This window comes from Sphaerodactylus townsendi, linkage group LG03, assembly GCF_021028975.2.
Source record: "Sphaerodactylus townsendi isolate TG3544 linkage group LG03, MPM_Stown_v2.3, whole genome shotgun sequence".
Classification (NCBI taxonomy): Eukaryota; Metazoa; Chordata; class Lepidosauria; order Squamata; family Sphaerodactylidae; genus Sphaerodactylus; species Sphaerodactylus townsendi.
In genome coordinates this window covers 167,473,325-167,544,235 of record NC_059427.1, presented here as the reverse complement: position 1 = coordinate 167,544,235, position 70,911 = coordinate 167,473,325, and the positions used below count along the sequence as shown (strand labels likewise).

Here is a 70,911-nt window from a genome sequence, read left to right as displayed (position 1 = left end):
GGATTTTCTCAGTCGGCAGCTCTAGGAGAGCGAGGCATAATTTTAAATTTTAATTTATAATATTGGTACCCCTCCCCCTACTCGTGTCTCTAGGCGGCTTACAAAGGTCAGAAACAATATAAACATCATGAATAAAATATTACCATTTAAACAACAATAAAAACGACATTATAAAATAACACACACACACCCCATCCTGCAGACCAGCAGCTGTTGAGGGGGTTTCCAGGGAGGCTAACCAAATGCCTGGGCAAAGAGGAAGGTCTTCGCCAAGTGCCTAACCTCAGAAAGGGTCTGCGCAGGGTGAATCTCCGAAAGGAGACTATTCTAGAGTCAGGGGGCAATCACAAAGAAACCCTCCCAGGTGCAACTGTCCACCCACCCCCCTACACCTCAGCGGGGGAGGTACCATTAGTAATGGCTCCCCCTCAGTACCTGGGCAGGTACATATGGGTGCAGGCGCTTCATGTAGGCCGGGCCCTGCTGGGAGCAGCAGTGGCATAGTGGCTAAGAGCAGTGGCTAAGAGCAGGTGCACTCTGATCTGGAGGAACCGAGTTTGATTCCCAGCTCTGCCGCCTGAGCTGTGGAGGCTTATCTGGGGAATTCAGATTAGCCTGTGCACTCCCACACACTCCAGCTCGGTGACCTTGGGCTAGTCACAGCTTCTCGGAGCTCTCTCAGCCCCACCTACCTCACAGGGTGTTTGTTGTGAGAGGGGAAGGGCAAGGAGATTGTAAGCGCCTTTGAGTCTCCTACAGGAGAGAAAGGGGGATATAAATCCAAACTCTTCTTCTTCTTTCACATCAATGTCAACACCTTAAATTCGGCCCAGGAGCAAATGAGGAGCCGCTGCGGTTCCTTCAGCTCCCGGTTGCATCTTTCACTTCCCCTGATATCGTTCTGCTCAGAAAGGTCTGGTTTCGGTGAGCGTGGACATCGCTGGCTTCTATTTCCACAGCCCCTGACAGGGGAAAGTTAGGAACCATCCACAAAATGGGCTGGCTGGGAAAAGTATTTTGAAGATATTTTGAAGAAAGTATTTTAAGATACTGTTAAAAGATATGTTGGCAGGTGCTGTATTTGCGGGGTGCGGAATGGAATGGGTTCGGACTCAAATCCTCTTCCTCCAACTGTCCGGACCCTGCGGGACCTTGGTGAGTTCCGCAGGGCCTGTAAGACGGAGCTGTTCCGCCGGGCCTTTGGAGGAAACGGCCGCTGATGGTGCCCCCTCCCCCCTTTCATCGCCCTCTACCTCATGGCCCTCTACTATCTGGGACCTGCCATTTCACTCCCTGCCTTAGGGGAGAGGATTTTGAATATGGAGCTTCTGGACACCATTTATATTATTGTATTTTTATTGTATTTTTATTGTATTTATAAGATTTAGCTTTTACTGTTTTATCGCTGCTTTTAAAGATTTAGCCATTTTATGTTATATTATGTTTATTTTTGTACACCGCCCGGAGCCCCTCGGGGATAGGGTGGTATAAAAATCTAATGAATGAATGAATGAATGAATGAATGAATGAATGAATGAATGAATGAATGAATGAATGAATGAATGAATGAAGACTCTGTAGAGGAAGGCCCTGGCAAACCACCTCTGCTTCTCACTTGCCTTGCTTGAGGCCCCATAAGTTGGTTGTAGCTTGAAGGCATGTACATACATAGCATTATTTGCAAGCTCAGCTACTTCCTGTAGTGTCAACTAAGGCAATTGTAACACTGAATTGAGACGAATGGGCCAATTGGCATCAAAAAACCACGCAATGTCCACGGCAGCTCGTTGACTAGACCCGGTTTCCAGCTGAAAAGTGTCCAAGGCGGGTTTTACGACGTAACAAACTTCAGATAAAATTGACTTCTCAATAGTGCCGCTCGCTGTGACGCCGTTTCTGATTTGACTTGGGCAAGGCCATCTGGAAAGGAATCCCAGTGGGAGGAAGTTCCAGAGGTGGGGTAGAAGCCAGAAAAACTCTCTGTGGGGTTCTTTCCAGCCAAAGCTCTCTTGCTGGTTGCTAGATCTTTATCTTTATCTGTATTAACCTTTAATAGGCATAGATAGATCAGGATTTACACAGACACATTCTGCAGTCTCAAGTATAGTTCAGTAGCAAGGAAATAGTCCACATAACTTGACGGTTGACTTCGAGGGGTTCAAATCACTTCAGATTTTTTTAAAAAAAGAAATTGCCAGAGCAAATGACAGTAAATACCCCCACACATCAATGTAAAAATACAATCTAATATAAAATTGCAATAGAAATAGATCTGTTTAGCAAGTTAAAAGCAAAATAATACAGCAATAGGTATCCTACCATGCCGAATATTATACACATTAGGAGAAGATACCTATCTTTTATAAAAGTTCGTTTGTTTTATGTGTCATATTGGATATTTAAAAATTTGATTCTGTGCCAAATAATAATGAACCAATTTGGTTTAGCATACTGGTATAATATATATATATTTTTAAAAATACAGTTAAAAGTAATAAAAATGGGAATAAAATTTAGCACATTTAAAATGGTTGTCGGGTATAGAGCTACCATACGTGTTGTATGAGCATTGTAATCTCCAAGAAGAAAACGTATGGCAACAGTAGGGTTAGAGATTTTCCTCGCCACTAATAAAGGGTGGATTAATCTGAGACGCGCATCTGCATTTATTTGGCACTCTAGGAGGACATGGGTAAGAGAGTCAGTGGAGCTACAGCGACAGTGTCTTTGTTGTTTTGGAATTTGGTGATACCTTCCATTGGTAGAGGCTGAAGGAAAACTGTTGAATCTGGCTAACATAAATGCCCGACGGTGGGCAAACTGGTTGCTAGAAGCGAGGCCTCTGTGAGCTAGCTCATAGATGCTTGGTCCAGATAGTCTGAGCTCAGTTTGGGTGCTCTGGGCTTGGTCGGGGTACCCTGCCATTTACCACTGCGTCTCCTCATCTGTACCTACCTTGGAATATGACCTGAGGCAGGGGTGGGCAATTCTTTTTTCCATGGGGCCGCATAAGAAACAGAAAATATTGTGGAGGGCTGGGCCAAAAGGCAGGGGGCGAGGCGCTTTTGAAAGCCCCGCAGAAGCCGGCAGCCAAGGCAACCGGCTTCTGCGGGGCTTTCAAAGGCGCCTTGCTCCCCAGCATGGCAGGGGGGCCAGTCAGGGTCATCCGGCGGGCTGGATATGGCCCACGGGCCGTATAATGCCCAGGTCTGACCTGAGGGATCATAAAGCTCTTCCATCACGTTTGAAATGGATCGTGCTTCCTTTTGGAAGGCACTTGTGGCTCCGTTGTTGAGGAGGCCCTACTCAAGAGTGTAACAGGACTCCATTCTTTATGATCTGGTTTTGCATGAAGATGAATGCTATCCCAGATGCGAGGCCTAGATGGCACCGAGTTCTGAAAGTGGTAACCAATGCCTTGAACCAGACCCAGAAACAAGAAGAAGAAGAGTTTGGATTTATATCCCCCCTTTCTCTCCTGCTGGAGACTCAAAGGGGCTGACAATCTCCTTGCCCTTCCCCCCTCACAACAAACACCCTGTGAGGTGGGTGGGGCTGAGAGTGCTCCGAGAAGCTGTGACTAGCCCAAGGTCACCCAGCTGGCGTGTGTGGGAGTGCACAGGCTAATCTGAATTCCCCAGATAAGCCTCCACAGCTCAGGCAGCAGAGCTGGGAATCAAATCCGGTCAGCAGTTGTCCAAATCAAACAAGGTCAGCAGTTGTCCAGTATCTCCGGTGTGCCATTAAATTCTCAATACCTCAGGGCCTGTGAGGCAGAGTTAAGTTGTTCTGCCCGGCTTTAGGATAAGGTTCGGCCATCCAGAGGTTCCATCGCAATTTAATTATGCGCCACGTATGGAGGTATTATTCTATTTTTTTCCCTATTCATTTATTACCCGTCCTTTATCATGGTCTCAGGGTGGATTACAATAAAAACCACACGGCAGTCAAATCCCTCAGCGGTAAAATCACAATAAAACCCCATCCTAAAAACCCAGAAACAAACTAAAGTCACCTGCATCCACCCACGAAGGACGGACGGATACATTGGTCGGGCGGCAGCATGTAAGCCCAGAGAGAATCAGCCAAACGCCCAGGTGAAGAGGACAGACTTCAGGGCATTCCACAGTGTAGGGATCACTTCCTCTCTGTTGTCTGAATTGCAGAAATTTGGAGAAAGAGGGAGGGTCTCTTCCGGGGGGCCCCAACCCCCTCAGGGCTCTCCCCTGTCCATTTCCCCCGGCCCATTTCTTCCCTTTAGTTTCACCCTCCTGCCAGCCTAGCCAGCTCAATGTCAGGGTGGGAACCTATATCAGTGGTGGCGAACCTATGGCACGGGTGCCAGAGGTGGCACTCAGAGCCCTCTCTGTGGGCACGCGTGCACAGAGCTCGTCATGTGATAATAATGCAATTATTTCAGGGAGATTATTAGCACTAAACCTAAGGCCTAGTTTTGGGGAAGCAGTGTAGGTAGCCCTGTTAAGCGCTGTTAAACCCTACTGATTTTCATGGGAAGAACAAAAGCATGATCCTTTACCTGGGAGTAAGCTCAGTTGCTGGCAATGGGGCTTGCTTCTGAGTAAACCCTCCTAGGGTCGTGATTCACCCATTCGAAGTGTTGCACGGTTGCTTCAAAGCAAAGCCACCAACTACCACCAAGCTTACTCCCAAGTAACACGCGCCTTGGAGCCAACCGTTTTTTCTATACTAAAACCTCAGTATTCAGGTTAAATTGCTGTGTTGGCACTTTGCGATAAATAAGTGGGTTTTGGGTTGCAGTTTGGGCACTCGGTCTCAAAAAGGTTCGCCATCACTGTCCTATATCTTGGTCCACTCAGCCTCAGTTTGCCTCTGGGTTGTGTGGGGAGCGTTTAATCCTTTCTTCTGGTCTTGATTTTGCTGTTTAAAACCGGGCTCCCTTCTTTCTCATCATTTTAAGAGACAAGTGCAAGAACAAGACATAGGACAAGAACAAACTGCTCCTTTAAATGCTATACTCTGTCTCAGAATAATATGTTAGTAGGGCCAATTGAGGTGCAGTGGTCAAGAAAATGGTATAGTTCTGCGTTAGAACATAGTCCCAAATTAATGTGACAATTATCATTCATATTTGCACGCTGCCTTTATTCTGTGCATTATTGAATTTATAGTGATATTGTTTTTATAGTGATATAGTATTTATAGTGATATTGTTACTTTCAAACAGATGGTGAGGAGCAGGTCTAGGGTAGGCACTAAGACCCAGGTGGGGCATCGCACAACAAAGAAGGTCTTGCGTGTTGAGTTCTGTGGCAGAGGAATATATAACCCTACTAACATCTTTTTCTGAGACAGACTAGTAACAGAATGGAAGTAGCAGTGGTTTCAAATAACAGAGCTGAATAGGGGTCAAACCCTTAACCCTGGAGAGCACCTAGGCCAGTGGTTCGGGACCTGTGGGTCAGGACCCCTTTGGGGGTCGAACGACCCTTTCACAGGGGTCGCCTAAGACTCTCTGCATCAGTGTTCTCCATCTGTAAAATGGATAAATGTTAGGGTTGGGGGTCAGCACAACATGAGGAACTGTATTAAAGGGTCGCAGCATTAGGAAGGTTGAGAACCACTGACCTAGGCAAACTGAGACTGCCAAAGTCTGCAAATTGTATTATTTTAAGAACACATGATCAGCTGGAAACCTGAGTCAGCTAGGGAGGGAGGGGAGACGCCACAGAACGTGAGCTTGAACAGTGGGAAGTGGGGAACAGAACATAAGAACTAGCCTGCTGGATCAGACCAGAGTCCATCTAGTCCAGCTCTCTGCTACTTACAGTGGCCCACCAGGTGCCTTTGGGAGCTCACATGCAGGATGTGAAAGCAATGGCCTTCTGCGGCTGTTGCTCCCGATCACTTGGTCTGCTAAGGCGTTTGCAATCTCAGATCAAACAGGATCAAGATTGGTAGCCATAGATCAACTTCTCCATAAATCTGTCCAAGCCCCTTTTAAAGTTATCCAGGTTAGTGGCCATCACCACCTCCTGTGGCAGCATATTCCAAACACCAATCACACGTTGCGTGAAGAAGTGTTTCCTTTTATTTGTCCTAATTCTTCCCCCCAGCATTTTCAATGAATGCCCCCTGGTTCTAGTATTGTGAGAAAGAGAGAAAAATTTCTCTCTGTCAACATTTTCTACCCCGTGCATAATTTTATAGACTTCAATCATATCCCCCCTCAGCCGTCTCCTCTCCAAACGAAAGAGTCCCAAACGCTTAAAAGTTTAATATCCCTTAAAAGTTTAATAAAATTTTCAAAAAAAAGAAGAAAAGTCTCTACTCCAAATGGCAAATGCTGCAATCCAGGACGCATAACACAAACCAAATATCTCTGCAATGTCTCTTATTGTGCATTGGGTTATTCCACTTCTGTTATACTCCGTTTCACAAAAAGATGTTAGTACAGTCAGTTGGAAGGTTGAGAACACCAGACTTCTCTAAAATTAAGTCACCTTTCCCCAGGATTTGAGTCCGACCAAAAGCGAAACTTTGCTAACCTGGCCCCACGTACCTTAACTTGGCCTGCTAAGGTGTGTCTGGGCATAAGCTGGGTCGGGCTGGTAAATTGTACTGATATTTCGATAACTTTGCTGGTGTCTGGCTGTTTGCGTTTCTGGTGTTCTCTCCTGACATCCATCCGCGCTGCTGCCCCTTCTGCTCGCTTGCCATGCGGCCTGTTAAGCCCACCCTTTCTCCTCCTGTGTCTCGCTGCAGACAAATATGCAGTCCGCTTCATCCCCCGCGAGAACGGCATCTACTCCGTCGACGTCAAGTTCAACGGCAGCCACATTCCTGGCAGCCCCTTTAAGATCCGTGTCGGGGAAGTAGGCCAGGCTGGGGACCCGGGGATGGTGTCTGCCTACGGGCCTGGCTTGGAGGGCGGCGTGACAGGTAAGTGCCGAGGAAACAGGAGCGGGAAGCCGGCATCCAGACGCCGAAGCAGGAAGTGGCTCGTCTCACCCGGGATTTCTGCTCATTTCCTCCCCTGTAGGAAGCCCGGCTGAGTTTATTGTCAACACTACCAATGCTGGTCCTGGGGCTCTGGCGGTCACCATCGATGGTCCCTCAAAAGTGAAGATGGACTGCCAGGAGTATCCAGAGGGCTACAAGGTCATCTACACGCCCATGGCGCCAGGCAGCTACCTCATCTCCATTAAATATGGCGGCCCGTACCACATCGCTGGCAGCCCCTTCAAGGCCAAAATCACAGGTAAGCGCTGCGGCGGCTCTGAGATGTCAGGTTCTCCTAGGACAGTGATGGTGGACCTATGGCACTCCAGATGTTCATGGACTACAATTCCCATCAGCCTTCAAGCACTGGCCAGTGCAGAGGTATAGTCCATGAACATCTGAGAAATATAGTCCATGAACATCTGGGTACGCATAGGTCATGCCACTGTCTACTGGGGGTGTTCAAGCGGACTACAATTCCCATCAGCCCCTGCCAGCATGGCCAATTGGGAATTATAGTCCATGAACATCTGGGATGGGAATTATAGTCCATGAACATCTGGAGTGCCATAGGTCCGCCACCACTGTCCTAGGAGATGTTCATGGACTACAATTCCCATCAGCCCCTGCCAGCATGGCCAATTGGGAATTATAGTCCATGAACATCTGGAGTGCCATAGGTCCGCCACCACTGTCCTAGGAGGTAGGTCCTCTTGGAGGACTCAAGAGCCATGGGGGAGAAAATGTAAAAAGAAAAGCAAGGCCTCGTCTTCTTACAGGATGTTTGGACCATAAAGTTCATGGCAATTCTTAGAGCTACCCAGAAGGGACAAAGGTAGCTCTAGCAACTGTGAGGAACTCTATGGTCAGAGCTTCCACCAAGTAACTGAGAATGAACTTTTCTTTAAGTTTTCCCCTGGGATGCTGCCCTTTCACAAGGCTCCTGCCAGTTCCCCAAAACTGTCTAGCACCCCTAGCTAAAGGCTCCTGTTCCATGTTGGCGTAGAGTCCATGGCTTTGGTCTGACGTTGAAGGGGCAGAGGGCATAATGCTCTCCTCATCTTCCTTCCTCTCTCCCTCTTGTGGCAGGAGCTCGCTTGGTGAGCAGCCACAGCCTCCACGAGACGTCCTCAGTCTTCATGGACGGCATGGCCAAGCCCGAGGGAGCGGCGCCCAAGTTTGCTTCCGACGCCAGCAAAGTTGTGGCCAAGGGGCTCGGCCTCAGCAAGGGCTTTGTGGGACAGAAGAATTCCTTCACGGTGGATTGCAGCAAAGCAGGTAGGTTTCCCTGCTCTCCACACCTTCATGATGATGAAATTGAGGTTCTAGCCCTTGGTGATTATCAGTGCTTTAGAAAGTAGCTGCTGTATGTAGACTAGGTAAGGGGTTTCCAACATGACTTCCACGGGTAGTAGCGTAGCTACAATGGGGACATCCGGGGACATTTGTTCTGGGCGCCACCGTTGTAGGTCACGTGGGGGTTGCAAAATGGCCCCCCATATAGTCATGTCCCCCTGCCAGGCCGGGCATGAGTGCCTCAGAAGCCCAGACTACAGAAGCCCAGAGGTGGCCCACCCTGTGCCTGAATGCATAGGCCCACTGGCTCTATATGTTAATAAAGGTTGTTTTTTAAGCAGGCGCAGGGGGCGTGGCCTCACAGGGGGCGTGGCAGACAGGCCTGGGAGCCATTTTGCCCCGGGCTGTGGTTCCCCTCCCTATGCCTCTGCCCATGGGCGCCATCGTTTCCATGAGCCAGCTGAATGTCTTTAGGGAGCGCCTGGTTCCGTCTTGCTGGCTTCTCTATCTCCATTTTGTTTTCAACTATTTGTCCTTTTTTCCCCTTCGTCGTCTTATTTCCTTCTGCCCGCCTACTCCGACTGCTCCCGGCAGAATTTGCAATTTAAGGACGCCAGGAAGACTTAAAAGTTTAAACATGGAACTGTAATGATGGTTTTAATTGTTTTATTCGTGTTTTAATTATGTTGTGGCCCACCCTGGGCCCGAACGCAGCTGAGAAAGGGCAGGCTATAAATCTAATGTACAAAATGGATAAGGGAAGCTGTAGATATATAAGAAAATATTTGTAAGCAGTAGGTTCATTTTAAAAGGCATCTTGTCAAACAGAACATTTAGATTTGAGTCCAATAGCAACTTACAGAGCATCAAGATTTTTTTTGGGGGGGGGGGGAATAACTCTTTGAGAATCAAAGCTCCCTTCATCAGATATCAAAGGAAGTTCTTTGAGATCTAATTGGAGGAGTTTTGACTCTCGAAAGCTTCTATCCTGGAAATTGTTGTTGGTCTCCAAGGTGCTACTGGATCAGAAACTAACTGATCTACTGCAAAACACAGGGACCCTCTGAAAACAGTTAGAGCAGTGATGGCGAACCTTTTCGAGACCGAGTGCCCAAACTGCAACCCAAAACCCACTTATTTATCGCAAGGTGCCAACACGGCAATCTAACCTGAATACTGAGGTTTTAGTTTAGAGAAAAATGGTTGGCTCTGAGGCCTGCGTTACTCGGGAGAAAGCTTGGTGGAAGTCGGTGGCTTTGCTTTGAAGCAACCGGGCAACTCTTCCAATGGGTGAATCAGGACCCTAGGAGGGTTTGCTCAGAAGCAAGCCCCATTGCCAGCAACCGAGCTTGCTCCCAGGTAAAGGATCGCGCTTTAGTTCTTCGCATGAAAATCAGTGGGGTTTAAAAGCGCTTAACAGGGTTACGTACACTGCTTCCCCAAAACTAGGTCTTAGGTTTAAATGCTGCTAATAATCAGAGCTTCCAGTGGCTCCAGGGCCAGCCTAGATGTGCGGGTGTGTTTGGCACAAGTGCCCACAGAGAGGGTTTCCCAATGCCACCTCTGGCACCCGTGCCATAGGTTCGCCACCACTGAGTTAGAGCTACTTTCTGAAATGTTAATCACTCCTTTTTATTTATTTATTTATTTATTAACCTTTAATAGGCATAGAATCACTCCTTAGTCAGAAAAAGATGTTAGTAGGGTTGTGTATATTCCTTCACCACAGAACTCGACGTGCTGGACCTTTTTTGTTGTAGAATGCTCCGCCTGGGCCTAGTGCCTACCTAGCTCTGCTCCCCCCACCCCTCATTCATTTAAAAGTAAAAATAAATGCTCTTTATATGAAAGTACAGGGTTCAATAATGCACAAAGTAGTGGTTTGACAAAAGCAGCACATAAAAATGAGTAATTCTCATATTCATTCCGGACTATATTCTGAGGTGGAAGCATACAATTTTCTCGACCGCTGCACCTCAGCTGACCATACTGACATCTTTTTCTGAGACAGAGTAGAGTTACATAGCCACTTTGTGGTTAGCTGAGCCTCCAGCAGCAGTCATTTTGTAGCTTCCCCCCCCAGCCCTGTCCCAAGATCCCAACGGTGTCCACACCCTCAAAAAGGTTGGGGACCCCTGCTCTAGACAGTGACCCCCCAAAGATAATTTTCTATGGGTTTAAGTGCCTAGTTTTCCCTATCCTGGGAATCTGGGGAGAATAAGTGAGGAGAAAGTGACCTGTATAGCGGACTAGATATAATCAGTGTTCTAAAGCAAAAAAAATTCTGCAGGGCTTGTTCCCGTTGCTGAGTAGGATTTGGACCAACTCCGGGGGGTTCTTCTGCTCCGGCAGCTTCAAAAGAAAAAAAAAGGATTGACCTAAATCCTCACCTTCTGTGCATCTCCTTCCCTGTGTAGCGGCACACTTGTTGAAGTCCTTTGAAGGTGAAATGTGTCTGATGTAGCCAAGCTTCAAACGGATGCAGATCGGAGTGAAAGGCAAAAGATTGGCCCGCCTTTGCTTAAAGAGCCAGGTGCAAGCGGTTGGGTGCCATTGGCCAAACAGCAGTGGACATGGGAGGCAGCTGCCGCCGCTTTTTTGTGTGGTGTAGAACAAAGCAGTAGAATGAGGGGGACAGGTGTGGGCCGCAGGTGTGGAGTTTCACTTTTGAATGCTTGCCTGCATTTGAAAACCTACTGCCTTGACCAATCTTGCTCTGCTAGGCGTCTACTTGCAAGGAGGTTTTTGTTTGTTTTTGCACTGGTGACGATGGTGAAATGTGATCTGTTGCAATCTGTTGAACTACATTTCTGTGGGTGCTGCACAAGCTACTGGGAGGAGCGGGCAGGCTGGGCTGTGCTGGATAAAGGTGAAGGAGGTGCCAGGGGGGCAGGAAAAATCTGGGCCTCCTCCCTGGCCAGTTTCTCTGTCCCCCTCATCAAACACAAATGGGGGTGAGTCGTGCAACTAAATCTGGAACAGTACCCACAATTGCACAAATGTGGCTGGCTGGCTTGTGGATTTTCTATACTAAGGACTCTGTGACATTAAGCTGAACGATTCAGATGGTATATATCGCATTTATAGACCCGGTTCTTGGAATTTGGTACCAGTGTAAGAGAATTGTTGATTCTGGAATTTGAATGCAGCTCGTGTGTTGAGCTCCATTGTACATTTTTTAAAATGTTAGTAGTTCAGTAAAAGTGTGGAAGCGTTCAGTCAATTGGGCCGCCAGCTGCGTTTGTGCCGTCACGTTTACCGTTTCAGGATCTAGGATGCAAATCAGACTCTATGACTGGAAGGTTAAAAAGCCTTTATTGGTAAATACGTGGGTAAGAGGCAGAACCTTCAAACAACCCTGAAGGAGGAGAAGTCTATGGCTACCAATATGGCTACCAATCTTGATCCTCCTTGATCTGCAAATCTCCTTGAGACTGCAAATGCCTTAGCAGACCAGGGGCTCGGCAGCAGCAGCAGCAGCAGGAGGCCATTGCTTTCACATCCTGCCTGTGAGCTCCCAAAGGCACCTGGTGGGCCACTGCAAGTAGCAGAGAGCTGGACTAGATGGACTCTGGTCTGATCCAGCAGGCTCGTTCTTATGTTCTTAACCCCGATAGATCAAACCCTGTTCCTCCTCCCTAGCCCATAACGCTATCCCACACTACAAAAGGCAGGAATGCAGGCCGAACTCAAGGTCGGTAGGCTGAGTGAATGGTTTTAGCTGTGAGAGCTTCTACTCGGGAAAACAAAAGTCTTTTGCCAGCCCCTCCCTCCCCACTGGTGCCTCTGCCCCTGCCTGCCTCTCAGTCTGGTTTTGAGATGCAGCTGCCACCGTCGTTCTGCCAGGACCCCAACCCTGTGCGTCACCCCTGACCGCTCTTCTCTCTCCCCCTCCCCAGGGAACAACATGCTGCTGGTGGGCGTCCACGGTCCCAAGACCCCCTGCGAAGAAATCGTAGTGAAGCACCTGGGGAACCGGCTGTACAACGTCACCTACCTGCTGAAGGACAGAGGGGACTATGTGTTGGTGGTGAAGTGGGGGGACGAGCACATTCCCGGCAGCCCCTTCCACGTCTCTGTGCCTTAATCCCCCTTTCCCCCCCCCCAACCTGACTGTAACACCACCTCTCCCAAGCCCCATTCAGTAGTGCCACTAAAGCCTACCCCCTCCCACCTGAGATGCCGCCTCGTGGCAGGATCGTGGGCTTCTTGCCAGCGAGATTGGTGATGGTGGTGGGATGGAGCAGGCTTCCCTTCAAGTATGCAAGGGGGAGGGACCGGTCAGTTTTCCTGTGGATCTGTTTACATGCAGCACTAACTTCCCAACTAGTTTGTCAGTGACTTCACCTCCGCCACTCGGAAAGGGGGGGGGGGGCAGGATTGACTACACTTTCTCTTGCCAAAGCACTGCCTTCGTGCCCATGGACCGAACCTCTGTGCCGCCTGGCTATGCCAGGGAAGGCGCCTTAGCAGGCAACTGGGCATCTGGATACTGCGTATATGTTCCGATGCCACCCACTGCTTCCGAGAAACCACTGCTCCCGACGGAACGGCAAACGGCCTCGCCTTTCCGACTCGAGTCCTCCCCCGCCCCCTCTCGGCTCGAGAAAGCAGCTCTCTCGATAACCAGCAGCCAGGGCTGCCGTCGCGTCTCTTCGCTTTGCCAGTTTGTAACCCAAACCTTGTTTAGCCCTTCCAAATCTTAAATTGCTGTTGGGCATAACAGAGGGAGGGAAATAAAGTTCTGCTTCAAATGGCTGCCATTTGTCTGGTCTGTTTTCTTCTTCCTGCTCATCCGGAGACATGGATTGTCAGGCAGGGCTGGCGGGACTTGGCTCAAACCAAATTTAATCCGTACACTCTTAGACCAGCCATGTCAATATAATATGTAAAACGGAAAGCGCATAACCACTGCGTGCAATTAAAAGATTCATCCAACTAAATACAAAGTTAACACAAGTACAAAAACAACCACGACAATATAAGTGTGACCATTTATGATGAAACACTTTCATAAGCATTTTATTGTCATTGTGCACGCACAACGAAATTTACAGCAGCATTCCTCAATGCGCACAATTTCAGACTCATACATCATACTCATACAATTTCATACAATACATCATACTCATACAATTTCATACAATACATCATACTCATACAATTTCTGACTCATACCCCATCCTCACTGTCCCCTTCCTCCACCCATCCCTACACAGCCCCAAACACATCAACACGAAGCCGCGGAGTTTAGCATAGCCACAGCTCTAGAGTAGAAGCTGTCTCTAAGCCTCTTTGTCCTAGATTTGATAGTCCTGTATCGTCTACCAGATGGTAGCAGTTCAAAAAGAGAGTGTGCTGGATGAGGCGGGTCCCTCAGAATATTTTGGGCTTTTTTTAGGCTTCGGGAATTATAGAGTTCTTCCAAGGAGGAGAGAGGGCAGCCGATAATCCTTTGTGCAGTAGTGATCACCCTTTGGAGCGCCTTCCTATCTGCCACTGTGCAACTGGAGAACCATACACAGATGCAGATTGCCTGCTTGTTTATCAAGAGACTGTATTTTTTACATGCGATGAACAGAGTTTTGCCCCAGCATTTTATTATTATTATTATTTATTGTATTTATAAACCGCCCTCCCCCAAAGGGCTCAGGGCGGTGAACAAAACAAATAGATAGAGCACAGATAAAATCAGTAAATAATCATTAAATATTGGAGATATTAGGGTCCTGATCCTCCAGTAAAACGGCTCAGAGCTCTGGAGAGCAGCCTCCAGTCGGAATAGACAGTGCTGACTCTGTAGTCTTGATCTGGTTTGGGATAAGGCAGTTCATTGTGTACGTACCGCTAGATTCAGGCCCAACAAGATGTTCAGGACTGTGCAAGCTGCCCGGGGCCCTTTCCACACCAATCCCCCCAAACATTTGTCCAGTGTTTTCAAACTGCACTCATCCCCTCAAAACAATTCCTGCCTGCCGTTTTGTGATTTTTTTTCCCCCCTTTTGGAGAACATTGTCCAAAATATGCTTCCATGCTTCACAGCGGGTTACTGTGATCCTCCACACCATCTACAGTCCATCCTTCCATGATTTAGCCCCCCAAAAAATAAACCAAAAAGAACCACGGGAAACCCACAGAAAAACAGGTGAAGGGCAAGGAATGAACTGAAAAAAAATGGTGACGTGGAGGAAGTGAGGCCATTGGTGGTGGTGGGTTTTCCGGGCTGTGTGGCCGTGGTCTGGTAGATCTTGTTCCTAATGTTTCTTGTTCCTAAAGTGATCTACCAGACCAAGGCCACACAGCCCGGAAAGCCCTCAACAACCAGTTGAATTCAGCCATGAAAGCCTTCGACGGTGAAGGGAGACCACACGGGCAAATGAAGCCCTTTTGAAAACATTTCAACTAAAGAAGTCTCTTAAGGGGCTTACCAGACTCAAATAAGAACATAAGAACTAGCCTGCTGGATCAGACCAGAGTCCATCTAGTCCAGCATTCTGCTACTCGCAGTGGCCCACCAGGTGCCTTTGGGAGCTCACATACAGGAGGTGAAAGCAATGGCCTGCTGCTGCTGCTCCTGAGCACCTGGTCTGCTAAGGCATTTGCAATCTGAGATCAAGGAGGATCAAGATTGGTAGCCATAGATTGACTTCTCCTCCATAAATCTGTCCAAGCCCTTTTTAAAGCTATCCAGGTTAGTGGCCATCACCACCTCCTGTGGCAGCATATTCCAAACACCAATCACACGTGAAGAAGTGTTTCCTTTTATTAGTCCTAATTCTTCCCCCAGCATTTTCAATGAATGCCCCCTGGTTTTAGTATTGTGAGAAAGAGAGAAAAATTTCTCTCTGTCGGCATTTCCTACCCCATGCATAATTTTATAGACTTCAATCATATCCCCCCTCAGACATCTCCTCTCCAAACTAAAGAGTCCCAAACACTGCAGCCTCTCCTCATAAGGAAGGTGCTCCAGTCCCTCAATCATCCTCGTTGCCCTTCTCAGCACTTTTTGAGCTCTTCCAGCATTGCATTCCTGCTCTCTGAAGCTGCCTTCATTTTGTATATGTCTGGCACATTCACAAAAACCAGTCAGCCTTCTGTGTTCTAACAGTTTGGATCTAGGTTCCCCTGACCAGACTCCCTTTCCACACAATAACTGCAGAGAATGGCAACTGGAGAGCCAGCGTGGCTTCATGGCTAAGAACATCAGACTGATTCCTGGGAAACTTTGAGTTTGAATCCCCCCACATCCGATAGAAGCTTTCTGGATAGCCTTTGGCCAATCGCACACGCTCAGCTTGACCAACCTCACAGGGTTGCTGTGAGGGAGAATGATGTAAGCTGTCTTGGGTTTGCAGAAGAGAGAGAGGCAGGGTGCAAATGAGGCAAATTTAAACAATAATAAATCTACAGGACCCCAATTTAGCCCGGGAGGAGGGAGCTCCTGTCTTCTCAAGCTGTTTTGTCTTAAATTGAAGCAGTGAGGGGCCAGGTGTTATTTCCTCCGTAGCGGTGCTGCACGTACCTGGGAAACCAGATAGAACTCCTTGGAAAACAATATACTAAAATGTATTGGTGCACTGCCACACAACCTGGAAAGCCCACAGCAACCAATGTACTAAAATGTTTACATGCAGGCCCACTCTATACACCACAACATTTTAGTACAGTCTGCTTGGAAGAGAATGAGACGCCCTGCCTATGGATGCTGGTTGCAGAAGAAGTCTGTTGCGTTCTTGCCTTCCCGTAAGCTTCTGGATGTCAGGCCCATGCCTGTCAGTGCCCAGATGTCTTGCTGTGTAAGAATTGCAGATGTTTCCTGTAGATGCTTTCCTGTTTCCCTCTCCCCTCCCTGGCAATTCCCTGGCGCCAGCCCTCCTGCGGGAAGGTGCAAACGTTCCCAGGTTTCTTGAAGCTCTGTAGTGCAAATGTTATACTCTTTGTGAAACACATTTGGTGGGAATCAAATGGGGGGGGGGGATATTGAAGGATATAATCGCTGGATCTAAGCGGGAGAGCTTAGAGTCAGCTTCCTCTATTACCGTATATACTCGTGTGTAAGTCGACCCGCATATAAGTCGAGGCACCTAATTTTACCACAAAAAACTGGGAAAACTTATTGACTCGCGTATAAGTTGAGGGTGGGAAATGCAGCAGCTGCTGGTAAATTTCAAAAATAAAAATAGATGCCAATAAAATTACATCAATTGAGGCATCAGTAGGTTAAATGTTTTTGAAAATTTATTTCAAAGAAAAACAGTAAACTGGCTCTGTAAGTGGAAAAGAGGGTCAACAAGAACAATATGATATCAACAATAACTTTAAAAGTACAAAAACCTTAGCAACCAAGCTAAAACACAAGAGTTAAAATCCTTCAAAACTGGATTCCTCATCATCATCTGTATGTCCAAATGTAACCCAACTTAGATTTTAAGAGAATTTTATCAGAAATGGAAAATCTACTATTAGCTTCCATTGTAAACAATGGGGATGGGGGACCCTTTGCACAGGGTCCAATAACTTGGATCCCCCCCTGACCCAAACTTCACCAAACATGGCTGGTATCATAAGAAGAGACTCTCCTGATGAGATCTCAGCTTCAGGTTTCATGGTGAAAGTTTAGCATAGAGGGTCCAAAGTTATGGACCCTCAAAAAGGATAATGCCCCATCTACTAATAGCTCCCCATTAGAAAACAAATGTAGAATGGGGGGCACCTCTTTTGGGGATCCATAACTTTGGACCCCCTGAATTAAACTTTACCAAACTTGGCTGGTATCATCAGGAGTGTCTTCTGAGGGTACCCTGAAATTTTGGTGCCACTAGCATAAAAACTGCGCCCCCTGCTGGCCGGCAAAGTAAAAAGACACAAAAAAATTTAATGACCCTCGTATAAGTCGAGGGGAGCTTTTTCAGCATTAAAAATGTGCTGAAAAATTCGACTTATACATGAGTATATACGGTACTCTACGCGTTGTAGAAATAAACTGCTTTAGGACTTTCCTACGGTCTCTGTTATTTCCACGTTCGAGAGCCTGACACTGGGCAGTGCAGCTAAAGAATTCGGCCGCAGGTGTCCAGTTATTCCAGGGCTGTTTTTAATCATCTTGTGATAAACTAATGAAGACTCAAGAAAGCAACTGGACTGGCAAAGGGGGAAAATGTACCCTTTCCTATCGGTTCAAGAATTTGGGCCCGATGGTCTGGTCGTCCGGCATTCTCTTAAGGACCTGTATCTTACATGGGGGCAGGTTTAATAGGAAGAGAAGTGCAAAAAAATCCTTTAATAGTGTAGAAAATTGAATCTAACGATCAGTTATCCATTCATACATACACCGTGTTTATACCAACAAACTCTCAAACCTCATATATCCCTCTTACAGAAATCTCTACTTAGAATAACTCTGATTAACTGATGTATGAATCTACCACTTGAATTTGTTACAATATAGAGGAAATAAGTAAATATCACAATTATTCAACCCAAAAAGGTTCGATCCAATTCTCCTGGAGTCTCTGTTCAGGTCTTTCGTTGCCGCTAGCACTGTTGTTATCTTGACAGCGACGGCCCCGAAGGCATTTCTCCGCTTCTGTCACCAACCTGACATTTTGCGTTGTGTCTTGGCACACAGATGCCTTTCTTTGCATCACCATTTCCCCCTTCAGCTGGTCATAAAGGACTTTGGGATCTCCATGTTTGCTCGCCTCTGCGGAAGGCAGCTCTGATTCTCAGAAGCTCATGCCCTGGAAATCTGGTTCGTTCTCCACGGTGCGATTGGTTTTTCAAACATGGGGATTTTTCCAGAGATGGCTTCCTCATCTGGCTCGTGGAGCGGTGCAGAGAGAAAAGTTGGCTTGCTAAACAAAGAATACTGCAGAGATCCTGGGGGGTTTTGTGGGGAGTGAGGCAGGCAAGGGAGGGGAGGGGAGGGGAGGGGGCCCAGCATCTGGACATGGCCCATCCACCCTAGAGGAGGGAGGGGGAGGGGTGGCATGCAAGGGAAGGGGAAGGAATGAGGGGTGGCATGCAAGGGAGGGAAGGGAAGGGGGCCCAGCATCTGGGCATGGCCCATCCACCCTAGAGGAGGGAGGGGGAGGGGTGGCATGCAAGGGAAGGGGAAGGAATGAGGGGTGGCATGCAAGGGAGGGAAGGGAAGGGGGCCCAGCATCTGGGCATGGCCCATCCACCCTAGAGGAGGGAGGGGCGGCATGCAAGGGAGGGGAGGGGGCCCAGCATCTGGGCATGGCCCATCCACCCTAGAGGAGGGAGGGGGAGGGGTGGCATGCAAGGGAAGGGGAAGGAATGAGGGGTGGCATGCAAGGGAGGGAAGGGAAGGGGGCCCAGCATCTGGGCACATGGGCCCATCCCCACCCTAGAGGAGGAGGCATGCAAAGGGAGGGAGGGGCCCAGCATCTGGGAAAATAGCCCATCACCCTAGAGGAGGGAGGGAGGGTGGCATGCAAGGGAAGGGGAAGGACTGAGGGGCGGCATGCAAGGGAGGGGAGGGGGCCCAGCATCTGGGCATGGCTCAGCCACCCTAGAGGGGGAGGGGTATAATGCCAATAAAGGCTTTGGAATTGGAGGGGGAGGGGTGGCATGCAAGGGAGGGGAGAGAGGGAGAGGGGTGGGGTGGCATGCAAGGGAGGGGTCCCGGCACCTGGACATGGTCCACCCACCCTGGCAGAGGTAGGGGAGGGTGGCATGTAAGGGAGGGGAATGAATGGATCGTTCCTTGGTGTCCTGACCTGGATAGTCCAGGCTAACATCATGATCACAAAAGCTTAAGTAAGGCTGGCCCTGGTTAGCACTCGGATGGGAAACCACCAAGGAAGCCTAGGGTTGCTACACAGAGGCAGGCAGCGGCAAGCCACCTCTGAACGCCTCTTACCTTGACAACCTTACAGGGTTGGCGGTGACTTGATGGCACTTTACACACAACTGTGCTGAGAGCTCCTTTCCTTTCATCTCTTCAATGCCGCCCCCAGTTCATTCGGCCTTAATTTGTCCCAGAAAGGGAGCTGGTTTTAACCTCCGCTCTTGCTAGATGAAACTTGGCCTCCTACTGGGTTAGCACCTTAAAAGCTCAAAAGGTATCCAGAAAACACATATCCCTGACCCAGTGGCGGAGCTACGAGTTGTCCGGCTTGGTGAACTATAACCTCTAAGGCAGGGCAGAGGCGTAGCAAGGAGGGAAAGCGCCCGGTGCAGTGGTGCGTCTTCCGCCCCCTGTCCCGCCCCGGAACGTCCCGCCACGCCCTCACCACACCCCCACAGGGGCACGCGCCCAATGCATCACGCCCCCCGCCCTCTTGGAGCTATGCCTCTGAGGCAGGGGCTGATGGGGACTGTAGTCCATGAACATCTGAAGCCCCAGAGTTGGACACCCCTGCTCTAAGGAAAGCTTCAGCGTTCCTTTGTTTCTGGCTAACTAGGCAGGCGATCCGCAGGCAGGGAAACAAACTTTCCTCCAGCTGTAACTGGGCTTTTCGAAACATGTTTGTCTTCAAAAGAACTGGGCCCTCTGCCAGGGAGCTGAGCGTTGGCCACGTTCTGGTAGGGCGAAAAGCCAAGACTGCACGATTCAAACACGCTAAAGAATGGTTAAAACCGAGTGGCTTAGTTAAAATAAGTCCCTGCCAGGAAATGGCACAGTGTCTGTTCCCTGCGGGCTAGCTGGTGCTGCGTGGGAGGGTAGAAACCCACACATGGCTCAGACAGCCTGCAGCTGTTTTGGGTGCTTTCTCGTTTTCGAAGCTGAGCAAGCATTCACGGTTGCAAAGACCGGGCTGACAGCATGCAAGACGAGGCCGCCTGCAATCTCGGAAGCTGGAACAGTTTCCGGGAAGAGCTGCTGAGCAGTACGACCCGGGCCTGGGGCTTTTGTCCGGGGCAGAACAGACAGAAAATTAGCATGTTTGTTACAGGCAGTGCTTGGCCAGAGCCAACCTCCAGACTGCACCAAACTTGGGGGGGTGCCATCATGACAGTCTCCAGGGGGTGCATTTTTGGATGTATTGGCACCAATATTTCAGGGTATCATCTGGAAACTGTCCTGATGGGAACCCCCCCCAAGTTTGGTGCAGTTTGGTTTAGGGGGGTCCAAAGTTATGGACCCTCAAAGGGGGTGCTCCATCCCTCATTCTTTGCTAAGGAGATGGGGGCTACCCTTTTGAGGGTCCATAACTTTGGACCCTCTGAACCAAACTGCACCAAACTTGGGGAGTCCCATCAGGACAGTTTCCAGATGATACCTGGACATTTTGGTGCCGATACATCCAAAAATGCACCCCCTGCAGGAACATCCCAGAAATTTGCCCAAGAATCTTTGTTCTGCATTGAGTTTTCTGCATTGCTGTCAATGGGGGTTGCAGGCTGGGGAGGGGGGCACATTTCTGAAGGCACAGTCTCAAAACTTTCATGGTCTCATCAGGAGACTGCCCTAATGATACCCCCCAAGTTTGGTGCAGTTTGGTTCAGGGGGGCCAAAGTTATGGACCCCCATCTCCTATTAGCTCCCATTGGAAACAATGGGGGATGGGGGCCCCCCCTTTGGGAGTCCATAACGCATAAGGACAGTCTCCTGGTGATACGCTGAAATGTTGGTGCCGCTGGCCATGCTGGTAGGGGCTGATGGGAATTGTAGTTCCTGAACATCTGGAGAGCCGCAGGTTCCCTACCCCTGCGCTAGCCTAAAAACTGCGCCCCCTGCAGGCCAAAAATGGAAAACTACTAAAAATACCTGAAAACGAACCCAGCATTTTGATGCCCCCTACAAGGTGGTGCCCTGGGCAGCTGCCCACCTTGCCCAATGGGCATTACGCCCCTGAGTACTGGTAGCCAAGCTTTGCTAATTTTCAGAGTCTTGTTGAAGTTGTCTTGGTGTTTATGAAGCTAGGGTTTGTTTTCCCATTTCTGGCATACTTATTTAGACAGCACAGTTTGAACAGCGAAGCTGCTGTAGAAAATATGTAAAGCAGCAGTGGCGTAGGAGGTTAAGAGCTCGTGTATCTAATCTGGAGGAACCGGGTTTGATTCCCAGCTCTGCCGCCTGAGCTGTGGAGGCTTCTCTGGGGAATTCAGATTAGCCTGTACTCTCCCACACACGCCAGCTGGGTGACCTTGGGCTAGTCACAGCTTCTCGGAGCTCTCTCAGCCCCACTTACCTCACAGGGTGTTTGTTGTGAGGGGGGAAGGGCAAGGAGATTGTCAGCCCCTTTGAGTCTCCTGCAGGAGAGAAAGGGGGGATATAAATCCAACTCTTCTTCTTCTTCTTCTTTGCATAACAGTACCTAGAAACCAAGACACAGACACAAAAGCTTTGAATTAGTTTTTTAGAAAAATAATGTTTAACTGGCGCCGTCTCGATTTCCAAAAACGATGCAAAAGGAAATTGGCAGAGCCGATTGGGAGAACTCGCAAGTTCCCTAACATTATCTGTGCACAAGACACGGCAAAACCGATATGATACAAGTCTCAACTCATCCTATATAAACAAGCAAAGGTTAGCTTGGTTTCCTCAGCACCTCTCCAAGGTCCAGAAAGGTTTGAGCCCGTTCCAGGTTTTAGAATCTTAGCCATAATAACAGGAAAAATGACAACATGTGACGATCGAATCCATGGACCCTGATCTTCCCAGACACAACGATGGAGTCACATACCCAGACTGCCCCCCTTCCCATGGGCTCCGGCATTGATCCTTATCCTCCGCGCAGCCATAACACCCTGTCCCTCCAATCTGGAGTAATGAGTCAAGAATTTTTTAAAAAAGGATTCCCGAAGAAGGCACTGAACACACATTCAAACGCATAAACATCTGCTGGGGCTCCGGCAAGAAGGTTTCGAGGAGCTGAAGTGGCTGCTGGAAGCGGGGTCTAAAAATCCAAGCTGGATTCAAAGCTGGGGCCGGGGGGGGGGTGTGGGGGGGGAGAATGTAACAACAACAGTAAGATAATTTCAGCAAGTCGAAAGGCTCATACAAGCGCCCGTTGCCTTTTCTGCTGGGAATCCAAGCAGTGGTGTGTCGTGGTTAGGCTGTCAGACTAGGATCCAAGAGACCCACGTTCAAATCCCAACTCTGCCACACAAGTTGGCTCAGGTACCTCAGGCCAGTAACCCACCTTGAAGGATTGTTGTGAGGGGGAAATGGAGGAAAGGATTATGTACGCCACCTTAGGCATGGAGCAGCAGTGGCGTAGGAGGTCAAGAGCTCGTGTATCTAATCTGGAGGAACCGGGTTTGATTCCCAGCTCTGCCGCCTGAGCTGTGGAGGCTTATCTGGGGAATTCAGATTAGCCTGGGCACTCCCACACACGCCAGCTGGGTGACCTTGGGCTAGTCACAGCTCTTCTGAGAGCTCTCTCAGCCCCACCTACCTCACAGGGTGTTTGTTGTGAGGGGGGAAGGGCAAGGAGATTGTAAGCCCCTTTGAGTCTCCTGCAGGAGAGAAAGGGGGGATATGAATCCAAACTCCTCCTCCTCCTCCTCCTCCTCCTCCTCCTCCTCTTCTTCTTCTTCTTCTTCTTCTTCTTCTTCTTCTTCTCCCCCCCCCCACTGGGGAGAGCAGTGGGGTGTAAGATACTAAAAGACAGACAAAAAGCTAGCTAAAAGTCTCTTACACCCCACCTCTCTCCGCAGTGGGGACCTAAGGTGGCTTGTTCACTCTGGCCCACTGGGGCTGTGATCCACCAGGAACTTTCCCAGTAAGTTAAAGAGCTAAGTCTGCCCCTGACCTGAGTTAGTTCCCTGTTCTTGGCAACGGAAGGCGCTCCAATGCCTCAGCTTTTCCTTGTAGGGAAAGTTTTTCTGCACCTCCTCCATCATAATGTTTGCTCTTTTCTGCACTTTGCACGGCGCAGGCCTGCCTACTATCCTCTTCGTCTTCAGCAAGTTTAGAGAAGTTCAGAGAAGTTCAGGTGAGCTTAGAGCTTCGTTCCCCTGGGAAGCCTTGGGCACAACCCCAGCAGTACATCCCACAGAGTGACGCTCTGGAGTGCCAACCTTCCCTTCTTTGGGCATTATTCCCTTTGGCAGGCGCAGCAGCTGGCTGAGAAACCAGCATCTCTCGCCTGCCTTTCCGCCTGCAATTTCAGGCCAGGAGGAAGGATGTTCCACTATATTAGGCCCTTCTCGCTGCCACCATCTGGTTCGTTTCCTGCTGCTACCATCTGGTCAGAATCTTACCTCTGTTGGCCAGTTGGTTTCTCTCTCTCTCTCTCTCTCTCTCTCTCTCATACACACACCCATGCACACACACAAAAGTATAGATAAACCAGGCTTCCTCGAATATTTCCGGACAGCTGGACAATTTCAGCCGGCACCGGGAAAACGAAGGAACAAGATACTTCCGCTGAGCAGCTGTGATCATCTCGTAATCCCACGCGACACGTTCTCTGACCACGGGCCCAGATGTTCCAAATGGGATTGCTGAATCCGATACAAAACCGGGCCTTTGTATTCAGAGTCCGATAAACGAGGAGCATCAAATTTTCTTCTGCGACGGGAGTTCCCCAACGGGGGAAGCTGTTTTGGTTGGAATGATTGTCCCTCCTGTGCAACTCTTGAATGCTCAGGATCATTTTCCAGGCCTAAACTGGCAAAGCTGATTTCAGAAGCAAACACACCAATTGGTGCTTTCTCTCGCTTGCTGGCGCTCACCAAGTCAAGCTGCACCATCTATCGAATCACATGTGTGACCAGCAAGGGCTTATGGGGGAACGGGGGCTAGACAACTTGACCTTGAATTGGGGGAGGTCCCTTAATATTACAGCACAAGAAAATGTTGTAGCGGAAAAATATCAGAATCCAAGAAAACCTACCACACCACTGCTACAGGCAATGATATCTATGCCAGGCAATTAAAGGGCTGTTTTAATAAAGCATCTTAATGAATAAACATGAGTACAAACCATATCTAAAAGGATACAGTGCCCCACGTACAAAGCAATGCACATACAAACACTGAAACATAATTGGTCACTGATGAACTGGTCAAGCCGCCGCAAAATGGGAGATTATTGGAGACCCCGTCTTTGAAGATTTAAGGACTACCAATGGTGAAGAAAATGCCAGTGCTAACCCCCTCAAGGGGAAGGTGGTGGTGGTAGTAGTAGTAGTAGTAGTAGTAGTAGTAGTAGTAGTAGTAGTAGCAGTAGTAGTAGTAGTAGTAGTAGTAGTAGTAGTAGTAGCGATCAGCAGAGGCCAATCTGCTGGTGATCCTCGGCCCCTCGATGATGCGGCTGGCCTCCACACGGGCCAGAACTTTTACAGCACTGGCCCCGGCCAGTGGAACACCCTTCCTCCAGCTGTCCGGGCCCTGCGGGACCTGGGTGAGTTCTGCAGGGCCTGTAAGACTGAGTTGTTCCACCGGGCCTTTGGAGTGTCCGGCCGCTGATATGGTGCCCCTTTACTGCTCTTTATTGCCCCTGTCTTGGGGCTGTTACATCAGGGTCCCCTCATATTGAGGGGCCCGCCATTCCCCACCTCTTGGGGGTAGGTTTTAATTTGGGTTTGGACGCCTGTTCATACATGTATTAATTTGTTCTCGCTGTTTTTAAGTTATTTTATTGATGACATGAGATGGAGCCTATGTATTTATATTTTATGTGTGATTTGCTCCTGTCTGTTGTTGGTTTCTGTTGTTCACCGGCCGGAGCCCTTTGGGGATCGGGCGGTATAGAAATTGAATCAATCAATCAATCAATCAATCAATCAATCAATCAATAAGTAGTAGTAGTAGTAGTAGTAGTAGTAGTAGTAGTAGTAGTAGTAGTAGTAGTAGTAGTAGTAGATGATTTATATCCCCCCTTTCTTTCCTGCAAGGAGACTCAAAGGGGTTTACAATCTCCTTCCACCACCACCTGCGTGGCTTCTGTTTACCTGTGCAGGTTAAAAGGTATCCAGCTAAGGAAAGTCTCTATCTGAAATGTTGAAGAGATACTGTGAGGGTTAGATATAACCTCGCTCCCTGACATTTTGTGATTGTTTCTGCCTCCTGTGGTGGCTATTTTGTGATGGTGCTCATTGCCCGGTATCAGAATTCCAACAGTGCCTGAAGCTCAAAAAGTTTGTGGATCCCTAAGGTTTGTGGATCCCTAAGCTGCAGGGGTCTCCAACCTATGACCCTCCAGATGTTCATAATTACAATTCCCATCAGCTCTGCCAATTGGCCATGCTGGCAGAGGCTTATGGGAATTGTAGTCCTTGAACATCTGGAGTGCCATTGGTTGGATACTCCTGGATTAGGGTCAAAAGAATCACACACAATGTGTTGTGGTGTGTGTGTGTGTGTGTGTGTGTGTGTAACAGTTGCTTTCTATATATGAGTTTACTAACGATGAAGGGAGGGTTACATGGAGATAAAATAAGAAATCCTTTCTTTCCTGTCACACATCTACATCACCGTATGTTTGCTTACATCTTGGTACCTATCTGCTGTCTTGTGCCCATGGTCGTGGTGGTGTTGTGTCTGCTCAAGCAAAGAAACAGAGTTAATGGCCGTGTTCTAGCAGCATTCCCTCCTGACATTTTGTCTGCATCTGTGGTGGCATCTTCAGAGGATCTGATAGTAGGAAAGGAAAGCAAGTGGAGTATATATACCTGTGAGTAAAGGTCAATAGGTGAGGGCATCTGAATAGGAGTGGCCTGGCAAGTGAGTAACAATGAAGTGTAGCCTGTGGGTAACAATGGAGTCAAAGTCAATAGGTGAGGCACCTGAATAGAAGTAGTCTGGCCTTTGTTTCCTTTGTTTATTGGCTATAGTCATCCTGTGTTTGTGTGGAGCTGATTAGTCACTGTCTTGACTCTTGTGTTTTTCATTTCATTTGTGTTTTTCTGTTCATTTTCATGGTTTCTTCCTTTCTGTTGAAATTGTCCATGTGCTTGTGGATTTCAATGACTTCTCTGTCTGACATAGTGGTTTATTTTTATTTATTTTATTTGTTTTTGAGTTTTTTATACCGCCCTACCCCTGAAGGGCTCTGGGCGGTGAACAACAGATTAAAACAGATACAATTAAAACCATTTAAAAGAGAACAAACAGCATGTAAGACAATCAGCATATAAAAACAGCATCCATAACAAATCCTTATTAAAACCCACTAAAAAAGGAGGGGAGGAGGTCCCATAGGTGGTAAGGAGCTCAGCACAGGGAACTAGAGTAGAGGGAAGGGGAAGGGGGGAGGAGGAGGGAGAGGGGAGGGAGAGGGGCAGGGGGGCAGGGGTGGTCCAGAATTTCTGTTTTCAAATAATATTCTGTGTCCAGGTTGGTTTATTATGTGTTCTGCGATTGCTGATTTTTCTGGCTGAAATAGTCTGTAGTGCCTTTCGTGTTCTTTGATTCATGTCTGAGCGCTGCGTTTGGTGGTTCCTATGTAGACTTGTCCACAGCTACATGGTATGCGGTAGACTCCTGCAGTAGCTAGAGCAGTGGTGGCGAACCTTTGGCACACAAGATGTTATGGACTACAATTCCCATCAGCCCCTGCCAGCATGGCCAATTGGCTATGCTGGCAGGGGCTGATGGGAATTGTAGTCCATAACATCTGGAGTGCCAGAGGTTCGCCACCACGGAGCTAGAGGATCCCTCTTATCCTTTGCTGAACGAAGCATTAGTTGAATTTTCTTAGTGGGTCTGTAGATTGTTTGTAGGTTATGCTTCTTCATCAGTTTTCCTGTGCGGTCAGTGGTTCCCTTGATGTATGGTAAGAACACTTTCCCTCTAGATGGCTCTTTATCGTTGTTCATGTGGCTTGTTCTTGGTCTTGCAGCTCTTCTGATGTCTGTAGTAGAGTAACCATTAGCCTGTAGAGCTCAGTTTAGGTGGTTCAATTCATCTTGAAAGCCAGACAGGTCAGATAGACATTGCTTACATGTTAGTAAGCACCTACATCTGAAGTTATAAAGTTAACTCTGTTTTGTCGAAGGTCTTTCACGGTCGGAATCACTGGGGTGCTGTGTGGTTTCCGGGCTGTATGGCCGTGTTCTAGCAGCATTCTCTCCTGACGTTTCGCCTGCATCTGTGGCTGGCATCTTCAGAAGATCTGATAGTAGGAAAGGAAAGCAAGTGGAGTATATATACTTGTGAGTAAAGGTCAATAGGTGAGGGCATTTGAAAAACGAACCTGTTTTTAAAAGCCCTTTTTTATTGCCATCGAGAAAGCAAAGCCGACCTCAGCCGATTCTTTTACTAAAGGTGGCAACGGCGCCACTCGGCTTCCTCTTTCTCGAACCCTCACCAGCCACATTCTCTCAGAACACCTCGAATCTGGTTGGCCGGCCCTGCACATTTGGACTATCATGAGGGACCCTCCTCAGTCCTGCAAAGTGGGGGTTAACCGTGGCAATCGCTTCTGGCCATCTAGGGGCAGCCAAAACCAGATGCATCCAAAAGCCATAAAAGTCCATTTTCAAGAAAGAAAGGAGGCCTGTGATTTATTCCCCATCACGTAAATAACAGTGTTGAAGTGAATTAAAGGATTAAGAAGGCCTATTTCTGGGGGGAACAGGCAGGGGCCAGCAAGCGACTGGGAATGAGCTCACTTAAAGACACATCGTTCTTCTGCAGACACGTTTTGGATGCTTAGAGAGTGGCAGAAGGCCAGATCTTTCTTCCCCCTCCCCATATGTTATTACAGGGCAAGAGTGGCGAGTCTAATCTGCGCTGGCATCAGTGTGGGGTGGAACTTGGAGACGGATTATAGGTCAGATGAATTAAGAAGGGATCCCCAACATTGTCCCCAGGGGTGACAAGACTCTGAATGCAGTTGATTTCGTTATCAGGAATAAGCAATTAGACTTCTAGTGCCAGAACGAAGCATAGCCAGTGTTGCAGCCACGTCATTCCCCATGTCACGTCACCCCATTGTTGACTGCCAGTTCCCAAGAGGGGATGGCACCCCTCCAGTCCCACGGTCCAGAGAAGAACAAACCGCCTCCCCCCGTCCCCATATCAAAACAACCTACATTTTGCACTACTGACAGTGCTATAACAGCAGGTGTCTAATGAGCTGAGAAGCAAAGAGAATGCATCAGAGATGAGGAATGAGAAGAGAAAGGTTCCCACATCCCGGGCAGGAGACAGGAGTCATGGCAAGATCAAACAGGGACTGATCATGACATATGGGCCCACTAACCCCTTTTCTGGAGTTCACCAACTGTTAATCTATAAACAATCTACAGACCCACTAAGAAAATTCAACAAATGCTTCGTTCAGCAAAGGATAAGAGGGATTCTCTAGCTACTGCAGGAGTCTACCGCATACCATGTAGCTGCGGACAAGCTTTCTACATACATGGAATCCACTCAAACGCCCGAGCGCTCAAACCACGAATCAAAGAACACGAAAGGCACTACAGACTATTTCAGCCAGAAAAATCAGCAATCGCAGAACACATAATAAACCAACCTGGACACAGAATATTATTTGAAAACGCAGAAATTCTGGACCATTCTGACAACCACTACGTCAGACTACACAGAGAAGCCATTGAAATCCATAAGCACATGGACAATTTCAACAGAAAGGAAGAAACCATGAAAATGAACAGAATTTGGCTGCCAGTTTTGAAAAACACTAGAGTCAAGACAGTGACTAATCAGCTCCACACACAGGATGACTATAGACAATCAAAGGGAACAAAGGCCAGACTACTTCTATTCAGATGCCTCACCTATTGACCTTGCTATCTCCATTGTTACTCACTTGCCAGGCCACTCCTATTCAGATGCCCTCACCTATTGACCTTTACTCACAGGTATATATACTCCACTTGCTTTCCTTTCCTACTATCAGATCCTCTGAAGATGCCAGCCACAGATGCAGGCGAAACGTCAGGAGAGAATGCGGCTAGAACACGGTCATACAGCCCGGAAACCACACAGCACCCCACTGTTTTTGGAATGTGCGTAGAGCCAGGTAGTGCTTTTGCCCTGCAAGATATCAGATTGACAAATTTGGCTGAGGACTTCCATAAGATACTTTTCCTTTTAAATGAGGATCCTGCACATTGTGCACTAGTTGCAAACTTATTATTAGATATTATTGAGCAGTGGTGGCAAACCTTTGGCAGTCCAGATGTTATGGACTACAATTCCCATCAGCCCCTGCCAGCATGGCCAATTGACCAAGCTGGCAGGGGCTGATGGGAATTGTAGTCCATAACATCTGGAGTGCCAAAGATTCGCCACCACAGTTATAGAGACTCAGTGAATTGCTTAGAGCTGCAAATTGTATTTTGACCCCTTGTTATTATTTTTGACTTCCCATATTTCTTATGTCAATCAAGGCTTACTTGACTATTTGGCTGTGCAGATTTTTAAAAAATGTTGCTTTGCACTGTGTTACTAACTACACCATCAAGGCTTTGCACTGTGTTACTAAAGTTAAGCCGTGGCAATAATTTTGCAGCAGGCTCCACCTCCTGCAGCAGCCATTTTGTGGCAGCCATTTTGTTGCGGTACCCGTCACGCCCCCGTCAGAATTCCAAAGGTGCCCCCAGGCTCAAAAGGTTTGGGGACCCCCACATTAGTGTCTGTAGAACATGCCATTTGGCTTCTTCGCCTAGTGAGTCCAAAATATTTTTGATTAGTCAGCCGCAGCCATCCTTCCCTCCACCCATCCCCTTTCTCTGGTTTGACAGAGACACCTGGTGGTGATGTTGGGAAACTGCACCAGTTGCTTTTTTCCTAAAAAGTGGCCGGTTTCAGGATTTGGATTCTCTTAGTTCAGGGGTGGGCAATTATTTTTTCCACGGGGCCGCATAAGAAACAGAAAATATTGTGGAGGGCCGGGCCAAAAGGCTGGACTCAATTCTGCATAATAGGGGCTGATAAGTGACAGACAGGTGCACAGATCAACTTGGAATCAGTGGCAACAGTTCTGCATACAGCACTATTTGGCACAAAGAATCACAGGCTTAACCTACCTGCATAGTTGTCCACTGTGACAATCAAGCAAGTGGGGAGACTTAAGTCCCTTGACCGACTTTTTTCATCGACTGGCGCTTTTGAAAGCCCCGCAGAAGCAGGCAGCCAGGGCAACCGGCTTCTGCGGGGCTTTCAAAGGAGGGGATCGCCCCAGAAGCCACTGCACGAGGGGGGAAGGGGGAGGGTTAACATGAGCAGCGCGGTTCTAAACAGGTCTTCTTAGGCCAGGGCCAAGACTGTCATAAGGGCCAGTCAGGGTCATCCGGCAGGCCGGATGTGGCCCCCGGGCCGTATAATGCCCAGGTCTGTCTTAGTTGATATGTCAGGAAGAACATTTAGAACAGGGGTCCCCAAACTTTTAAAACAGGGGGCCAGTTCACTGTCCCTCAGACTGTTGGAGGGCCGGACTAAAAAAAACTGTGAACAAATTCCTATGCACAAATGATTGTGAAATGTTTGATTTCACCTTTCAGCCTTTCTGTCATGGTCTATTTTTAGAACAGTGACCAAAGTATGTCAAGTACAGGGTGGGCTCCAAATATTGTTGGGGAGGCTGTGGAATACCTTCCCCTGTAAAAAAAAAAAGCAGAACTTTCCCAATGAAACATTCCATCTAACCCAGGATCAGGTATCTTCCTGGGTTCTTTCCTCCCTAGCAGCCAGCGAGCGATTCGCCAGCCTGGCTGATGCCAATGGGAGTGAGGCGGAACAGAAAGCCTAAGAGCAACACATGGAGTAGCTGAGAGGGAAGGGCGGAGCAGGCGTTGCCACATGTAAGGTTTCCAACTCTGGGTCAGAAAATGCATGGAGATTTGGGGGTGCCATCATGTAACTGCAATCAACAGCCGTTGGGGCCGGTTCCTCCTCTCCCTCGAGCCCCCACTGCACATGAATGGAGCCATCGCCGCCATGCCTGGCGGGCCGGATAAATGCCTTCAGGGGGCCACATTTGGCCCCCGGGCCGTAGTTTGGGGACCCCTGATTTAGAAGAAAGGCAGACAGAAAAACAATAAATGAGTAACAGGCCAGCTCTGCATATTTATTTACTTACAACGTTTATTTGTTACTTACAGAGCTTGGTGCAGTTTATCTAATATAAATAAAATATGCAGACATGTAAATGCCATCAAGTTGTAACAGACTTATGGTGATCCAAGCTCGGGGCTCACAAGACAGATGAGAAGCAGAGGTGGTTTGCCACTGCCTTCCCCTGCAGAGTGGTCCTTGGTGGTCTCCCATCCAAGTGTGAGCAGGAATAAGAAAAATCGATTTCTGCCTTAAATACTAACCCTGCTTAGCTGCCAAGACAGGATGAGATCAAGCTGTACTATGCTGCTCCGCACACCCATACAGATAAAATCCATAAAATAAATAAAATAGAACAGTGAACATTAAAGGAAATCTCTTCAAAAGCCACTTCAAAAGCCAAAAGCAGGAAAGCCACTTCAAGGAACAGACATTAGGCAGACACCATTACAGGCAACAGAAATCCAACCCAAAACAAAGTTTCTGATGCAGAGTGGTGGGGAGAACGCAAGCCATTTGTCAAACTCCAAGAATGTAGACTCAGCTGTCTGCGATGCCTCCACTAACTCCGACAGCCCTAGAAGGTCTACTGAATTGCTCGTTATGGACTGATCTATTTGATGGTGGAAAATGCTTCCTAGTTGCAGTTGCCTATCGTGACCCTGTAGGGTTTTCAAAGCAAGAGATGAACAGAGGTGGTTTGCTAGCCATCCAGCTCGGGCTGAAGACAACCAGAAGGGGTTTGCTGTTGCTTGCCTCTGTTTGGCAACCCTGGCCTTCCTTGGTGGTCTGGTCTCCCATCCAAGTATTAACCAGGACCTGCCCTGCTTAGCTTCTGAGATCTGACAAGATCAGGCTAGCCTGGGTCATTCGGGTGAGGGCATAGATCCCTGTACAAGGTAGAAAAGGGCCCGAACCAAACTCTGTTGCTCCCTGTCCTCATGGGGAATACATGTTTGACTCATGTAGGAGGGGAGCAGACTATCCTTCCGTCCTTTAGCGAGGGTGCCCCCTTTCTCTGTTATCCTGGGTGGAGCTCCTGTGCGAAGGATGTAGGTAAAGGGGGGGGGGGGTTTCCCGGGTTCAACCCTCCCATTACATGTCCGAAGCTCTGCCTCCGTTTGTGTTTTTTAGTGTTTTTAAGTTTTTGGCCTGCAGGGGGCGCAGTTTTTAAGCTAGCAGCATCAAAATTTCAGGGATTGTTTGGGGGACTCTCCTGATGATAATACCCAGGTTTGGTGAGGTTTGGTTCTGGGGGTCCAAGGTTATGGACTCCCAAAGGGGGTGCCCCCATCCCCCATTGTTTCCAATGGGAGCTAATAGAAGATGGGGGCTACACCTTTAAGGGTCCATAACTTTGGACCCCCTGAACCAAACTTCACCAAACCTGGGTGGCATCATCATAAGGGTCTCCTAAAGATAACCAGAAAGTTTGGTGCTGCTAGCTTAACAATTGCTTCCCTGACAGCAGGCACCCCCCAAATTTCCCCAGATTCTCCTTTTAAATCCACGCTCTTCGGCGTGGATTTAAAGGGAGAATCTGAGGTCCCCAGTTTAAACCTTGAAAGAGATGCTGTTTAAGCATCACTTTGAAAGCATCACTTTCAATGTTGTTTTAACTGGAGACCCCAGATTCTCCCTTTAAGGTGGATTTAAAAGGAGAATCTGGGCTCCCTAATTGAAATACCATTGAAAGTGATGCTGTTTGGGGGTGGATTCCAGCATCACAGTGGCCGCCCATGGGGGGAAGGGGTGCAAAACTCAGATTTTGCACTGGGGTCCATTTTCCCTAGCTACGCTTCTGCCCGGAGGAGAGGGCAGAAGGGCCTGCTGGCTGCCGGCTGGGAGCCTAGCCGGGGGGGGGGGGGGGCAGGGGGGGCGGGGCAGGGGGGTCTGTCGTCCCTGGCCTCGGAAAGCTGCTTTTATAAGCACTGAGGGTGGGGGCGTGGCTTGGGGAGGCATGGCCATGCCCCCAGGGGCGGTTGAGGGCATGGCCCCGCCCCCTGAACCCACCCCATAAAAATCTAAACGTCACTGTCCTGTGCCTTTTTGCAGTTTTTTGATTGGCTAATCCAACAGGTTGGGCATGCAGTGAGAGGCGCCTCTGACTTGTTGTATTTCCGCCTGTCTGCAGCTGCTAATTGCTCTGAAGCCTTTGCCAGGTTTTGTACAAAGAAGGTTAGTTCCAGGTTTTTTCTGGGGGCGGGGGGGGGGGGGGGGTTCTAAGGAAACAGGAGCCACCCTCTTCCCCTCCTACTTTTCCTTCCACCCTCCCCCCTACATTTCCCTACCTGTCTATGCATCTTTCTCTCATTCCGAAGCCCTCCCATGTCTTATGGTCAGTTACCTGGACGACCTTCACACCCTTTCCCTGACAGCTTTGGCCTGTGTATCAGCTGGGGGTGCTGCTGCCATTGCCATTAGCAATGCCACCAATGTGCATGGCCCTCACTGATGCTGGGCATTCGGGACCAGGGGTACAGCAGGTGGCAGCGTGAGTGGAGGGGTCAGGGGCTGGGGGCCTCACCAGAATTTCCCGTGTCAGGGCTTGCCACGGCTGGCCCCGGGTCTCAAGGTTAACCTCTGCCATTTTCAATTAAAAAGATCAGGCAACAGTTGATGCAAAAGACCCCCGGCCGGATTCCCTGGGGAGCTGCTGCCTCCCGGAGTGGACGGTGCTGACCCAGACAGGTCAAGGGTCTGGCCTGGTACATCGACTGGCCTCATGTGTTCAAGGGCACGGCACTGAGGATGCTGAGATGACAAGCATGCTGCCAAAAACGTCACCAGAATCCCTTGCCATCTTCTGGCACAGCTGTGCATTTCGGGCTTCTCCAACACAGTGGCTCTGGTTGCCATGGTGCCCACCAATACTTTTCCAGCTGCCCATGTGAGGCTTTTCCCAGCAAGGTTTCTGACTGGCCATTGGAGAGGTGATTTGTAGGGGTGAGCCCCGCGAACCCAGCAGAACCTCAGAAAGAGCGCATGGAATGACTGTGCCATCTGTGTCCTTCTGGGCGCACACGCTCTCCCATCCCCCAGACCCCCGTGAGTCACAGGTCATGAACTACCTGACTCACGGTCACCAGGTGTCCCAGACAAAGGGACAAAGGAGCGCCTGCCCCCAGGTATGGATTAGACCCAGACGCGAGCGTTTCCTCCCGCACGTAGGCAACCCCATGATGTCATGTATCATATGATATTCTCCCACTCTCCCGCTCTCCTGCCTCCCGGTCCGCCCATATTACCGCCCCTATTGTAAACCCTAATAAAAGGTGCCAGGGCCTAGCACACGGTAGAGTTGCCGGATCCAAGGACCGCGCTTCCTGCTGCTGGCTCTCTCCACCAGATGATATCACCGCGTCTCGCCTCTTCCTTGTGACCCCCCTGGGCCGACTTCAGTGATTGGCTTTGCAGATTTCTAAATGCTGCTTGGGCAAAAGCTGCCTCCACAGCACTGTGTGCCCGGAAGCAAGAGGTGGCAGCCATTTTCTGGCAGCCATTTGGCTGCAGTGCCCGCCATTTTATCCCAGGCTTCCAGGGGTGACCACAAGCTCAAAACGATCGAGGACGCCTGCCTTAAACTTCCACGTTTTTCTAGTGCTGACAGGGGAAAGCTTCGCTCCCAGCATTTCAACATTTCAGGAAAGTGCCTTCAAGGGGGAACATGCTTCTCACAGAGGGGGAATGTAGCCTGCATGGTTCTTTTCCGCCAAATTGCTTACGCAAAGTTTCCCCTCCAGACGCAGATTGCGGTTGGCGCCTGATCTCTATCTTTGCTGTGTGGTCACTGACTCAATCAATGCCTAATCTTCCGTTTCCGTTGGCTTCTAATCCAAGACATTTCTGTTGCTGAGGTTAAGAACATAAGAACTAGCCTGCTGGATCAGACCAGAGTCCATCTAGTCCAGCATTCTGCTACTCGCAGGGGCCCACCAGGTGCCTTTGGGAGCTCACTTGCAGGAGGTGAAAGCAATGGCCTGCTGCTGCTGCTGCTCCTGAGCACCTGGTCTGCTAAGGCATTTGCAATCTGAGATCAAGGAGGATCAAGATTGGTAGCCAGAGATCGACTTCTCCTCCATAAATCTGTCTAAGCCCTTTTTAAAGCTATCCAGGTTAGTGGCCATCACCACCTCCTGTGGCAGCATATTCCAAACACCAATCACACGTTGCGTGAAGAAGTGTTTCCTTTTATTAGGTTATTTGCCACTGGACAAAAAGCAAAGGAGATTACTTAAGGTGCAATCCTGCAAATACTCCTGTAGGAAACCACCCCACACTTGGGTGGATTCTGCACAATGTACGTATCATGGGTTGCAGTCGTTATAAAGGAACCTATTTTCCTTTTTTCTGTTCACACGTGTGCTTTCCACCCATTTAGGCAGAGATTGGAGCCCATGGAAATAATCTGGGTGGTTTTCACGCTTTCGCATGGAGACGCTTCTCTCTTAAAAAAAAAAATTCCTGCCACACATGCGTAGCTGCGCAGGCACACAGAACTGTACCCCTGCAGCCCTGCCGATTGTCCCATCAGATGCACCTGTGTAGCTCCACATTTGCGACTCACAAAAAGCAGGAAAAGGGACCCCTCTGAATTGGCCAGGCAGTAATGAACATGTTGCCGTAGATTGGTCATCCTCACTGCCACGGGAGAAAATGTGCACGGGGACTTTGTACCCTGTCAGGCGCTTAGAGAATCTGCCCCCAACCTGTTGGGCAATTTGGTGGGCGGGCGAGCGGATTCCCCCTGACAATGGAGAGCACAGAACTTTTAGTGAACAGGTGGAAAGGAGGGGAATAACATCTCTCCTGCCTGTTGTGTTTGTGGAGGAGCACCTCCAACCCGGGACTGTGCAAAAGGATCGTAGGTTTTGTGATTTGCAACAATCCCAGATTGAAGGGAATAAAACAGCCAAACTCATTTTGGGAACGGGACCTGTGCGAAGTCCCCCTCCCAAATGGTTTACGTCATGTCCTACGTTTCTTATATTTGGCCAGTGGGGAATCTACCTTTGAGAAGGATCGTCTCTTTTCAGCAGAGAGGCTGCTCCCTCCCCCAACCCACACGCTTTATACCGATAATGAGATAGACCTTGAAAGGAGAGACTTGAGCCCAGGGGCGTAACGAGGCAGCCCTGGGCAAACTGTAGCCCTGGGCAAAACCTGAGTTGGATGCCCCCCCCCCCCATGGGCGGCCACTCCACCATGACCAAAAATTTTTTTGCACCAGGACATTGGTGCCTGCAGGGGGTGCATTTTTAGACATATCAGCACCAAAATTTCAGCATATCATCAGAGCTAATAGGAGATGGGGGCTACAGTTTTGAGGGTCCATAACTTTGGCCCCCCTGAACCAAACTGCACCAAGCTTGGGGCGTGCCATCATCTCCAGATGATACCCTGAAATTTTGGTGCCGATACATCCAAAAATGCACCCCCTGCAGGAACATCCTAGAAATTTGCCCAAGAATCTTTGTCTGCATTGAGTTTTCTGCATTGCTGTCAATGGGGGTTGCAGGCTGTGGGGGGCACATTTCTGAAGGCACAGTCTCAAAGCTTTCAGGGTCTCATCAGGAGACTGCCCTAATGATACCCCCCAAGTTTGGTGCAGTTTGGTTCAGGGGGGCCAAAGTTATGGACCCTCAAAACTGTAGCCCCCATCTCCTATTAGCTCCCATTGGAAACAATGGGGGATAGGGGCACCCCCTTTGGGAGTCCATAACTTTGGACTCCCTGAACCAAACTTCACCAAACTTGGGGGGTCGCATAAGGACAGTCTCCTGATGATACGCTGGAATTTTGGTGCCGCTAGCCTAAAAACTGCGCCCCCTTCAGGCCAAAAATGAAAAACCACTAAAATACCCAAAAACGAACCCAGCATTTTGATGCCCCCCACAAGGTGATGCCCTGGGCAGCTGCCCACCTTGCCCAATGGGCATTACGCCAGTGCTTGAGCCGCCTCACTGGGAGGGTTGGGGCTGCAGTTCTTCAGGTGTGGCCTGGAGATCTCTCGGAATTACAACTGATCTCCAGATAACAGAGATCAATTCCCCTGGAGCAAAAGGCTGCTTTGGAGGGTGAGCTCAATGACATTAGAGTCTGCCAAGGTTGCCCTCCTCGGTCTCCATGCCCAAGCTCCAGGAACTTGGTAACCCAGAGTTGACAACCCTGTACACCAAACAGCATCTCTTAACTGAGCTCAACCTTCACCCAAAGGTGGCAGCATAATGGCATGAATTGTTTCAAATTATATTCTATTGTGATGCTTATGAGAACCAGATGGGCAACCCAGGATCGTGTCCTCACTCTGCCATGGAAACTTGCTGGGTGACTTTGGGCCAATCATATACTCTGTACCTTGAGCCTGACTAATATTTGTAGGGGAGACCTCCAAGGAACACCAGGGTGGAGGCAGGCAGTGGCAGGCTACCGCCGAACGTCCCTAGCCATGAAAACCCTACAAGGTCACCGCAAGTCAGCTATGACTTGACAGCAAGAAAACCACAAAAAGTGTCCTGATTGCGTTATTTTTGAAATTGTGTGATCTGCCTTGAGTCTCAATGAGAAAAGCAGAAGAGAAATGAAGAGAGAGGAGTCAATCAACAATAAAGATGTCTGTACCATCAAGCTACAACGGGTCATGTCAATTGGAAAGTTCTGCAAATGGAAGTGGTATTTAGCCTGCTAAAAAGCGTAAATTTAAATGAATTTGGTGGGATGTCATTTAACTGTAAATTTGAACGAATTTGGTGGAATTGACTTCATTTATTTTTATATGGTCAGCTTGTATTTTTTATTACATTTGGTAATATTTAAGATGGCCTATTTTTCAAATTATTTGAATATGGTCATTTTGTATGTGTGAATAAATCAGGTCATATTTAAAATGCCACCATGTTCTCCTTTATTTGTATAAGTTTATCTGATTAATATGTGTGTATATACATGCATATGCATAAATATATGCCGTGTTTCCCTGAAAATAAGACAGGGTCTTATTTTTTTCCCCATGATTCTGCACCCCCCCCCCACATGACCAGATCAGCTGCGCCAGGGAATCTGTAACAAGGGCTTATTTTTGGAGTAGGGCGTGTATTTCAAGCATCCTCCAAAAATTCCGAAAAATCATGCTAGGGCAGTGATGGCGAACCTTTTCGAGACCAAGTGCCCAAACTGCAACCCAAAACCTACTTATTTATCGAAAAGTGCCAACACGGCAATTTAACCTGAATACTGAGGTTTTAGTTTAGAAAAACGGTTGGCTCCAAGGCGCGCGTCACTCGGGAGTAAGCTTGGTGGTAGTTGTGGCTTTGCTTTGAAGCAATTGTGCAATGCTTCGAACGGGTGAATCACGACCCTAGGAGGGTTTGCTCAGAAGCAAACCCCATTGCCAGCAACTGAGCTTACTCCCAGGTAAAGGATAGCGCTTTAGTTCTTCCCATGAAAATCAATAGGGTTTAACAGCACTTAACAGGGTTACCTACATTGCTTCCCCAAAACTAGGTCTTAGGTTTAATGCTAATAATCTCCCTGAAATAATTACACTATTATCACTTGACGAACTCTGTGCCCGCGTGCCCGCAGAGAGGGCTCTGAATGCCACCTCTGGCACCCATGCCATAGGTTCGCCACCACTGTGCTAGGGCTTATTTCTGGGGAAACAGGGTACATACACCCCAGAGGCGTATGGGGGTGGGGGGAATGACACTCAGAGAAAGCCTTTCTCCGGGCACCCCCCACCCGATATGCCTGGGGGCAGGGCCCACCCCCCTGCTTATAAAAGCAAAGGGGGCAGGGAGGGGAGAAGGCACTGCATGCTGCAGGCTGGGAGGAGGGGCGAGGCTGGGGGGCGTGTCCTCGGGCTTCCTTGGACCCGCCCACCTCGATGATGGCATGGGCGGAGTAGACGGCGTCTTGCAGGTTTTGCACCCCCTCCCCACATGACCAGATTAGTGGCACCCGGGACAGAGGGTACCCCCGTCCCTGGGCAGATATGTCACTGATACACACACAAATGTATATGGCACATATAAATATATATACACACATACACACAGATATTTATATATTATGGTATTTATGTATTTGATTTTATGTATACACACACACGTACGCCTATAGAAATGTGAGGCTTCCCCACACTTTGCTGGGCCTTCTGAATCCACAGATTGTGATTTTTTTTTTTTTATGGCATCATCTTATATAGCTCCCCCTTCCCTAAACTCGTATTCGCCACTCGCCATGGTGGCGAACCTATGGCACTCCAGATGTTCACAGCCTACAATTCCCATCAGCCCCTGCCAGCATGGCCAATTGTAGTCCATGAACATCTGGAGTGCCATAGGTTCGCCACCACTGCCAGGTATCAGCAACTGGTCGCCCGCAGCCCAAAGCCGCCCCAGGGAGCGGTTGCCATAGCAATGGGGCTTATTCCACTCCAAGAGGGAAAGCCTCCCCTCCATGAGACCCGCCTACAAACCCAGGCTCGGGCCAATCCCGTCCGCCGTACTCCCTACCTTGACCAATCATTGTCTACCTACCCCTCCCAAACTCATCCTTACCACTCCGGAATCTTGTTCTCTTATTCCCGCCCTTTTCACCGCATTTCGCGAATCAGAAATGCTACGTGGCGAAACCTCCAATAAAAAACCCACCGTCGACGGTTGCTATGACGACAAGCGTTTTAATTGGTTGGGCCGTGTGGTCGGTTAGCGGAATTTCTTGTTGGGGGGGCGGGGGCGCGTTTTTTAGCTCCCAACTCTCGCTTACAAAACGAAGTGAAAGCATTCGTGGCTCCAAATCTCGCGATGCTTTCAGTCCTCAAGGGGGAAAAAACGGGTCTATTAAAAAAAGGACAAGTGCGGCGACTCCGATCAATGCGCATGCTCAAACTGGAAAAGGACCGCTTATTGGGTCCAGTCTCATGCATGTTTTCCCTGGTGGCCATTTTAGCATTTATTCGAGGGAACAGAGAGACTTCTTTTGTCTGGAGAGAACTTTTGATCCCGTTATTTCTTTTAATGACTATAATGAGACAGAATGTATGTACGCGGGCCCACGCAGAGATTGTACCTCAATATAAATGTAAACCAAATATGTATTACTGGAGTTGTCGACTTCCTCTACGCCCCTACTTTGGGTTATCCTCACAACAACCCTGCGAAGTAGGCCAGAGTGAGCGTGGAATGGACCCAAAGCCACCCAACGAACTTCCACCAATAAAAATATAAAGGCTGCGCCTCTTTCTACCAGTCGCGTTCAGGAGGCGACAGAGTCATCAAAGACTTTCCTGCCGTTGGCAAACTGTCCCTATCCTAGATGGGGCGGAAGCCGTGCTGCGCATGCGCCACTGTCCGCCATAGCAGTTAGGGACAGAACCGAGGTGCGCATGCGCCACTGCCCCAACGAGGGACGAACCCGAGCTGAGCATGCGCTGTTCTGCTCCCTGTGAGAAAGCGACGTGTCCCATCCCGTATCACGTGACGAAGAGAAGACGCCGATTGGCTGAGGGCCTTCTGGGAGCCTTCCCGGCATGCTCCGCCTGGCGGGCTGTGCCACGGCAGGCCTTTTCTCTTCTCCGGGCTGGCGATGGCGGGGGCCGGCTGGGGCTCGGCGGGGCTGCTGTCCGTGCTGCTCGTGCTGAGTGGGGCGCGAGGTACGTGGCGAGCCTCCTTCCTTCCTCCTCCTCCTCTGCAGGACGACCTGGAATTAGGAAAGGGTTAAACGCCCCCTTTTTTCAAGGCTGGGTCGGGCTAGTGCTCAAAGTTGCCAACCTCCAGGCAGGGACTGGAGATAACCCGGAATTGCGGCCCCTTTCTCAAGGCTCGTATTTCCCCTGTGGCCTTAAAAGGGCTGTGGGGAAGCTGAAAAGGCGAAGACACCCCTCCCCCCCCCCCCGATTTACAGTGCACCGACAGTGGATTGAAAGTGCGTTATTCTGTGTGTGCAGAAGGTGGCATGCAAGGAAGACGGAAGGAGGGGGCCCGGCATCTGGACGTGGCCCACCCACCCTATCAGAGGGAGGGGAGGGAGGGGAGAGGTGGCATGGAAGGGGAGTGAGTGAGGGGTAGCATGCGAGGGAGGGGAGGGGGCCTAGCATCGACATGGCCCACCCACCCTATCAGAGGGAGGGGAGAGGTGGCATGGAAGGGGAGGGAGTGAGGGGTAGCATGCGAGGGAGGGGAGGGGGCCCAGCATCTGGACATGGCCCACCCACCTTACCAGAGGGAGGGGAGGGGTGGCATGCGAGGGAGGGGAGGGGGCCCGGCATCTGGACATGGCCCACCCACCCTATCAAAGGGAGGGGAGAGGTGGCATGGAAGGGGAGGGAGTGAGGGGTAGCATGCGAGGGAGGGGAGGGGGCCCAGCATCTGGACATGGCCCACCCACCTTACCAGAGGGAAGGGAGGGGTGGCATGCGAGGGAGGGGAGGGGGCCCGGCATCTGGACATGGCCCACCCACCCTATCAAAGGGAGGGGAGGGAGGGGAGAGGTGGCATGGAAGGGGAGGGAGTGAGGGGTAGCATGCGAGGGAGGGGAGGGGGCCCGGCATCTGGACATGGCCCACACACCTTACCAGAGGGAGGGGAGGGGTGGCATGCGAGGGAGGGGGTTGCCAACCTCCAGATAGGGAACGGAGATCTCCCAGAGTTCCTAGGGTTCCTGCCAGCCTGGAGAGGGAAAGAGTCCTGCCCCTTGAACAAAGTTTTCATGCCTTTATATGCTGTTGAGCGGGAAAAACGACTTAATCCTCTCATTCCTCTAGGCAACGACAGACGCTATCCCGCCCGACCCCAGCCTAAAGCTAGGCTCAGGGTGGCTTACAGCTACTTGAATAAACGCGAACGTAGTTAATGTAAACAGTTAAACTGAATCAAAGTAATCAGCAAACAATTAAAATATCTATTCATGAGAACTGACAGTTGCTGTTCAGGGAATGGTCGAGTGCAGTGATTTTAATGTCATTTTTCTCATTTTAATTGTTATATTTTACTTATGAGGTTTTATTGTGGCTTTCTGTAGTTTTTAATCTGTGCAAGCCGTTTTGCAGGGGTCTGCAACCTGTGGTGGCCATGCTGGCAGGGGCTGATGGGATTTGTAGTCCATGAACATCTGGAGGGCCGCAGGTTGCAGACCCCTGAATGAGGCAGGGGGTAAATTTTGATAAATAAAGGTATTCCCCTGTGCAAGCACTAGGTAATTACTGACCCATGGGGTGACCTCACATCACGATGCTGATTGGGGAGACGATAGTTATGGAGGGGTTAGCCATTTTCTTCCCCAGCCGTCTACACTTTACCCCCAGCAAGCTGGGTGCTCATCTGATCAACCCTGGAAAGCTGAGCCAACCTTGAGTCAGCTTCCTGAACCTGACTTTGGTTGGGATCAAACGTAGGTTGTGGGCAGAGCTTTTGAGCGCAGCACTCCAGTTTACAACGTGGCTGCTTTGGAGAGTGGACTGTATGACCCTGGCCTTCCCCAATCCCTGCCCTCTTTAAGCTCCACCCCCACCCGCCCCAAATCTGCAGGAATTTCCCAACTCAAAGGCAGGAACCCCACCAGTAGGCCATCTAGTTCAGCATTCTTTTCCACACAAAAGCCAGCCAGTTGCCCTAGAGAGCCAACAAATGGGCAGGAGTTATCTCTGCTCCTTTCTAGCACTGAGTTTCAGAGGTTTAGTGCCTCTGAATGTGGAGGTTCACTATAGTAACTGTGGCTAGCAGCCATTAGATTTCTTCTGCATACCTTAGGGACTGTCTGTCCTCTTACATCCCCACTCGGCCCCTGCGTTCCGCCGAGGCCAACTTATTGGTGGTCCTGGACACCTCTGCAATCCGGCTGGCCTTTATCCAGGCTAGGGTCTTTAGTGCACTGGTCCCCGTTTGGTGAAACTCCTTACCATCATCCATCCGGGCCCCGCGGGACCTTGCAGTTCTGCAGGGCCTTCAGAACGATATTGTTTCACCAGACTTTGGTGGAGAGGGGTAGCCGTGGACATCATGCCATCCCCTACTCTGTGTGCTACCATCTAGCCAATCCTCACAGTATGTAACGAGATGCCATCCAACCATCTGATTTTTTAAAAAATGTATGTGTATATTGGAACGTTGGTTTTAGTCCATATTTGTATTGTAGGTTGTTTCATTTATATTGTTTTAAAGTGCGCTGTACACCGCCCAGAGCCCTCCGGTGGTGGGCATTCTCTTAAATCTAAGTGATCAATACATTTTAAAAATAAAAGTTACATAAAAAAAACAAAATATAAGACATAATAAATTAATCATAATATAAAACATTCTCCACCTAGCAACACCTAAACCTAATGCTGATTGGGATTCCAGTTGCACAAATGTTTGATAAAGAGCCGATTCCATCATTCTTAAAATGGGAGGAGAGCCAAATGGATCTCCCAGAACGCATGGTTAAAATATTTAATGTATAGATAGACTCAGCCCTTAAGAGGTTTGTGCTCTGAATTTTGGATTCTACTGATCATTAAATTTGGGTTTGTTCTTAATGGTGGGATGGGTTATTTGTGTTTTCCTTGTGGCTTAGATGCCATCATCCTGATACATCTTGTCTATTATTTTACATTCCAAGTTTGCTCCCTGGTATAGTCACCTTAAAAAGGATCATCACAGAGCCCCCTATCTTGCTGGCATTACTCAGTTTAAGATAAGGAACGCTATGACAGCATTGCGATTTCAAACAATGCCAACAAATTATTTAGAAGGCAGATATGCCAAAATACCAGGCTGAACAACGAATTTGTATCTGCAAACAGGAAGTAGAGGATTTACCTCATTATGTTCTGAACTGCCCCCTGTACGCAGAGCCTAGGGCTAAGTTTTTGAATAGTTTTATATCCCTGTCCCAGGTATATTATGACTCAGACAAATTATACCTTCTCCTTGCGGATTTGGATCCCTATATATCCTATAGGGTTGGCCTATTCGCCTTGGCAGCTACAAAGATTCGCTCCAACAATGTAATAAAGCAAATGATCAAACCTAAACTGGTTTAAGTTAGGTGGGAATACAATTCAGACATATTGTAGGGGGGAAAGGGAAAGATTTAGTGTTCAATGATGGATTTTTAGTGAATTTTTTTTCTTTTTTTCCTTACCTGTTGGAATAACAAGTTGGCTCAGAAGTTGTAATGTAACAATATTGTAATACTGTAATAGCCTATGGCTTTCAATAAAATTGATGATGATGATGATGATACATCTTGTCAGCAGGTGAGCAGTGGATTCCCGAGATGCCTTGAGATAAATTCTGACGCTTCCATAGATCTGTGTTGAGAAGCCGAGGTCTTCTTCATTTGGCTCTGAAAGTCTTAATCAGGGGTAGGGAACCTTTAACACTCAAAGAGCCATTTGGACCCGTTTTCCACGGGAAAAGAAAACACTTGGAGCCGCAAATAATTTTTGACATTTAAAATAAAGATAACACTGTATATATTGGGTTTTTTTAACCTTTTACTCGCTCATTCTGAGAAGCGCATGGATGCGTCCACCCTGCTGCCTGCAGGGCGGGCAAGGATGGGGCCAATGGCTCGGCCTTGCCGGCCGCCGGGAACACCCACCCCGCTCCAACGGGGCAGGCGAGAGGGGAAGCCCGCGGCGCGGCCCAGCCAGCCGCGGGCAGCTGGTGCGCCCGCCCTGCTACCTGCAGGGCAGGCAAGGATGGGACCAGCGGCTCGGCTCGTGGAGCCTCAGTGCAAGGGCAGAAGAGCCTCATGCGGCTCTCAAGCCGCAGGTTCCCTACCCCTGGTCTTAATCATAAGCCGATTTCTTTTGTCCATCAGCCGAAACCTGCACAGAGCCAACCATCTCCCCATCCTACTACACTACCTCAGATGCTGTTATATCTTCCGAGACTGTCTTTGTCGTTGAGATTTCTCTCACCTGTAAAAACGGAGCTCAGGTGAGTTCTAACTTGGTCAGGTTGAAATGGGGCTGGAAATTGGGAGGGAGGGTGCCAGTTTTTGTGCCAATGGGATAATAGGGGGAATCCTTGTTTTTCAACAGCTGCATGACTTGGATTTATGGCAGGTCCTGCTCCGTGGACCTCTCATAGTGTACCCCATGCCATAGCATCTGACCTCCCCGAACCATTGGCTGGCCTGGTGTTCTGTCACTCCAGTCACTGAAGCGGGTGGTACACGTGCATTTGGGAAGGGCAGAAATCCCACTGGGGTCTGAGCTGTGTGAACCCTCATAAGAACAAGCCTGCTGGATCAGACCAGAGTCCATCTAGTCCAGCACTCTGCTACTCGCAGTGGCCCACCAGATGCTTTTGGGAGCTCACATGCAATAGCATCAGGCCTTGAAACAAGCTCTTTTGCTATTTCTGCCAAATGTCGAGTCTGCCTTATAACCCAAGGGCTGTTCTGGTATTTGAAACTGAAGGAGGGTGCACCTGTCCTCATTGTTGATTCATAATTATTGTGTGCCATCAAATTTCAATCAATTCGAGGTGACTTCGGAACCAAGCCAAGTGACGGGCAGAGGGGGCTTGCCCTTGCTTTTCTCTGGATAGCAACCGTCGTTTTCCTTGGCGGTCTCCCATCAAAAAAGCGAACTGTGGCCGTCTTTGCTTGCTCAGCTTGCAAACTGTGACGAAATAGGGATTCTGTTCTGTCTCCCTTGAGAGAAGACGACCCGCAAGCTCGTGTCAGTGTCGATCTGTTTCTCTCCCTCTCTAGAATGTTGCCCTCTACGCCGATGTTAACGGCAAGCAGTTTCCTGTCACTCGGGGTCAAGATGTCGGCCGCTATCAGGTAAGGATATGCAGCGTTTTCTCCTCTTAGGAGAGGGATGTAACCGGACCCTGATAGAGTGGGAGAGTTTTGGATATGATGTTAAATCCTGGATCACCATAGGCGTGTAATGGTAGCTTCAGATCAGGTGGGCACCATGGCACCCTCCAGTCCCTTCTCTCGCCCACCAAGCTCCGCCAAGTTTCTAAAGGCACTTGGTGGCAACTCTGGTTGCTTATGGACGCTGTGCTGGTACTCCCTATGCCAGAACAAGGATATGAGAAGAAGAAGAGTTTGGATTTATATCCCCCCTTTCTCTCCTACAAGGAGACTCAAAGGGGCTTACAAAGGGGCTTTCCCTTTCCCCAATCCTCACAATAAACCCCTGTGAGGTGGTCGGGGCTGAGAGAGCTCCGAAGAACTGTGACTAGCCCAAGGCTACCCAGCTGGTGTGTTTTGGAGTGCACAGGTTAATCTGAATTCCCCAGATAAGCCTCCACAGCTCAAGAGGCAGAGCGGGGACTCAGACCCGGTTCCTCCAGATTAGAGTGCACCTGCTCTTAACCACTGCGCCACTGTTGCTCCACAATTGAATGTTTTCTCTCCACTAACTACAGCTTATAATCAGCAATGATAGCAATGCAATGATGCAAAACATTATCCCAATTAACTCCCATTGAAGCAAGCAGCTCACCTGTACCCTCGGGTGCATCTTTAAGGCTGGCAATGTTGGAACAGACTAGCAGGCATTTTGTTGCCTGATTGGGAGGCAGGGAGGGAGCCTTCACCCCCCTGTGCAAACGCATGGCTCTGGATTTATGGTGGGTCTGATCCCGTGGCTTTTTCCATAGTGTACTCCATGCTAAAGCAATCTTGCCACCCCGAACCATTGGCTCGTCTGGCGTGCCGTTGCCCTGGCCACTGAAGCGGGTGGTACATCTGCACGTACCACGTGACATGCACGTGTCCCTGGCTAGGTCAAGGGGAGAGTCTGATCGCTCTGAGTCCTGACCCAATGACCCTTTTTCGGGCAGGTCTCTTGGAGCATGGAGCACAAACTGGCCCGCTCGGGCACCTACGAGGTGAAATTCTTCGACGAGGAGTCTTACAGCATCTTGCGCAAGGTGAGATTGCCCCCTGGTGGGTGGAAGGAGAACATGGTTTGTCCTGGGGCTTTAGCCAGTTGGGTTCTTGGGGCATGCATTGGAGAAATGTCCCATTTTGTTGATTACGTTCGCTCACTCTGTGTTATCCGCCTTAAGTCCAAGTGCGAAAGACTCTTGCCCCGGCCGGGTAGAACTCTCTCAGCTGAGACCAAGTTAAAACAGAGATGTTACACCGGGCCTATGGTGGAGGCAGCAACAACTCTCCCAACTAGCTGGCTTCCCCACCTACCCACCCGTCCCCTACCCTCCCTTCCCCCTGACGTGGTCTAAAGTGATACAGGGAGGGGGAAGAGGGAATTTTGGATCATAAGCTCAACTTAATTTTAATTGGCAATATAAATTAAATATTGTAAATATTGGTGCTGTAAGAACATGTAGAAATTTTAGATGGTCATTATGGAGCTTTAGTCGTGAAACTATTGTTTTATAGAAGATTTTATTGTGATATATAGCGAATGTGATGTTTTTTGAATATTGTTAGCTGCTCTGAGCCAGGAAAGGGTGAGATATCAAATCTAATAAAATAAAAAAAATTAAAATGTCAATAAATAAGTAGAAATAGCTGCTGTTGAGGATTTCAGCACAGCTTTGAGGGAAAGCTGATGGCTGAGATTCTGTAGGTGTGTTAGAAAGGAACTTTCTAGCTGATACGGTTTGGCTTGATTGCATGGCCCACTTCTTTTTTGAACCCCATTCTAGCCCTCATTAGTGTATTTTTTTAAAAAAGAAACACGTCTGACGTAAAATGAGGGGCCTGTGAACAGACTGCAGAGTGCTGTTGTAAGGGTCTAGTACCCCAGTCAATAACAAGACTCAAGAATGCCTTCAAGAGCTTTATTAGCACTGTGTCAGTACCCTATGGCCAGGTAGCTGAGACTGAGGTCCCAGCTCCCTGGCCCCCAGTATAAACCTTGAGATTACAGTATGGTTGGAGTGGGATTGCCCCCACCTTTGCATTCCCCCAATATCAGCATGTGAAAGGACAGTTGAAGACAGTTGCAGTAGTTACATTGTTTTGGGAATGGCCTGGCTACTCCCAGAGAAAGACAGATAGGGAGAGCTGGGAAGCTCTATTCCAGTGATGGCAAACCTTTTTGAGACCGAGTGCCCAAATTGCAACCCAAAACCCATTTATTTATCGCAGAGTGCCGGCAATTGAACCTGAACACTGAGGTTTAAGTTTAGAAAAAACAGTTGGCTCTGAGGCGTGCGTTACTCGGGAGTAAGCTTGGTGGTAGTCGGTGGCTTTGCTTTGAAGCAACCGTGCAACTCTTCCAACGGGTGAAACACGACCCTAGGAGGGTTTACTCAGAAGCAAGCCCCACTGCCAGCAACTGAGCTTACTCCCAGGTAAAGGATCGCACTTTAGCTCTTCGCATGAAAATCAGTGGGGTTTAACAGTGCTTTACAGGGTTATCTACACTGCTTCCCCAAAACTAGGTCTCAGGTTTAATGCTAATAATCGAGCCCAGTGGCCCAGGCCAGCCTAGATGTGTGTGTGTGGCGGGGGGGGGGGGGACTCTGTTTGCGTGTGCCCACAGAGAGGGCTCTGAGTGCCACCTCTGGCACCCGTGCCATAGGTTCGCCACCCCTGCTCTATTCACTACGTTATAGCAGAAACAAAAGACAGAGGCCTCTGGCCTTGGGCAAGGATGATATGAGTCCAGCTGCAGCCAGACATGCCCAGGCATGTTACGTGCGTTTTGGCAGGCCCGCGATGGCGGGGCCTGACAGCTGTTCCCTCTCCTGTTTGCTCGTACCTGAAATCAAGGGATTTCTTCCAGGGCGGACTCATTGAGTAAGCTTCAAGCCCAGCACCTCCTTAAAGACGAATGAGATTTCCAGGATAACCCTGGGACACCTTGTTGGCCTTTCAGGTGCTCCTGGGCTTGAATCCTGCTCTTTCCCTGCAGACCAGCGTGGCTGCCCACCTGAAAATATCTTCAGCGCTTAATAACGATATTAAAAGAATTATACAAAAACAATAAAGCAAAGATTATGATAAACAATGGATGGTCGGAAGAAATTAGGATAGAAAGAGGTGTGAAACAAGGATGTCCGCTATCTCCATCATTATTCGTAGTAGCAATGGAATATCTAGCGGATAGAATTAGAAATAACGGTAGGATCAAAGGTTATAAAATCAATAAAGAAGAAATAAGAATAAATTTATTTGCAGATGATTTATTACTAATAACAACTAATCCTGTAGAAACTTTAAAAGAATTAAAAATAATATTAGAAGACTTTCAAAAGCATTCTGGTTTGGTGGTTAATATGGAGAAAACTGAAATCCTGGGAATAAATATAGAAAAAAACTACTAGGGAAGGAAATGGTGAAGAAGAAGATTAAATATTTAGGTATAACATTAACAAACAAGAAGGAACAGATGTTTAAATATAATTCTGATAATATGGAAAAAAAAATAGCGAAGCAATTAAAGGAGTGGTAGAGAAGAACCTATCTATTTCTAAGAGAATAGTAGCATTAAAATGTGTATAATGCCAAAACTCTTCTATCTAATGGCCCCGTACTTTGCCGTTAGAGATTAAGAAGAAACAATTTGAAGAATGGGACAAAGAAAATTAAATTATGGGCATTTAATCAAAGAAACCAAGAGTGATGAATAAAATAGTTTATATGTCCTACAAAACTAATGGGCTGGGGCTCCCAAAAGAATTACAGAAGGAGGGAATACTATGAGGCATTTCAAAATAAAGTTTGATGGGAATTCAAATAGATAAAAGAGACAGATGGATGAAGTTGAAAATGAAATAGAATTTGAACACGGGTAACTTTGGAATATATTCAAGTTGTTCAAAAATAGAAAGACAAAATTAAAAGGCCCTAGAAAGGGTATCAATGGAAATCTGGGAGAAATGGAAGGGAAAATGGATGCCAGGGTTACTGGATGCGACACCACTTGCGAGCATGGTTGGACAGGGAAGGAACACAAGCAATAAGATCTCTACATAGACAAAGGGAATATACAAGGTAGCACAACTGTACAATGAAAGAGGAGAATTAATACCGTTTCCAAATTTTTTAGAGAGAAAATTAAAGAAAACTGGTTACTATTAAGAGGAATCTGGGAAAAGACAAAAGCCTCCAGGAGGGAGGAAGAGTGTATAATGAAAAGTTGTATCAAAAATATATGAGGAAAAGAAAGGAGGACAAATCTTAGGTGTTTATACAAAAAACATGATAGAAGATCAAGGATTTATGATAAGAATCATAATGGAAAAAATGGCAACAAGATGGAGTGAAAAGACATAGAGCTTATTAAAAGGACTATAGACAATATAAATAAAAATAAAATAGATAAATATGCCAGAACTAGAGAAGAAATTAATATTAAAATGGTATAGAACACACCCGGAAACAGTTGGCATATATGATAAGTGGACTCAGTCGAAATGTTGGCATTGTGGAGATAAAATGCAATATATACCCATATGTGGCTAGAATGTACAGAAGTGCAAAAAATATGTGGGAAAAGTGTGATAAAATACATAGAAAAAAATATGTAAAGGTAAAAATAAAGATAAATATAGATGTACTATTTATAGGTATAGTGGATCATATTACAGTAGAACAAAGAAAAAAAAACTTTTCAAATTCATGATCAGGAAGTACCCATGCAGTAATAGCATTGGGGTGGAAGGACAAAAAATCTGGACAATGCAGAAATGGTTGGAATATATATGGGAGCAAATACAATTAGAAATTTTAGGTACAATGTCAAGAAATCAAATATGGCAAGAAAAACAAAAGGACATGAAGGAGATTTGGATGGAATTCAAAGACTGGCTAAGCGAAATTGGAATTACAGAAGAAAAATGGACAAGAAGATTGAAAGGAATGGACCTGCTATGCTGCATCTAAAAGAAGAGAAGAAGAAGGGAGGAGGGAGGGAAAAGGGGAAAAGATATGGAGGATGTATATAAAGTACACATTCTAAATCTGTAATAATTCCGAAATATCAATAAAAATATTTTTTAAAAAAAATGAAAATATCTTCAGCGAGAGAGGCGGGCTAAAAATAAAGTTCATGGATGGCGCAGATCCGGTGTGAGCTTGACTCTAGCCTCATGTTAAAAAAATTATGCTCTGCCTCATCCGCTGTCACAGAATTTTTGAGGGCTCCGTCCCAATGAAGATGACGTTGCTGTTGCTTATTCGCAGTTGCTGGAAGTTCACTTGGTTTCTTCCTGCTGAGCATTCAATGTCAGGGACTCATGATGGGGCCAGATGTGCACAGAAAGCCCCATGCCACGAGGAGGTCCATTTAACTCCGTGTCTCTGTCACCCATTCTTCCCCACCCCCAGGCCCAGCGCAACAACGAGGACTTCTCTGAGATCAAACCCCTGTTCACAGTCAACGTTGACCACCGGGTGAGTAAAGGGAGGGGGCCGTGTGGCTGTGGGTGGAGGAGGACTCAGCCGACCCTGTCAAACTCGCCCTTCGTGTTCAGCCAGATCTAAATAGCTCGAGGTTTCTATTCTGGCCGGTTCCTGCTCCTATCCCGTGACAAGAGTGGATCTCAATTTCAATAAGCCTTTATTGGCCTACAGAACATACAATATAAATACAGTTAAAATTACTAGCTAAAACTTCACACTGGATCATAAGTTCAGTTCGCAAACCTCAGCCAGAAACTTTGCCACTGCGAGGCAACAGTCAAGGTCATTGCAGTTTAAGAGCATATTTACTTTATCAAGCTCTGTCAGGGTTTTCATAGAGTCAATGATTTGTAATAATAAGCTGGATCTGATTCTGGTAAAGTGAGCAGTGGAGAGTGAATGTCATAATGCAGGCTGGAATCCAAGCTTCCACCTGGACTGCAGAAGGGGCTTGGCTGCATCATGTCGTTAAGGTGGAGACCATGGGAGTGCTTCACTCATATGGAAGGCGATGAGGATAACCTTAATGTTAAATCTAGCCAGCATGTAGGCTCTCCTGTATATAGGGTTGGTAAGCATTTCTGCAATATTATAATGAGCTGGGGTTTCCCTGCACGCAATGGAATTGCCCAAGTTCATTGGCGAGCGAGCAAGGATTTGTTGGCCAAGCTCTGCAGTTGATGATAATCCATTGTTGCCTAAGTTGGCAGCTCTTTGACAGAGGCAAATGTCTCTCAATGAGGACCAGCATGTTCGAGAGAATTACTATCACATAGCCCAATTCCCCAATCTTTGTTATAACTTTTGTGCACCATTTAGAGTGATGGAGTTCTCTCAAGGTGACAAGAGTGTATCTTGACAGACCTCCGGAGGTCCAGCTATGTTGGGCTGAGTTCTTGACCTCAGCAGAACGGGAAACCTCAATTAACAATTGTCTGCCCCCAATTAAGATGTCCTCCACGTAATACCTAGTATTTCCGTGAAATGGAAGCTAGTATTTTGGCGGAGCGTGTCTAGTTCTAGGGAGAAGTTGCCTGAAGCGTGGGACAGCCCAGTGTCATCAGATCTCGGAAGTTGAGCAGCACTGATACTTGGAAGGGAGACCATCAGGGAAGGCCTTGCTGAAGAAAGCAATGACAAACCCCCTTTGGTTCTCACTTGCCTTGAAGGCCCCTTGCAAGGTTGGCCAGATATTAGCTGCAGCTTGATGGCACTTTACACACACCTGTGCCTGCAAGTGATGGGAGACAAGCTGGAGAGCAGGGAAGGATTGAAGGCCAAGGAACGTGTGTCCCTTTGATTCAGCTTAGAGTTTACAGTTCACTGTAATTCACTTTTAGGGCTGGATCTGCAATCAATGCTACCTGGTGTTGCCAAAGGCTTTCACGGCCGGATTCAACTGGTTGTGCCTGGTTTTCTGGGCTGTGTGGCCGTGGTCTGGTGGATTTTGTTCCTAACTTTTCGCCTGCATCCATGGCTGGCATCTTCAGAGGTGTATCACAGAGGGAAGTCTGTTACACACTATGTGTAACACTGGACACAGTGTGTAGCACACTTATTTCTGTGATACACCTCTGAAGATGCCACTTCAGCCACAGGAATGCTGGCCGAAGCGGTCAGGAAGAATCTACAGGACCACAGCTGCACAGCTCAGAAAACCCACCACACCCAGATGCTACCTGGCTTCAGGGAAGCATCACCCAATGAAAATAAAGCATAGAGGAGGATGCTCAACTTGATGTTGTATTCAATCGATTGGAACCTGCAGGCCATTTCCGCTGATGTAGGGAGTATTTTTGGTCAGTTCCTCTCTCCCACATCAGAGGAGTCCAGAGCTCCCCACCATATTCTTTACAAAGCCTCTCTTCCTCGCCCTGTAAAGGCTAGAAGTAGGAAAAATTTACCTACTAAAGGAGTTGGAGAAAGAGGTATCCATGTAGTTGAGCCAAATCTAGACTCAGGCACAATCTTGCTGTTGAGTGTCACTAAAATACCTCCTCTCCTGCCTGTATTTTGGGCCTGGCTCTTCCATATTATGGCAGGGGTGTCGGCACACCTGCAGGGGCACCTGTGCCCGTTGAGCTGGGTTCAAGTCCAGTGACGCTCTAGGGACCTGCCCAGATTCTTGGGTTATAAGCTTTCAAGTATCACAGTTCCCTTTATCAGACATCTTGAGTCTTGACGTTTCTGCCGTGGGAATCTTGTTGATATCCAAGGAAATGGATGAATGATATCCAAGATGCTGCTGGACTCAAATCCGGCTTTCTACTGTAGACTGACATGGGCTTTGAGTGCATTTTGAGTGAGAATTTCCACAAGCTCTGATAAATGACTGCCTACCTTTGCAGTGGCACAGTGGTTGAGAGCAGGTGCATTCTAATCTGGAGAAACCGGGTTTGATTCTCTGCTCTGCCGCTGGAGCTGTGGAGGCTTATCTGGGGAATTCAGATTAGCCTGTGCACTCCCACACATGCCAGCTGGGTGACCTTGGGCTAGTCCACGAAAGCTCTTGGATCTCTCAGCCCCACCCACCTCACAGGGTGTTTGTTGTGAGGAGGGAAGGGCAAGGAGATTGTAAGCCCCTTAGAGTCTCCTACAGGAGAGAAAGGGAGGGGGGATATAAATCCAAACTCTTCTTCTTTCCCTGGATCAGCAGAAGACAGGCAAATCCTGAGGGATGGCTGCTGGATGACAGGGTGCCGTCATCTTCGTCCCTGCCCTGTGACCATCTCCACCCCCGGTGTAAATGATTAACTGATTTGACCCTGAATGCAAATCCCTGGACTCTGTGGGCACAACCTGCCCTTCTGGCTCATGAGTCTCCCCAGACAGCCATCTTTGCCAGAGCTGCTGTGTCATCCTTCCCAGATAGCTGGATCAGAGCTTAGTAGATCACCAGTAGATTCAACTGTCTTCTTTCTGGCTGCCTTCCTTCTTGTCTCACCCCGTCACCTTCCTTGTCTCCCTTTTCACTCTTCTAGGGCGCCTGGAGCGGACCGTGGGTCTCCACCGAGGTGCTGGCGGCTTTGTTTTGGCCTCCTCAGTTTATTACGCGGCCTTCAGTGCCAAAGAGCAACATCAAGCCTAATGCACTGATACAGTAAAACTCTTCCACCTGCCAACACAGGCCTCGACTGTTCTTTCTGGGGAAGGATTTAGGCGTGTTCGCGTTCCACTTAGCCCGTAACAGCCCTGGAGCAATGACCCAAAACCAGAACTCACAACGAATGCAAAAGCAGCATGTATGTTATATAGTCACAAGAAGCAGAAAAACCCTAGAACAAGCGAGAATAGTGGCCAAAAAGAAGCTAGACTTCCACGCAAAGACAATCAGTTCAGTCTAGCTTTTGACAAGCAGAAGAAAAGAGACCCGCCTTCTGAAACCGTTCATTTATTTGGACAAACTTTTATGGTGTCTATTAAATGAATGGCTTAAGAACATAGAACATAAGAACTAGCCTGCTGGATCAGACCAGAGTCCATCTAGTCCAGCATTCTGCTGCTACACTGGTGGCCCACCAAAGGTGCCTTTGGGAGCTCACATGCAGGATGTGAAAGCAATGGCCTTCTTCTTAGCTGCTGCTGCTCCCCTGAGCACCTGGTCTGCTAAGGCATTTGCAATCTGAGATCAAGGAGGATCAAGATTGGTAGCCATAGATTGACTTCTCCTCCATAAATCTGTCCAAGCCCTTTTTAAAGCTATCCAGGTTAGTGGCCATCACCACCTCCTGTGGCAGCATATTCCAAGCCTGCCAATCACGCGTTAGCATTGAAGAAGTGTTTCCTTTGATTAGTCCTAATTCTTCCCCCCAGCATTTTCAATGAATGCCCCCTGTTCTAGAAGAAGCTAGACTTCCACGCAAAGACAGTCAGTTCAGTCTAGCTTTTGACAAGCAGAAGAAAAGAGACCCGCCTTCTGAAACCGTTCATTTATTTGGACAAACTTTTATGGTGTCTATTAAATGAATGGCTTGCAGCTCCTCATGGAAAGCTGGGCTGAATTGACTGGGGTTGAAGTCTAGCTTTTTGGCCTGTGTTCTCTCTCGTAGTTCTGCGTTTTGAGTTCTTTTTTGTGGTTTCACCCTTTGAAGAACTGACCTGTTGTCTGCCTCTGAAAAGGCCGGTTTGGGAGGGGTGAGAGAGAAGGCAGGGACGGGAAGGGCCTTGGCTCAGTGGCAAAGCATCTGCTCGGCTTGCAGAACATTCAATCCCCGGCATGTCCAGTTAAAAAGGACCAGGCAGTGGGTGATGTGAAAGGCCTCTGCTTGAGGCTCTGGACAACCACTGCCTGTCCGAGTAGAAGACAGTGCTGGTCTTGACAAACTGAGGGCCTGGTTCAGTATAAGGCAGGGGTGTGTCCAACTCTGTCACCTCAGAAGTTCAATTGGCCATGCCAAGCAGGGGCTGATGGGAATTGTAGTCCATGAACATCTAAAGTACCAGAGTTGGACACCTCTGGTATAAGGCATTTGAGGGGACATAGCTCAGTGGAAGAACCTCTGCTTTGCATGCAGGAAATCCCAGGTCAGTCCCTGGTGTTTCCTGTTGAGAGGCCATTGGTGATGTGAAAGGCCTCGCCCGGAGGCCCTGGCAAGCTGCTGGCGGTCTGAGTACATGCTGCCACCCTCGGAGCCCCGTGTTATTATTATTATTTATTATTTATTAAATTTAGTGTACCGCCCTATCGAGAGAACTCAGAGCGATTATTGCAGACATAAAACATCAGCTAAAAACACACATATAATTAAAACAACAGTCATATCTTAAAACATGCAGCCCAGCGCCCTTCTACGAAACCTCCTAATGCTGAAATAATGGGACACAGATGGTATTAGGGCCCATGGGGTAGAAAGGGAGGGGCAGGGGGGGGCTCCCTCGCTGACGGTCTCTCCAAAGGTCGGTGGAACAAGCTCAGTCTTACAGGCCCGTGAAATCACGAGGTCCCACAGAGTTAGACAGCTGGAGGAGAGTGTTCCACCAGGCGGTGCCAGAGCCGTAAAGGCCCTGGCCCGAGTGGAGGCCAGCTGCATCATTGAGGGGCCAGGGACCTCCAGTGTTCTGATTCAGTAGAAGACGGCTTCACCGACGGGCGGAGCCTCTCAAAAGGATCATTCCGTCTCTAGACAGAATCTCTTGTCCGTCTCCCTCGGTCCTGCAAGCGGCTTTCAGAAAATGCCGAGCTTGTTGGAGGGAGAACCAGAAAACAAACTCTGCTGTGGAAACGGAAGGGGCTCCTGGACTGAGCCAACCTCCGCAGCAGCCTCTCCCCTGGCCAGAAGCGCTCTGTTGGGCCGCTGTGCCGCTGTAGGTCTCCAAGGTCTGCTGCTCCAGCATCCGCTTTCCCACCCGTGAGCTTTGAGCCCGCTTCCCTGCCTTAATCCCGTTAAGCAGCCTGTCCCAGAACAGCAGCATTCAGCAGCGGCTCCCTCATCGCTAATGTAGCCAGTGGCTCGGGTGTGAGTGGCGCAGTGCCGGAGTGGGGATTACGCCAGCAGCTCTAGAGAAGCTTTGCTGTCATGCGCGGATTAAAGGGGAAAAAGCCAGTCACAAAGGGGCTCGGGGAGGGAGCAGCGCTCACTGGCTGGAATATTCTGCTGTGATCCTGCAGGCGACGTGATTCTAAATGGGGCTTCCCCGGATCTAAACTGCTTCCTGCATTGAGCAAACAAAGCCGTCCATGTGGAGCTTGATCACTGCTAGTGGCTATCTTCTAGCTAGCCCAGTTTGCCCTTCCAAGCCCCTATACTTGGTCCTGTTTCATGTACACGTGGGGTTTGAGTCTCCCCTTACTGCTAGGATGTGGCAATCCCATTCCATTATTCTGCAGCTAAGGAATAGCAGAGGAAAATCCTGCTTGTATAAAAGGTAAAAGTTTCCCCTTCAGTCGTGTCCGACCCTGGGGTACCACTGCAAGCAGTGATTTCATAGGCAAGCCTCTTGTAGGAGTAGTTTGCCATTGCTTTCCCCGGCTATTCTTTACCCCTAATATGTGCTAGGTACTCATTACCGACCAAGGAATGACTGGCTGGCTGAGTTGACCATGAGCCAGCTGCCAGGATATCTGACCCACAGGGGCTGTATACCTTTTGTTCCAATCATTAGGTGGGGGTGGGTGGGTTTAAGGCCAGGTTAGGAGGGTGTTTAACTCGTTTTTATGAAACGTCAGATTTGTTTTAAGTGCTGTAAAGGTATATTAAGGGACCAGTTTAACCTGGTGGAAAAGAAGCGGGTGCTAAAAGCTAGTTTGCTTAATTTATGAACCAAATAAAGCGTGTGTGCGCGCGCCAGCTGTTATAGACCGAACACAAACGGACCAACTGAACTTTCCGGGCGAGTTCGGGTTCCGCCAGGCAAGCAGAGTGGGGCACGAACAGCCGCAGAATAAAAAGGTGGATCGTGCCACATCGGGACAGCCATGAGATAATGTGTTGCTGCTTTTCCATAGGTTGGTTAGTGCTGAGCGTAAAGAAGGAAGGATGTTCACCTTGGGTGCTGTGTGGTTTCCGGGCTGCATGGCCGTGTTCTATCAGCATTCTCTCCTGACGTCAGCCTTTGACAATACAATGTTCATCTTGTTTTTAGTTGCATGTATTGTGCAGAGGAAATGGTGGCTCTAAACTGATTTACAGATGTAGCTACTGGCTGCAAGCGCTGTATTGTCAAAGGGAGAGGAGAAGCATTGATTCCTCAAGGACCCTGCTTTAGTCTAGATCAGGGGTCCCCAGACTTTTTAAACAGGGGGCCAGTACACTGTCCCTCAGACTGTTGGAGGGCCGGACTAAAAAAAACTATGAACAAATTCCTATGCACAAATGATTGTAAAATGTTTGATTTCACCTTTCAGCCTTTCTGTCATGGTCTATTTTAGAACAGTGACTAAAAGTATATCATTACAGGTGAGCAATATTGTTGGGAGGCTGTAGAATACCTTCCTGTAAAAAAAAAAGCAGAACTTTCCCAATGAAGCATTCCATCTAACCCAGGATCAGGCATCTTCCTGGGTTCTTTCCTCCCTAGCAGCCAGCGAGCGATTCGCCAGCCTGGCTGATGCCAATGGGAAGTGAAGCGGAACAGAAGCCTGAGACAACACATACTGGAGTAGCGAGAGGAAGAGGCCCGAACCCAGAGGCGTTGCATGCAGGGATTTCCAACTCTGGGTCAGAAAATTCATGGAGATTTGGAGGTGCCATCATGTAACTGCAATCAACAGCCGTTGGGGCCGGTTCCTCCTCTCCCTCGAGCCCCCACTGCACATGAATGGAGCCATCGCTGCTATGCCTGGCGGGCCGGATAAATGCCTTCAGGGGGCCACATTTGGCCCCCGGGCCGTAGTTTGGGGACCCCTGGTCTAGATTGAATCCACTAAATTGTGGTCTCCGTTATATCACAGGAAAGGCTTCCGCTCCACCCTTCCCAAAGGTGAAAGGGAAAATAAACGCCAAATGCTTTCGTGGCCAAAATCAACTGGCTGTCGTGGGTTTTCTGGGCTGTGTGGCCGTGGGCTGGCAGTTTTTGCTCCTTACGTTTCACCTGCCGCCACGGGTGACATAGCGCCACGGAGAGAAACGCATCTTACCGTGACATGCCTCTGAAGATGCCAGTCATAGACGCAGGCAAAATGTTTGGAGCGAAAGCTACCGGACGCGTACACCCTGGGAAAGTACATGCCGAAAACGCCACGCACAATGCTTGCTTGGCTTTTGATATCATTTGATTTGATTTATTAGCTTTGCATACCACCCTCCCGCGAAAGATGAGATGTTCAAATACCTTCCGTTAATTATATGAGTCCTGCAAGGAACCACATGGATATTAGTTTTGTTAGTGACTTCCACCATTTAATGCCTGTTTTTGGCGGCGGGGGGCAATGCGGTAGCCGGAAGGAACATTACACCTGTGCCTCCAAAGACTGAGGATGGAAGACCTGTACTGGAATTTTGCTATATGTTTACAGTGTTCTGATGCCCCAAACCTGCAAACTGATATCGGGGTTTCCTTTGTGGCTTCACGTCACGGGCTCTTGACCCAATAATTTTCTGTCTACATGCTGATTTATAAATATATACTAATGTTCAACTTCAGTGGATACTTACATCTGGACATTGCAGCCACGAACAAAGAAAAACAGACATTTCTTCCAACTTAAGAATAGCCCCGAGTTTGCGGAAAAATCTGAAATCTTGAAGGAAATGTAACGTTTGAGTGGGTTAAAATCTCCCAAAATATTAGAAGCAGCACCTGTAGGTTTAAAAAACAAATGCCCTCTCAGCGGCTGTGGTGGGAGTTGCTAGGCAACTGCAACAGTTTTGCCAGCCTTCAAGCCTTGTTTTTGTTAGGGGAGGGGATCTTTTCAGGGTTTGGCCCTTTGATCCACTGTCAACCACTGGATAACTTGGGGCCAGATCCACTGTCAACCAGATCCACTGTCAACCACTGGATAACTTGCTCCCAGGTGTCTCCTCTGATTCTCCCTGGCTGGTTGCTGCCGTTCAACAGCAGTTGCTCTGTGATAGCCACTGTGGTGTTGTTGCGACTGGCATTTGGAGAGCTGGTTGAATCACATCTGCCGTGGAAGCTTGCTGGGTGGATTTGGGCCAGACATACTTAGCCTAGTCTACCTCATAGGGCTGTTGTAAGGCTAAAATGGAGACAAGATGCCTGATATAAGCTGCTTTGGGTCCCAGTTGTGGAGAAAGGCAGGGTATAAAGTAAGCAAATAATAAATATAGCTGAAGAAGGGAGCAGGCAAATGGTTCCTTGGTAAGATAAAAGGACATGGAAAAGGCGAGTCTATGGGGGGGGGGGGGGACCAGCAAGTGCAAAACCGTTTTCCCAAGGAGAGGCTGGCAGGTGGGATGATGGAGAGAAAGCTGGAAGGGTTGGGAAAGAGAAGGAGCGGGAAGTGGCTGAGAAAGGAAGAGAAAATAGGAAAAAATGAGATTCCTTCTGTAAGCCCAGGAAGGCACCCCCTCGTTATCCCAAACTTTAGGCCAGTTTGGGGTTGAGTTTTTATTTTTTGCTGGATTTATGGTTCCATTGTTTCCTTTTGAAATTTTATTTTTACTTGATTTACGGTTCCATTGTTTCCTATGGGGAAAAGGTGATCTTTCTAGGGGTCTGAAACAGGTGTCTTGGAGGGGGGGGGGGCAAGTGGCACCAAATTTGCAGGGAACAAAGCCCCCTTTCCACTAAAGATTCCCCAAATTTGAAAGGGGTTGGTCAAATGCCCAAAACATGATGCCCCTAGCCACCCTAGTCTTCACTGTTTCCTGTGTGGGGAGATAAGTGTCTGAACTGGGTGTTTGTAGAAAAAATAGTGCCATAATTCCAGGGTTTATAAGGCCTCCCTCTCTCTAAAGACCCCCCCCCCCCTCATGTTTGGAGGGGGTTGGATAAAATTGACCAATTTTACAGAATCCTAAGCAAAATGTGCCATCCAGGTTTCCCCATGGGGAAGAATGCCAGCTATCCTTCAAGACAATGTCAGGGAGACACCCCTCCCCCCCCCCCGAAAAACAAATATCACACACAAAAGCACCAAACTGGATCAGAACAGTGCTGTCTGACCAAACCACAGAAGCGTGGAGAAAAATTGCCAGCTCCCTGGTGAATTCAGAGAGAATATGGCCTTCCTTGGTTTGGTTGCAGAGATAACGGGATTCCATTTACTGCTGCTGGCGGCTCCGGAGAAAACGGATTGACATCCCTGGTTTTGCTCGTTACTGAGTGATTCGGCTGCTGATGTTAAGAACATAAGAACAAGCCAGCTGGATTAGACCAGAGTCCATGTAGTCCAGCATTCTGCTACTCGCAGTGGCCCACCAGGTGCCTTTAGGGCTCACATGCAGGAGGTGAAAAGCAATGGCCTTCCTGCGGCTGGCTCGACCTGGAATAGCTGTCGGTCGGAGGATGGGTGTTGTACCGTCGACTTCTCCTCCATAAATCTGCTCAAGCCCTTTGAAAGCTATCCAGGTTAGTGTGTCACCACCTCGCAGCGGCATATTCCAAACACCAAGCTGGTGGTGAAGTGCGCTTACTGGTAGTCTCAGTATTACGGCAATGAATGCCCCTGGTTCCTAGTACTGCGAAGAGAGAGAAAAAATTTCTCTCTGTCAGCATTTTCTACCCCATGCATAGTGTATAGACTTGATTATCTCCCTCAGCTGCGTCTCCTCTCCAAACTAGAAACGTCCCCAAAAGCTGCAGCCTCTCATAGCGGGAGGTGCTCCAGTCCCTCAGTCATCCTCGTTGCCCTTCTCTGCACTTTTTCTATCTCCTCAATATCCTTTTTGAGATGCTCACAAGGCTTTCAAAAATATTTTGAATTTTATTGCTGGGGGGTTTATAATTATGCGGGGGCCGGGCAGGAACTTGGTTCCCTGCGTATTTGGTGCCTTGGCTCTATAAGCACCTGCTCCACCCACATTTTAATAGGTTTTTTTTGGGGGGGGGGGGGTTAATTCTGGAAAGTTCTATAATTCCATATTCTGTAAATACACAAGAGCAACCCTAAAAGGTATTGTTGACTATAATTTTGGCTCAGGAATTTTCCAGTCATGTCTCTTATCTCAGATGTCTTTGGAAAGGACTTTTCCAGCTCTGGCAACTAAAATCCTTTTAAATGTCAGCGACTGGACTAACATCCGTCTGTCTGAAAAGTGGGTAATTAACTGCTGACTGGTGGATCCCTCCCTAGTTGGATCCTTTAGAACAGTGGTGGCGAACCTTTGGCACTCCAGATGTTATGGACTACAATTCCCATCAGCCCCTGCTATCGAGGGCTGATAGGATATAATCCATAACATCTGGAGTCTCGTCCTGCAACTTTAGAAATAAGGTGTAGTTAGAGCAGCGGACTCTGATCAGAAGAACCGAGTTTGATTCCCCCATTCCGCCACATGAGAGGCTGACTTTAATCTGGTGAACTGGATTTGCTTCCCTGCTCCCGCACATGAAGCCTGCTGGGTGACCTTGGGCTAGTTACAGTTCTCTCAGAACTCTCTCAGCCCCACCTGCCTCACAAGAGGTCTGTTTCAGGGAGGGGAAGGGTTTGTAAGTCACCTTGAAACTCCTTACAGTTGAGAAAAATGGGGGATAAATCCAAAGTCGTCTTCTGTGACTTGACAGAACTTTACACACACAAGAGGGTTTGCCAGTCGCCCGACCCCTATAACAGTGAACCCCAGTGTGGCAACAACTGCGTTTCTACTCACCAATGTGTGTCCCCTGGCTCCTAAATCTCTCCCCCAAAGCAAGCAGCCAGCGCTGCTCTTCCTCCACCTCATTTGAGCAAGAAGATTTATATCCCCCCTTTCTCTCCTGTAAGGAGACTCAAAGGGGTTTACAATCTCCTCCCCCCCCCCAACAAATACCCTGTGAGGTGGGGGGGGGGCTGAGAGAGCTCCGAAGAACTGTGACTAGCCCAAGGTCACCCAGCTGGCGTGTGTTGGAGTGCACAGGCTAATCTGGTTCCCCAAAGCCTCCTAGCTCAGAGTGGCAGGCAGAATCAAGCCGGTTCTCAGATTAGAAGCACTTGCTCTTAACCACTCACATGCACTGCTTTCGTGGTGTTCTTCAAGAGTCATAAAGACATCACATGTCTCCAGGAATGCCGATGCGAAAACAACTGCCGCTCCTTGACTTGAAGCCTCCCACCATTTTGTGCCTCAGTTTCCATTAACAGCCATGTCCCCGACTTGTCTGTGATAGCCACTGTGGTGTTAACAGTTGCAGGCTAGCATTTGAGAGGCACAAGTTCGAATCCCCACTCTGCCGTGGAAGCTTGCTGGGTGGATTTGGGCCAGACATACTTAGCCTAGTCTACCTCATAGGGCTGTTGTAAGGCTAAAATGGAGACAAGATGCATGATTCCATTAACAGCCATGTCCCCGACTTGTCCTCAAGACTCCAAAAGCGTTTGCAGGATCAACATTATGGAGACCCCCGTCTTATAGAACTCTTCTGAAATAAAACCTCATGAAATGTATATTTAGGGTGTTTTTTTTCTGCAATGAGTAAAAAGAACAGTTTTTTATTATAACAATGCATGTTCAGCCACGGGGCCGGGTTTACTGCAAGCGACCTTCGCCACGGCCTCCCAATTCTAAGCTGGTGTTCCTCTCCCCCGGGCAGGAGAGGCAGTCGGATGGTAGAAAATGCAGGAAGGGGGCTCTTCAGCCGCTTGCAGGGGGAGCCTCCAGGGCCCAAGGCTCCGGATTGAAATACAGAAACGAGAAAGAAATGAAGAGCCACAATCACAAAAGAGAAGAGGAAGAGAGAGAAAAAGGAGAGAGAAAGATGCCACAGCATCCCAGGGGTTGGCGGGGGGGGGGGGGTGTCTTCCTTGGTGCTGTCAACCTATAGGGGCAGGTGAGCCCCCTCGCTTCCCTTGTGCTTTGCACACGGTGTGTCAACCACAGCCGGTTTCTTGTGCTTCGGAGTACGGTTGGCAGGGGCGAAGCTGGAAGGAGCTTTCCCTTGGAGGCAGGTGATGGAGCTGCTCCGTGCTTCCCTTGCAAGGCAGGCAGCGTTCACAGCCTCTCCCCACAGTGTGTTCTTGATGGGTGCGGACTCTGGAGTCGGCCGCTCTTGGCCCCTGGTTCTTAAGGCAAACGGGGATGCTGGGCTTACTGTCACAATCTAAATTTGGTTCAGAGAGTCAGGCCGTCCTGAGCCATGCAAAGCTCAGAGGGCGATATCAAAATGCTTCCACGGTGTGTCCAAAGAGCCGTTTTCCTGGTTGTGGAAAAGGGGGTTGGCGCTCTGCCACACCCAGGGCAAAAAGCACGGCAGCATCCTCGGACGATCCACTCCGCCGGCTCAGACGGTGGTGACAGAAAGGAGCGGGTTGTAGACCCGGCGTCCGTCCGCGGACCGGGTGCCGTGCGCCAGCATCTCCTGGATGGTAATCCAGTTATCCAAGATCCGGCGGCTCCGTTTCTTCATGGTTTTGCGGTGGCTCAGGGCCAAGATGTTGACTTCTCCGGACACCCCTCGGGCGTCGCTGCCTTCTCGCTCTCTCAAGCAGTCCAGCCGGCTCTGCATCATGAACTCGCGGCGCTTCCGCTGCTCGCGGGCACGGATCAGGTGCTGCTTGCGCTCCTCCTTGCTCCAGTAGCGGCCCATTTTCATCTCGCTGACGGCGTCGTCGTCCGTGGTCATGCCGCTGCGGTGCGGATCTTCATGGCCCTGGCTTTCAGCAGCCGGTCCCTCACTGGCCTCTTGGCCACGTAGCGCGTGCCATCGCTGCGGACCTTCACTTTCCATTCCATGCGGGGCTCTCCTTTGCCCCCCAGAATCTTCGCCATACAGCTAAAACATAGGGCTGATCGGCGGGGGCGGCTCCTCCCGCTGCCGCCGGCTGGGGATAAAGTCCCTTCCCCGCCAGCTTTGGGCTGCGCCCGCACCATCTTCCGTCGGGTGGGCTGTGGTGGTGACAGCGGGGGGGCGATCCCGGTTGATTAAAGGTTGGGGGGCTCGGCCAAGCGGCGCAAGGGGCTTTCCAACAGGGGGGTGCTGCGGCAGCTCTCCCCGGTGTTGTAGGCACTGGTACTGTCTTTGTCCGAGCGTTCCGGCAACTCCGTGATGTCAGACAGCTCGTGTTTCTTGGGTTCTCCTTCCAAGGCATACAGCCCTTCCTCCTCCAGCAGCCACGCTTTCATGCACCGCTCACGCAGCTGCTGCATCTTCTGGGCCCGAAGGATGTTGCGGCATTTGAATTCCAAGTGGCGAAGCTCCTCCTCCAGCAGCGCCACCTCGTTGCGGTTGACGTCCAGCGCGGCGCTCACCAGGCCTGGCTCGTTGCCGTTCTCCAGGTGGCACTTCAGCTCCAGGAGCTCCCGGTAGCGCTCGTACTCTTCGTCGGTCAGCCCCGGCATCATGTCGGTCCCCAAAGCGGCTTCAGTTTCCCCGCCAGCAAGCGGTCATGCATGGTGGGAGGTGGCCGGGCTGCAGGCTGGGTCCCAGAACTGCGCCAGGGTCCCGGGGTGTTGGCACTGAGGCCGTCTCCCAGGAGGTCGTGTTCAGAGCTCTCCTCGTTGCGGGTGCTCTCGTCGGTGCGCCCAACCCCGCTGTCCAGTTCCTGGCTGTTGGTCAGGGGGGTGGCGGGGTCCCCACCTGGCTTTTCTTGGAGAGGTTCGTTCTGCAGAAAGGAGGGAGAGGACACCATGAAGAGGAGGAGGAGGAGGAGGAGTTTGGATTCATATCCCCCCTTTCTCTCCTGCAGGAGACTCAAAGGGGCTGACAATCTCCTTGCCCTTCCCGCTCTGTTTCTAAACACCCTGTGAGTGGGTGGGAGCTGAGAGAGCTCAGAAGGCCGCGGCTAGCTAGTCACCCAGCTGGCGTGTGTAGGGAAGCGCAGGCTGATCTGAATTCCCCAGATAAGCCTCCACAGCCGGCCGGAGCTGGAAATCAAACCAGTTCCTCAGATTAGATACCACGAGCTCTTAACCTCCTTCAGGTATGTCCTCAGCCCAGTTTTTAAACTGCTTTCAGTACTTTCGTGTGATTGTTGGACCTCCCCGGGGCAGCTCAAGAGACAGGTTTCGAACACGGCCCAGGCAGGGCCTGTGGCAGACTCCCACAGGACCCAAAACACAAACCAAAGTCTTTTCAACAGTGAATAACTCTAGAGCAGGGGTGTCCAACTCTGGCGCCACAGATGTTCGTGGACTACGATTCCCATCAGTCCCTGCCAACATGGCCAATGCTGGCAGGGGCTGATGGGAATCGTAACCTCAACATCTGGGGCATCAGGGTCTTCTAAACTGAACACCTCAGCCTCTCCAAGACAGACATACTTGAATTTGGTATCATTTTTCCTCATCCGTGTGAATAGAGACTCCAGGAGAATTCTCCACTCTCAGGAGCCGTGAGCCAAGATACAGACTAATGGAAAGAAGCAGCTGAGATAGACAAACCAGGCGAGGGGCCTACCTCTGTTTTCATTCACAGAGAGGAAGTAACAATAAGCCCCTTCTCACAACGCTGTTCCGCAGAAATTGCCGGGCTCTTTGCAGTTGCCCAAGCTAGCTTGATCTCATCAGATCTCCAAAGCTGAGCAGGGTTGACCCCGGTTAGTACTTTGATGGGAGACCGCCAAGGAAGTCCAGGGCTGCCCAGAGGCAAATCACTTGCCTTGAAAACAGTACAGGTTGCCATAACTGACGGCCCTTTCCTTGGCCTTTGTGATCAGAACCCGAATGGAGTCGCCTATCCCTAACTAAATGCATGCAAAACTTGGAGGCTCGGTGAAGGGCGAACTCAGCGGAAGACTCAGCTGCAGTTTTGTAGTGAATCAACCCAGCTGCCCTTGGGCTGATCTGGAAGATGCTAATTAAATAGCAGCAGTGGCATATCTGCCTAGGGACAAGGGGTATCGCGCCACGATACAAACCACTCTTCTACAGTCGCGATGGGGGGGCACAAAATCAATACGTGACCAGAAATCCTGCTGTCTCCTGGATTTTGCAGATCTTTGACCCATCGAGGCATGCAAAAGCGATGAGGCGTAGGGAAGAACTGCGCCCCCAATCCACCCTGGACTCCCCTCCCTTCCCCCCCCTGCCGGCTGGCCTCCCCAGCCGGCAGCCTCCCAGTCTTCGAGGCCTCCCTCCGGGCAGGCCAGAAGAGACTGCAGTCAGCACCTCAGAGAGACCTTCTTTTATAAGCACTGAGGCGGGGTGGAAGCTGGGAGCAGGGAAGCCCGGTAGAGAGGCGAGTCTGGGGGGGGAGGTGGGCACCCTGAACCTGCCCATGTCCATGGTAGCGTGGGCCGGGGTTGAGGCAGTGGGGATGGAGGCCTGGGGCATCAAGGGTGGGGGGCAGAGGCTGGGGGGGGGGCATCCTGGAGACAATTTGTCTCCGGGCGCCATTTACTCCTGGAGCGCCTCTGAATAGCAGCCATGTTTTTCAGGAACTTTCAAGATGCTTTGGACATATCACTGAGCAGGGCAAACATAAGATACGTGAACACTGAGCCCAGCATCTTCACAAAACTGCGAAAATGGGCCTATTGGAAGCCAGACTCAACAGATCCAGGGAGAGGACTGTTTGAAGACGACACCTGAGAGCTGCTACTGTAATTTATGTGCTATACCGTATAGAATTGTACGAGAATTTTGCGCAGTTGATTTTGGCACTTTATTTCACTGTTTGCAACACTTTAATGTTTGTTGGAATACTGATAATAATAAGCGGTTGATGCAGCGCGTTTGTTTCTGTAGAGATCATTTTCCCCCCCAAAGTTAGAGAAGAGCATTTGATGAATGAAGGAGGATGAGGGAAGGGTTCATCTCTATCACTCTTACCACCACAACTTTGACAGCTGCAACATTTAAAAAAAAAAGGGGGGGGGGCCCTATCTGGGAAGATCTTATCAGTGTTTTGTCTGTTCTTCAAACATTTAACTCCTGGCTCTTCAAGCTCCAGTGCTCAAACATTTTAAACAATTTTAATTTTTTTGTTTAATTTTTTAATTAATTGTTTGATTTTAAACAATTTCACTGGCATTTTTAGAGTGTCGCTGTTACAACAGGGGGAGGGGGCAAAACACCAGCTGTGGCATTACACCACTTCTGGAACTCTAGGAATCCCCTTAAACTCTGTGGTAAAGCTGCCTTGCGTTCAATTGTTCCTAGAAACGCCTTCACGCCTCCTGCTTTTACTGGGAAACCGACATCGCTTGCTTCACCCAAAGCACATAGGCCACGGATCACCATAAACTTTTGAAACGTGGCTTCCTATTTCACATCTTGACCACAGCAATCCCCACCACAACCAGTCAGTGATAACCAACGTGAAGCAGCAGCGGCAGCCTTATCCCCGGTGTGTTTGCGCCGGTGGGCTGAGCGCGGGGCGATTATTGGAAGGTCCCATTATAAATTAGCTTGCTTGCTGCTCTGCACCTCTAAAGGAGATGAATGTTTCAGAGGCACGAAGTACAAGCACGTGGGACGGGCTCTTCTTTCCCCCTCTAGGTCACCTACCTGCTGGTCTGGGGGAGAAAGAAGATGGTGGGGTCTTGTTCCCGCTTCGTGGTCAGAGCCTAAGTCATCTAGGAAGTCTTCCCGGTCGCTGTCCTTCCAACGCTTGGAGAGCTGGAAGAGGGGCAAGAGTCAAGGCAAACAGGATCCCAACCCAACCGGGGCTCTTTGCTCACTGCATTCAAGTACCCCCCCCCCCCACAGTTCCATTTCTGCAGCTACACTTTGCTGCCGTGCAGTCATGATAATATCCTGACCATCAAAGACGAAGCAAGAGAAAATGGGAACTCTTCTCCAACCCAACCCGTTTGCTGAATACCTTTATGACTTTGTCACTGGGGATCTATTCAACCATATTCCTCAGCTAGATTGAAGTCCACGAGCACTTTAGAAACCAGCTTTGTGATTTTTGTGGTATCTAACAAGGGAACTTTGACTCTTAAAAGCTCATCCCCCCCACCCCAAAAAAAATCTTGTTGGTCTGTAAGCTGCTACTGGACTCAAATCCAGCTGGTTTTCTGTCGAACAAATTGGCTACCCTCTGGAACGATATTCCTGGGGAATCCCAAACTGTATTCTAGTGAACACAGACTTTGATTAAAACCTTTCTTTTCCTTTGTTCTAAAATGGGAATGACCCAATTAAGGACGTCCGTATTGGCAACACTTTTGAGAGCTGGATTGTTATGCACACACCCACCCCCGTATCCTCCCCCATAACTGTACAGACATTGGCTGGAGGGTATCTCCTTTGGAAGCCCCTCCCCGTCCTAAATGGAAAAAAAAATGCTACAGAAGCTTAAAACCTCCACCAGAGCTTCACTAGCACCCTTTTGTTTACAGCTAAAGGGTGTCAGCCAGCTGAGAATTCTGCAAATTCCTTAGTTTCCCTAGGTCCACTTTTCCAGATTCAACATACTGTCCACCGCACACTTCTGAACACGCCATGCAAACTGTCTTGGCATCTTTCACCTCGGTCTCTGGTCTAGCCAGCAGCAGAGAGATGTTGGAGTCATTTCGCCTCCTGGGTGAGGTATTTTGACCTCCTGCGTATCTCTGTACCTCCATTCCATTAATCTACGAGGGGAGGGAATGAAGGGGGAGGGAGAGGCACATTTAAAATCATGCATGAAGCATTCACCCTCTCCCCACGAAAGTGCCAAATCCCATGGCCCAAAAATCACCTGGACAATACGATCTCCTTCCCGGATTCGACCATCCTTGGCAGCAATACTGTTAGGGTTTACCTGGTGTTAAAGAAGAGGGAAAGGAACATCAAGGGGATAAATCAAAGATGCTGTTGTTTCTGCTGGCAATTTTGCTGGTCTTGACCTGGTGTATTTTGGCTAAATCTAGTTGGCATCCTCAGATCTCAGAAGCTAAATTGCACATTTGAGCGTCATTGACAGTGGACATCTTTATGCCAGATCAAAGTATCATTGTTTGAATAGATATTGGCACAAGATATTTAAGAGATTGGTGATCCTAGAAGACTGTGAGCAAGACTTTAAAACTTTTACTGGAAAAGTGGACTTAATAACCCCATGAAATGGGCCAAAAAGGAGGTTCGTGTGAACTACATTTGTTTGTGAAATACTAGGTCTCCTAGAGCTCTAGATCATGGTAGGCACTTTTCGTCCGCAGGCTCCATGTTACTGATGGACCACAATTCCCATCAACCTGAGTAGCCCAATTGGCCATGCTGGCAAGGGGGCTGATGGGAATTGTAATCCCTGAACAATCTGGAAGATAACAAAGGTTCAGACCACCATGACTTCGATCAATGGTCTACTCACTTGTTGACTACACTCAAACTGTATAAATTGTTTAAATTGTTGTTGCTTGCCCTGAGATATTAAATGGCCAGAACACTTGTTGTATGATCTTAAGGTATTCTTGATTGTTATTGTAGTCCAGGCATAGTCATTTTGAAATTTTTGGGTTGCTTAGATTTTGTAATTCATATCTAGGGACTACTTACCCGTTTGGTAGCAAACCTTTGGCCATGCTGGCAGGGCCGATGGAATTGTGTCCATAACATCTGAGTGCCAAAGGTTCACCACTGGGATATTAGATTATAGTCCAGGGAATTTTGGTATCTTCCAGATGTTATGGATCATATTCCCATCAGCCCCACACTGGCCATGCTTGCAGGGCTGATGGGAATTGTGGTCCATAACATCTGAGTGCCAAAGGTTCGCCACCACTGACTAGAAGTTCATCCTTATATTCTCCAGAGGCTATGGACTGACAATTCCATCAGCCCCTGGCCAGGTGGCCATGCTGGTAGGGGATGATGGGAATTGCAGTCCATAACATCTGGAGGGTCAAAGGTTCGCCACCACGGGACTATACCAATCTTCCTTGGTTTTAT

The 70,911-nt window shown here is 48.9% G+C and overlaps 3 protein-coding genes and 1 non-coding gene across 4 annotated transcripts in view; 3 read left to right on the top strand and 1 right to left on the bottom strand.

Moving 5' to 3' along the window:
* The window catches only part of LOC125428004 (filamin-A-like), a 157,813-nt gene extending 144,778 nt beyond the window's left edge, over window positions 1-13,035 (top strand). Inside the window, 4 exon segments of the mRNA XM_048487578.1 lie at window positions 6,453-6,921; window positions 7,022-7,240; window positions 8,071-8,259; window positions 12,177-13,035. Of these exon segments, the coding sequence (XP_048343535.1) occupies window positions 6,453-6,921; window positions 7,022-7,240; window positions 8,071-8,259; window positions 12,177-12,364 (1,065 nt within the window). The 3' untranslated portion in view covers window positions 12,365-13,035.
* Window positions 13,036-40,718: 27,683 nt separating this feature from the next.
* SSR4 (signal sequence receptor subunit 4) lies at window positions 40,719-54,678 on the top strand. The gene is given in 7 exon segments (XM_048491511.1): window positions 40,719-40,877; window positions 45,032-45,150; window positions 45,932-46,006; window positions 47,020-47,109; window positions 51,482-51,547; window positions 54,538-54,582; window positions 54,585-54,678. Coding segments are annotated over 7 exon segments (522 nt in total). The 5' UTR covers window positions 40,719-40,810; the 3' UTR covers window positions 54,645-54,678.
* LOC125430352 lies at window positions 45,257-45,392 on the top strand. Its single transcript, XR_007244139.1, has one exon. It is a non-coding gene; the product is annotated as a small nucleolar RNA SNORA42/SNORA80 family (small nucleolar RNA).
* An 8,866-nt stretch (window positions 54,679-63,544) lies between the features above and the next one.
* The window catches only part of PDZD4 (PDZ domain containing 4), a gene marked incomplete at its 5' end in the record, with an annotated part of 17,369 nt that continues 10,002 nt past the window's right edge, over window positions 63,545-70,911 (bottom strand). The window contains 7 exon segments of the mRNA XM_048487577.1: window positions 63,545-64,728; window positions 64,731-64,992; window positions 65,026-65,482; window positions 65,485-65,696; window positions 68,542-68,652; window positions 69,510-69,614; window positions 69,722-69,784. Coding sequence (XP_048343534.1) covers window positions 64,376-64,728; window positions 64,731-64,992; window positions 65,026-65,482; window positions 65,485-65,696; window positions 68,542-68,652; window positions 69,510-69,614; window positions 69,722-69,784 — 1,563 coding nt within the window.